The sequence below is a fragment of the Pungitius pungitius genome, chromosome 11, assembly GCF_949316345.1.
Source record: "Pungitius pungitius chromosome 11, fPunPun2.1, whole genome shotgun sequence".
NCBI classification, from domain to species: domain Eukaryota; kingdom Metazoa; phylum Chordata; class Actinopteri; order Perciformes; family Gasterosteidae; genus Pungitius; species Pungitius pungitius.
In genome coordinates, this window is record NC_084910.1 from 12,479,092 (window position 1) to 12,550,946 (window position 71,855).

Sequence of the window (71,855 nt, forward strand, 5' to 3'; positions counted from 1 at the left end):
TTCTTTCACTTTTTATCAGTTACATCCGTGAAAGAAAAATTCTCATTCTAGTCTTCTTCTTCTTTATGTCCTAACCTCTAATTCATTTTGAAGGAATCCCCAAAGAAGACAATAACTTAAAATCAAACTTCCACCCATAGCTGTTGCCTTAGATAGGAATATGTTCACAATGACATGACTGGTTAAATAAGCAATGCTATTTAGAAACGTCTAAAAGAAACCCACAAGTGCTTTCTCTTTACTCTCGGCGTCCCCTTTCAAAGATACTGACAGTATTAGACATGTTGTTGTGGTGTCTCAAGGGTGAAAGACATAACATTCTGTTATTAATACTTAATAAAACCCACGGATGACATGTTCAAAATGCATAGTTTCATAGTAACACACGTTTTTCAGAAACACTTATAGTTAATGAGAGAATACTCTTTATACTCTTAATACTTAATAACAGAATGTAGTGTAAAAATGCACAATTTATACAAGATAAAAACATTTTTATCTTAATAATATATTGTATTCAATAGATCAACAATGAGCTGTTTTTCTGCACATCAATGCATTTGTACAATAAAGGTAGAAGCCTCAGTTGTCAACAATGATGAAGATTTAATATGACACTCTGTCAGCAGGCTGTGCCTGATGTATAGTACAAGTACATCAAGACAGAGAGAAAAATGGATAAACCATCACACTGGATCTGGATATAGGAACAGAATCAGGCTAAAGTGAACCCATGAATAAATATCTGAGTCCTCAGAGGATCATTAACACCTGTCTGCCTGCAAATAATTATTACTCTATGCTAATGTCTTGTACATTTATGACCTGATGGTAGCTTTTAAATGCAGAGTTATGAAACTCAGGTGTATTGTGAAAATGCAGAGATGCACCAGATCAAAAGTCTGAAGAATATTATTAGTCACATTCAGTCATACTATGATTTCCAAAAGTTACATTGAACATTGATGGAGGGAATACATGGATCTGCCGCTTCCTCACAGTGTGCTCACTGTTTATACTGTGCAGGTCCTGTTGCTCATCATAGTTTGTATTCTCTTTTTGCAACAACAGAGAGACTTGCCAGTGTAATTAAATTGTGTTTAGAAAAACGTGTGAGGCCTCTGTATTGTGTATAATACACACTTGTTATGTGTCTTTCCCCTTTCTTGGTCAGTTAAAGAAGGGGAAAGGAAGAGGGCAGAAGAGAAGATTCAACTTTAATAATTTCTCTTTAATAATCTCTTAATTCGTTTTTCAGAAGAAAGAATATGGAAACAAACACAAATCTATCCTGGGGTTGTATTTGAATAACATTTAAATCACAGTTGCAACCAATAATTAACACGGAAGATGTGTTGGTGAAATGTGTGAAACAAAGTATGAAAGAATGAATGAATAATGCAGCAAGTGCCAATTACTAATCCTTCTTCGGGGAACCATAATTGACAGCGACAGTCAAAGAGGTGTTTTTTTACCCAAACTCCTAATTTGATTATTAATTGTAAATGTACTTTAATGAATTAATACTAACACTTCTCAGAGGAGGTAAATCAAACATAGAAAACATGGAAATTGAAATGGTTCACTGACCATGTTCTCATTTCATTACTTTCCAGGTTTTCTGGGGATGCACCAAACATTAATGGATCAGTGTCTCATCGTTTATAAATAAACCGACTTGAGGAATGTTCATTCTTGGAAAAATCACTCAAAGACTCAAAGACAAAAAGCTGTCTGAACTATTTAAGTGGGGAGAAGCTATCAAGTTATTGGCTTCTCCTGTGAGTGTGTTTGTGCGTTTAAGTGTGTGTGAGTCTCTGTGCATGCAGGTGTGCTTGTTTTAATGAGCATCTGTCAGTACAGACCTGATAACCATGGTAACACCCGGGGTGATTTGTTGCCCGGGCTCACAGAAGCTCTGAGGCTCTACAGCGAGGTCAACATCTGGGCCAGAAGAACAACTGTCACTTCCCGCAACACTTTCATCACTGCTGTCATTAAAGTGTAGTAACATATCTGTAACCCTGTTAGCACTAGTATTCCCACACGTAGTTCAGATCACACTGAAATGTTGGGAGGTTATGGAAATAGGTTTTAAGAAGGAAGTGTATGCTTGAGGATTCTTTAAAAAAATATAAATAGCAATTACATTTTCTTTTGATGAATAATGGCAATGATGATGGTTCAGTAAAAACATTTTTACAGCTATTTTGGAGCAGCCATTTGAGAAACCACAGTTTTTGGCACCTCAAAATGTTTTCTTTTTAGTCCACAGTTGTGTATGTAAATGTGGAAGGTTGTGTCTCTATTGGTCCATTACAGTGAACCATACAGGATGTCTGTCAGTTTGAAACATCGCAGGGGACAATGTGTGTTATCCTGAGGACCCAAAGGTATACGTGCGTGTGTGTGTGCGTGTGTGGTGCACAGAGGCGTGACTGAGTCAGAGGCAAAGGAAGGTCATCTCACGTGCACGGCTCAGTGAAAAAGCGCCCGGCGAGCCAAGCTCCAGCAGTCTCCCAAGGACAACAAAGTGCTTATGCAGGAGAAAAAAAGAAGGCTGTAGAGCTCACACACACACACACACACACACACCTCAGTATCCAGCGTAAATGCTCACATGCATGGATAGAAACACAAAAGGCCTCTTGACTAAATGCCTCTCATAATATCTCACTCTGTCTCACTGGGTCATTTATCTATCTGGACTGTGTCCCTGCAGCAACATTTAAATGTATTCATGGCACTTTTAGAGGAATCTGTTGCATACTTCCCTTCTTTTCGCAGAAGACATTTTGACATGTCACAGTAGGACAAGCACAAGTGTTAATATGAAAATGAAAGATTGCTGAATTCCATTTGGCTGCTTCAGTTTCAGGGTCCTGGTATTTTGCATGCTGGCTCACTGCCACACTTCTGTGACTTACTGGGAACCTTGAATAATAGAGACAGCATTAAAGTCATTAATACTTGTGCTCTTTCTACTACAAAACAAAAATGATGCTGGGAAAAGTGTCTGTTCCCTTGAGGCTATCCTCTCTATGCATTCAGTGTATATATTTGTCAAATGCTCCACTACAACTCTATCCATCTTCCACTGTCCTTTTTCTTAATGCCTCAGTGATGTCAGTATCAGCATCTCATCAAATTCTGCACTAACGTCCACTTAGACTCAAGGTTCGACTGATTCGACTTTGGTGGACAAAGATCATTGTGACTGCACTAAACACTATGTCAGATCAACAATATCTCACTCAGATGTCTGATAGAATAAGATGAAGTGATGACATGTTGGGGCCAAGATGGATGTAAAATGCAATATACCAGGTTGGCGGATGTAACGATTGCACAAAGGTAATTCTAGTTTAGATTTATTGGAATTTCAACAATTTGCATACAGTATAACTTGAACTTGGATCAGATACAGACGGGAGACCGTCGTTCCATTTCTCTCCCCTTACATGCCATGTACCCCACAACACAAATACACTTAAATGCAATTGGATCTGATTTGATTAGAAATAAAGTAAATACCTTCCTATACATAGGCTCACGCATCACACAGGTCAGAGTCACCAAATGTTGACAATGAACTCCTCAAGTTTTGAGGTTTTAAGCAGGTTCTGATGATCTCAGCAAGTCCTAATGTCTTCGTCTTTGTCTAACAATCTTCATAGTTGTTTTTGAGTTTATTAAAAAGGATGAATTGCTTACTTATGGGTTATTGTTATTCATAAAATTTAACTGAAATGGCTAAAATGGGCTAATGGGCTGAACTTGTCCTTAGTAAATATAACAATTATTGGCAACTATCACAGATGACACAGAGATACCATGTGACATTTTTGAAGCGACAGCAAAGCATCACGTTTTCCATAAAGATAAATAATGGACCTGCCAACTTTTTAAAATTAAGCATAACAATTTTTTAAAAGAGCAAAAGTTATATTAGCAGCAACTATCCTAAGGCTCAGTGTTTGTACTATTTTTAAAGTAAAATTAATTTGTCTTCAACCTTTAACCAATTTCCACTGGCTCCCAATGCTTCTACATCTGGTTAGTGTTGCCACATTAAAAAACAAAATGCATGGGTAAGTCCTCCGTCGTACTGAACACACAGGCTTTCAAACAGGGACTAATCTCTACTTCATACTTTTTATTAGTGTCATATAACAACTTTCTATCTCCGTGAAGAACCTTGTTTTGTTCAGTAAGTGGGGCTGTCCATCGCCTGCAACGCTCTCCACTCTCCACTCCGCCATCGGTGATTCAGCTGTTGTTTCTCATTATAGAAAACCACCTTATTGTGTTTCTTATTATCCCAAGCTGCTCCAAGCAACCAGTATATACATCTGTGTGTGTGTGTGTGTGTGTGTGTGTGTGTGTGTGTGTGTGTATACAGTAGCTGCCAAATGGAGTCTTTATTTGCCTCCAACCCTCTCTCTCTCTTCTCAGGTGTTTGTCTCTTCGTTATAAACAACACTCATGCCTTCTCCACGCTCTCTTCTTCTCTTTTTGTCCTCCCTTCCTCACCTTTCCTTCTACCCTCAGCCTCCTTTTCCTCGCTACCCCCCCCCCCCCCACCCCCCACCCTCCTCCACTTTGGCTGTACCTTTCTCCAACTCATTATCCAACAGCTTGAAGCAACCAGTCAGCCGTATGTGAGTGAAAACTGCCACCTCGCACTGTTAGCTCGTATTATATCGAGTCTGCTCTTTGCCTTAAACTTTGCCCTAAACCTTCCGCTATTTCTGTTCTTTTCGTAACAATAAAACCAATTAACCGAGCAGCTCGCAGCCGGCGTTCAACCATATGTGAATCTATTTTGTAATTCCCACTGAATTCGTGTTTGCCTTGAAATCTATTGTGTCAGTATAACTAATTAGTGAAAGAACTCCCCGTCAGCCATGTGTGAAGCTTGTTTTGTAGCCTTGTTTGTACTGAATTGGCCACAAGCTATCGCTGTCCTCTCACTCATGAACGAATACCATTTGAAGTTTTTGTATTTTAACATCAAGTACCAAGTTATAAACAATATTTTACATGAAGTGTGAAATGGGTCAGCAGGGACAAATTTAATTGGACTGTTTTAGTCTTTTTAGTGGATGGGTTTTACAGCCTTCTGTTTGTTTCAATCTGAACCCTGTCTCAAAGGCAAAGAAGTTCTAATAATTATTTTTTTACCTTCTCAGCACCAAACTGACACTTTATCTATTAATTTAAATGTAAAGAAAAATATTTTTGACTTGATAGGACGTTAAAGTTGTGTTTGCAGCTTTTTGGCAGTTCATACCTTAAGCAGACATTCTTTCATATTCTTTTCTTTTTACTATTAGAATTTGAAACAATTATATCCCATTGATTCTACGTATGCCTTTCTTTCTGTGACCCCTCTCAATCAATTATTTATGAAGTGCAGAAGACAACAGGCTTCTACCATTGATTGTCCTTTAATTCAGATTCGACAGTTTGTCCTCTGACAGTCACTCAAGTGAAACTGTTATTCAGTTACCTTTAACAAAATGATTCTATTCCTAGAACAAGCAATTCAGCAGTCTTTGAAAAACTTCTCTCCACGACGATGACAACGCTATAATTCACTTCCTGTGTCCCAGAGGGTCAAGCACGACTCGATCCAATCAGAAAACATGCCAATTAGACGCCTCAACTGGCACTTAATTACCACTCTGAAGAGGCTGATGGACCATTAATTAGCAGGACATTAACGGGACTGATTGTTCATTAACAGCAGAGCATATTAGAGGAGATAAGACCCGATTGTAACGGACTCCAGTGGAGGAGAGGAACGCTGAAGCTGTCTTCAATAGAATTAGATGACCTACTACAGCAGTAGAGTCTGGGATAATAATATTAACAATGGCCATTAAAGGGAAAAACAATAATTGTAACGTTTGAGTGTGTGATTAATATGGCTGAGGTCTGTTTTAGTACATGTTACTTCCTCATAGACATGATTGTGTACGTGTTACTTCCTCATAGACATAATTTTGTACATGTTACTTCCTTGTAGACATGATTTTGTACATGTTACTTCCTCATAGACATGACTTTGTACATGTTACTTCCTTGTAGACATGATTTTGTACATGTTACTTCCTCATAGACATGATTTTGTACATGTTACTTCCTTGTAGACATGATTTTGTACATGTTACTTCCTTGTAGACATGATTTTGTACGTGTTACTTCCTCATAGACATGACTTTGTACGTGTTACTTCCTCATAGACATGACTTTGTACATGTTACTTCCTTGTAGACATGATTTTGTACATGTTACTTCCTTGTAGACATGATTTTGTACGTGTTACTTCCTCATAGACATGACTTTGTACATGTTACTTCCTTGTAGACATGATTTTGTACATGTTACTTCCTCATAGACATGACTTTGTACATGTTACTTCCTTGTAGACATGATTTTGTACATGTTACTTCCTTGTAGACATGATTTTGTACGTGTTACTTCCTCATAGACATGACTTTGTACGTGTTACTTCCTTGTAGACATGACAGACACATTATCTCAATACTTTAGCTAGGAAAGTGCTATTGTAAAAAAAGAGAACTGATCATACAATCCATTGTTACTATACTGGGGTGGGGAGAAGGACATCTGAAAATTGTCAGTTTCTGTAAAAACAATAATGCAACCTGTTTGTGCTTGAAAGTCACTCGTCCATATCTTGAAACGAGAGAGAAAAGGCAGATCACTGCATCAAAATGAAATTCAAAGTAGGATGGGGCTGTGAGATTAAAGGTTTGGTTTTGGCCGTCCTGATCTATCTTGACTTGGTCTGTGTCAGTCTGCTGCAGAGCTCCCCTGGGGAAGGAATGTTCTAGCATCTCTGATGCTTCATTTCACACTTCATTTACCATCACACTCCCAAAACACTAACTGTGCGTCTGCGGGTGTGTGTGAGTGTTCTCGGGGTCATTCTCTTTCTCCATGAACGCGCTCTTTGTCTCACTCCTTCTCTCACACCAGCCAACACGTATGTTGGTTGGTTGCAAGTATGTTCACAGACACACACACACACATGCTAAAAAAGAGCAGTGAATATTTCACCAGGAGTCGATAAGTACTGTTTTGTTCTACAATGGCAAGCAGCACATAAGGCAGAATGGACCAGGGCTCTTATGTGCAGTGATACGGATAAATGAAAAATCTTAACACACAAACAGACACACACACATACACACATACACACTAAGCCTGTAACTCTTGTTTTATTTCTAAAGTCAATGCAATTACCCCTCCCCCTTCTTCCAGAGTGCATTATCCACTGTATGAATATGGCCAGGAGATAGACCGTAAATGTTTGTGGTTGTGTGTCTGTGTGGGAAGAAGGGGTAGTTATTGGACACGTTGTACCCCATAAAGCCTTTGCAGTGTCAATATAAACTTTCTTCTTCTACAGCAAGGCACTGCTTTCTATATTCATCTGCTATTCAATCTTTTTTTGTGATACTCCCATTTAGACACAAATACACAAATGGATTTATGTAACACATAATGGTGTAAAATCAGCATCATACACTCCACGGGAGGAAAAAAACATTTACAAGATCATTCAAAGTCACCCAGGATTAGTTTCCCAAGCGGCAGTTAAAATTTACTCAACAGGATTCAGACAGCTAATTGGATTTTGGAGCTGAGCTGGTGATAAAATATCAGGTCTGCGACACAGGTTCAAAGATGCATACACACTTGTAAGCACAGTGAGGCATTGAGTTACATCACCTGCAGCCATGGGAATGGATGGTAGCAATCATTATACTCGCACAAACACACCACGGTAGGTAGGTGCGAATAGATGGTGTGTCTCGTATTGGTGAGATTGGTTCCATCTGTCGTGGAGAGGGTTTAAGGGTCACATCCCTCCTATTACATCTCTCTCTCTGTCCTATGACACTTTATTCACCTGAATGTAGGTCTGCGATGGATGAAGCTAATCTGAGCTACACAGATAGATAGATAGCAGTCTGTGTTTATATTTTAAAGCTCAAATAACAATAAGCAACATAGGCTTTAAACAATCAAGATCAAGTTTCGGTAAAAGGTAAAAGACAATCTAGCCAGTAGCAGCATTTCAACAGGCCATTACCTTTATTTGCATTTGTATCTAAAGTGAATGCAATATCCTATCGCTAGACATGAGGCCACATGTGGTTTCAGAGATACAATATGAATGTGATAGAAACCTCAAACGGTTGAGTAATGCTGTGAATGCAACAGTCACAGCATGCAAGTCTACACATATTTACCTAAACATGTATACTTCCACTTTGGTCTCAGAAGAAACAAGCGAAGGGATGACAGCAAGTGATGACAAACCCACATTGAGACGGACAGATGTACAGAATATAGAGATTGAGACTGAGTGGTATCGGGCAAAGGCCGAGGCAGAGGGCTAATCTGACAGAAGAAGACAGAAGAAGAGCCAGGAGAGGAGGGAGAGGAGAGAGGAGAGCAGACAGGACAACTGAGAGGGGGTAAAAGATGGAGAGGAGACTGTGGCCCATTGAAGGACAATCATTGTCTATCAACATGAAGAATTACCTTTCTCGCTGTCCACATGTGAGCGCGCACACACACACACACAGGGTAACAAGTTGACCTGTGAGAGAACACTGATTGAATCTTCACTGGGATTAACGGGGATTTGGCCCAGTGTAATGATATCTGAATGAGTTGATTAGCTATCTGATGACACTTTACTGTTTGACCTCTACAACCCAATAACGACTTACAGCTCGTTTACTTATAGGTCGCATTCAAAAGAGACAAAAAAAACTCCTACGAAACTCCTTGAGGCAACTTAAGGAACCTTGAAACTGTGTCACTGGGTGAGAATCTAATCCATGATCAGCTGTGGTTAAAGATCAGCTCTCCTCACACGAGCAGTGACAAAGTACAACCATGAAGGAGCTGAAGGGCGAAAGCCTCCCCATAAGGCAAAAGTACAGAAAGACACATGGCTGTGAACCAAGACACCCACACACATGAAGAAATGATGGTGATGATTTCGGGAGGGGGCGGGTTGGAAGCTTAAGCATCGCTGGGGTGTGGCCCAATGAAACATGTAAAAAGAGGGGAAGCCTGTAGAGGAATAGTTTGATATTTTGGTGAAGTGCACTCCTTTGACTTCTTTCTACAAGTTAGATGAGGAAATCGATACCATATTCTTATCCACACAGAAAATGATATTAATAATAATACATTTTATCTGTATGGCGTTTTAAATGTGTCTCAAAGGCAGAAACCATGAAAGAGAAAGAGAAACCATTAAAGGAATTACTGTGTGAACGAAAGAGATGATGCAACATAACAAATGGATGAGTTTTAATTTAAAATTGTAAAAGTGGCGAGAGATGAAGAATGTTTCGGGCCGGGGTGGAGAGTTTCAAGAAGGAGGGGGCAGCGAAGGAGAAGATCGTGTGAAACAAAGCCTAAACAGCAAATTATTACGGACTCCCTAAAACCTTGAATTGCTGTTGTTTTGCAAAATGTAATAGCTGTGTCAGAAATTTCTGTGAGCGTCTGTGCCTGGGCTCTCAGTTCATGAGTTAGTTACAACTAGTTTTGTACAAATAATGGAAGCCCTTGGCTTCTATGTCATCCCGTCCCTCTTTTCATTGCCTTTCCAGTCCGTCTCTTCACCTCCTCAGATGCACAGGGAGCATTTTCTTTAAGCTAAAAGTAGCTTCAGTAAAAAGTAAATGAACATTAGTATTGAAAACACTCCCAAGATCTTGAAAACTTGACAATCCAGTACATGCAATGCATTTAGACTCAAATAAAAATTTCTTGCATGAGTATAAATCTCTAATGCATCTGTGTAAAACTCTCCAATCAGTAAACACTCCTCGTCCATTGATCAAAGATGCCACCGTCACAGTGTTACTGTAATGAATACCACTGTTTATTCCAGCTGTACTGCTATATGGCCTGTTAGCAGAACAATCTCCAGTTTACCTGACTGTCATTCAGTAATGTCAATTTCGACACTCTTACTTTATAGAATCCACACACTGGTGGCAAGAAAAGATCTTTAGTGTTAAACAGGAGTCTGCCATTGTAGATATGGTCGAGGCAAACAATGCAATCGGACTGCGTGAAATCCAGGCAGCAGTAATCGCACATAAAGGAGCATTTAGAAATATAAACCGTGTGAGTTTGGCAATTATTGACAACACGGTGTCAGAATGATGCAGCTGTACAGAAAACATCCGTTACAAAGAAATGTCATTGTTTGGAACATTTTGGCCTTTTCGACCACTCTCGCCTTGTGAATGAATGGTCTGCAGAAAAAGGCCTCGTATGAGGATGCAATTGCTCCGTGCATACTCTCCTTTTCTGAACTCAATCGAAGGGGTTCTTCTCCGCGTGGCGGTGGAATGTGTATGATGACTGGTCACATGAGCTGGTGTCCCTCCTGCAGGCCTGAATGATGGAAAAGGCACGCAAGCAGGTATTTCCATCAGTGCGTTGCAAGGGAAAACATGATGAAGTTGATGAGAACCTGTGGCATTTCCACCCATAGATTTCCTTTCTTTTCCAGTATTTGAGTTTGAAGTTTTCTACTGATGGCCGTATTTCATATTTTGCTTTCCATTGTGTAATGATTGCTTAAAAGAATAGAATTTAATAATTTGACCACAAGTTGTGGTTTTTGATGGAAATATTAGCTTTTGTTGCATGTTTTTAATGTTTTGTGAGCCAACCAAATTTGTCATTTTGGGGGTGAGCTTTTGTTTTAGCCTGTGAGTTCACTGTTTGGAAAATGTGATGTCAGAGTGGACAAATGTGTTTAGGCAATCAAGAAAAAAATATGAGGGTTTTCCTATTAAAAATAACAATAGGGGGTTGTAGAAATCCCAATAAAGATTGTTAGAAACGTTATCACTATTGTAAGGTTTATTGTGAATTTGGTTGGGACGGTTTGTCATTTCTTTAAAAGAGCTCCCCCCCCAAAAAGGAGACACTGATTTAGGGGTTAGTCCTGCCGCCAGATAAAACAACAAATGCACACACCTGATCATTATAATTCATAAAAACCTAATGAGAGGCAAAAGCGATGTGATTTAAATAAATAAAAACCTGCAGTATGTGAAGCTGAACCCATTCATACAATCATGATAATTGAAATCAACTTAGTTCAATAACAAAGTACATATAGTCTGCAGTTCAAACTAATGTGAATTACAAAGTTTAAGCAATCCTTGGTAGATGAGATCCATAAACTTAACTCAGAAGAGAAGATATTGCATTTACAGGTGTGTTCGCTACCTGCTGCTTTTGAAAACCATCTGTGCTGTGATTAAAAAAACATCCAATGTTTGAGACTTCTGTCATCTCTTGGCAGATCTGTTGTTCATTCATTTTGATTTACATTTCATCAACACCCCTCTCGTCTCTTATCCGGATGTTATGTGTGGAATGTGGGGACTGGAATTTAAGAGCAGCTGTTTTCACAAACACTTACAAATTGCGAAAAATGTGATGGTTGTGACAGGCTTGTTCTGAGGAGAGAAGTTGCACAGATGATACAGAAAGAGTCCAAACATTTCAGTTGAAGCATTTTGCATTTAATCTCATGGATGTAACTTGCCAAGAGATTGATTTCTGTGAGTCATATGGAAGAATATTGTCTTTCTTCACTTTCTTTAGCTAGTCAATCAGTGTCATGTTAAAGTTACTGCAGAACATCCACCATAAACATTGTGCTTCCACTGCTATAGCAAAGAGTTTATACGGTAAAGTGGCGTACAACAAATTCACACTGTTCTGTCTTTGTTAACTGGGAGGTTTACGATGCTACTTCTGCTGTGACAATAGGTCAAAAACATAAACATAAAGGTTCTCCTGCTGGCTCAGCAAACACTGCAGTTGGTCCATTGATCAGTTCACCAGAGCTAGGGGAGCATTTCTCTGCCTTGACATTTGAGACTACACCTCATCTGTGTTTTTTTCACCTATTTTAATACATAAGACATGTCAGATGAGCTTGATGCTTATACGTGATGGATCTGGAGCTTTAACCTCAGCAATGTGTGCTTCACTGTTGGTCTGCTTGTCCACCAAATAAAACTCGGGTCCAGTCAGGAAGAAAATACGCCATGCCTGCCATTGACTGCATGCTCGGTCCTGATATCATTGCTGTAATTGTTCTTAATGTCAGCTGTTTTCACCATGTGGTCGCATCCATCCATTAGCCCAATGACACACCTGGGTGTTCGCTTATCATCTCCCTGCTGTCTTTTGTTAAATATGACGTTAATGCTGCCGTTACAAGCGCTTCTTCAACTACCCTTCGCCCCCTGCGGTCTCAGGAGAATTAGCCTCCACCACCAGATCCCCCCCCCCCCCTCCCCGAGACAGGTGGGGGTGATCTTTCTTGGTGGTGCTCATTATAAATCTCCAATTAGTCTTTGTGCCAAAGACTTTCTTTCAATACCTTTTCATCACATAATCATATGCTTATTCTTATTCTGACTTAAATACCTCTGAAGTTACACTTGTGAAAGGGTGATTCTTTTGTGGGTGCATACACTGAGTCAATACATCCAATGTCACAGGAGTACACAGGCCTGGATAAACTGTGTAATGGAAAGTGAATTAAACTGTCCGTAGGCATCATACAGCACAGAGGCGATCTCCATCAGCGCCCAAGGACGGGACAGTGACAGGTTTGAATTCTTCTTCAAATAAAATAATGATAGTGATTAGGGGACTTGACTGTAGCCCTAAATTCCTTTCCTGTATTACTGTAATCAGTGTTTCTACTATATTTAATTATAGATGCAATCATTGGTCAGCTGAACTATTACAGCAGTATTTATAATATGTATGCATGGTTGGCACTAGAATTTCTGACAGCTCTTCACTTGCTGCCTATTTATCACTCTCCTCTTGGTGATTAGAAGCTACAGCACGTGTGGACAAATCTCTGACTTTCCTCAGAAATGGACACTCATGTGACTTGGCTGAGTCACTGTGGGACTGAGGCAACAATTGCCCTCGTTGACTGTCGGTCCGAGCAGATCTCTGGCGCGTCCCGGTGGGGACAAAGTGTAAAAAGACCTGGAGGATTTGGCTGCTGCGTAATGAAGAACAAACAGCTAAGCAATGCACGTTACTCTCTGTTTCCACTTACAAGGGGTTTGTAGAGATGTATGTATTCATCGATACATATACACACGCCGTACAGATTCTTAACACTACAGTGTTGAGGATTTTTAATATAATCATTCATTCCTAGGATCAAGTTTTGATTCAAGGAATGAATGATTATTTTAAAATCTAAATCTAAGTGAGATTTAGACCATATATACATATATAGCTTCAACCGGGTCTGAACCTGGGACAAATAACTTTCAGATATGACTAAAGACTGGATTTGTTTGGCTGTCTACCACACTCACAGTGTGTCTACCACACTCACAGTCATTTATGTGTTTTGAACAGATTTTTGCACCCTGTTATTACTTTTTGGTAAAGAAAAGTTCCTATTTGCCTTCCGAGTCATCGCGCCCTACAAGAAAGAAAGAGAGCGATCATTTCTGTGAAATAAACAGCATGTGTAACAATTTTAGGCAATTATTTAAACGTTTTACTTACACAGACAGAAATCTCTGATGGGGCTTTTGAAATGGTGCCATTAGGGAAATGTTCTTTGATACTCCTGAAAGTCAATTTGTTGTTTTTCTCTTTTTCTTCACATCCCGTGTTTAACACTTGCAAGGACAGGACAAGAGAATAATGGAATGGTGCATGTAGAAAATAGTGTGTGTGCGAGCTTTGAAAAGTGTTTCCAACATTTTGTCAAACAGCATTAACATACATTATTAGCAACATCTGACAGGCTAACTATTATATTTCCCAAAAGTATGATTGATTGATCACATTTTTATATTAAATAGAAATAATGATTTAGCTTAATCTGCGTGTCCGAATTAGTCAATTGTTTGTCTTTGGTTGTCTTGATATGTACTCCATGATAAATCAGGTAATAAAATGCAATCTCCAAACAATTCCACAAGTACATTGGCTCCACTGTGCACACATTCAGTCCTAAAGCGAAAGTGCCACACTTTGCATGCAAGAGCACGTGCACACTCGTGCGCGCAAACTGAACTGCATTTTGAACTACTCCGAGGAGTAGTTCGGGAATATTCAAAGAGCTTTACATAAACCTCAGGAATACCTTAAACGGCAAATAAAAACACCATAAATAAGAAAATAAAATCAAGCATGTGAACCAGTATTTAGATATTTCAGTAACCTGTGTGCACAGCTGACTCCTGTCAGAGGAGTGCTGCTGCCACCATGTGTTTAATGGGAGGCTGTGCATGTAGAAAGCTGGAGGCAACATGTGCAAACATGATCTGATTGATCAAACACATCTAATAGGTGAACCTGGTGACCTGATTGTGACCAGTTAGCAGGGAAAATCTTTTTCAGCGGATATTCCCTACACACTGTTTTTCCTGAACCCATTTTTTTTAACGAAAGGGTGATTTTCTTTTAAAATTTCTTAGATATTTAGATGTCAAATAGTTATGAAAGAAGCAACAAAAACCCTTTATTTGAAAAAGAGGATGTGAGGGAAACTTTTCGGGATGGGATTTATATGGTATTTAGAAATTAGTTCAGGTAAAACTAAGCAAGCTTACCTGTCAGCGCAGACTGACTTCGAGTAATCCTTTGGTCTAGTAAAGCAGGGTTCTATGCCCTGGGATGTGCGTGGTTATTCTCACGCCGTTCAGTCAGTGTTCTGCACAAACATCTTTGAGGCCAAAGTGCCTCAGGCATATCCACAAGTGTGCAGGGGAAGGAACTGTCAACATCCAGCCGTCTACCAGCAAAAGATCCTACACATAAAAATCCACCACAGTGGCCCCTGAGATGCTCCGCAGACCTTGATGACCCGAGGGAGGCTGGTGTAATGTGGTGTATTTTAGACACACATGGGGAAGCTAACCGCTACTTCGCTGTCCCTGTCCCGCCGTACGCCGAATCAAGGCCCACACTCCCAGGGAAAATGCTGAGTTAGAGGAAGGTCTTCCCAAAGGTATAATTTATTTTTCAGTGTCGGCACACTGCCAGCTACATAAATAAAGTATGTCTAGAGACTGCTTGAGCTGTGTGTGTGTGTGTGTGTGTGTGTGTGTGTGTGTGCATGGGCAGATTCTAGTTTAACTTTTTTAATTTTATTTGAGTAAATTTGTATAGAGTATGTGAATTAGAGACCATATACATGAGAAAACGTGTGCCACCAAATATTCTTGTTTTACTATTTTGTATTAGAAAGCATCAAAATGTAAAGATTTTTCAAATTAAAGCATTCCCAGCTTTAATGTGGGATTTGCTGAATCCCAAAAATAGCTCAGGCAGCAAATTGTGAAAACATTTTGCAGATGTATACAGACTTATATAAGATGACACGCTTGTCAGGCGAGAAAGGAAATCGGCTGTGTATCGTAGTCATTGGCTGTGCTGAATATATTCTGCATGACTCGGCCTAGAAGTGCAGCTGTATTGCTGTTGGGCTTTCATCCAGTCGAGGCAGAGGGGTTTCTGTCGGTGTGGTTAGAACTTTGAGTCATAAAAATGAGACACCACTCGTCTCTGACTGCATTATGCAACAGCAGCAATGCCGACACAAACTAATTTGCATGTGTAACTCTAAAAACAGTGGACTGACACAACATCTTGCACAGCATATGATGGCTATCAACAAAAAAAAAGGAACTCACTGAATCAGGCCGCTAGTGTTGCCTGGCAACCGTCTGAGTATTATCAAGTGCTTCTTTTAATCCAAAAAATAAATTGTGATGAAAAAAGGTCATGCCTACAGTCAAGCCATGTAAACACTCTCCCGATGGACCACGTAATAGTGAACAATACTTTTTTCATCCTATTGTATTAATGGTGTCTACTGAATGAGAGTATCCCATTTGCCATAAACAGTTCTCCACTTCCTTGTGGTGAGCCAATTGTCTTTTTTGCCTTTTTTCAAGTGAAATTGTATTTAATTGTAAGTGAAAAATATATGTATTTGATAATATCACACTCCCTTGATGTCTCATTGGTTCGATGGTATGTTTGCAAGTAGTCCGTCATACTGACCCATTAGAGCTTCCCAGCCGTCCCTGCAGTGATTGGCGGTTTATGTGTACAATTTCCAACACATATATATATATATACATTTCATACAGGCCTAATCTGGAACACAAAGGCTCATAGAAACATGCTTTTGTTTTTTTGTTGGACAGAGACGCTTGCTATTAACAGCCAAATTGTGTTGAAGTTTCCAAATTAATTCACATAATGAAACATCCTTTCATTATCAAAAATGTTTAAACAAATTACCTGACAAGAAATATGTAAGATGAAGCACTTTGATTGATTAGGGCGGATATATTCGGGACATAAGATGGATGGATCCCTTAAATCGGAAAAACAGCAATTATGTTAAATACAGGATAAAGGTTACACGGTGCAAAATAATTGAAAGTTGTAGCGTTGATAAGCTCTGATGTTACGGTTTATTTTTATAAGTATTTAATTTTCTTTTGTATTTTAGTATCAGTCTAAAGTGAGTACTTCCACTGCTCTCTATGGCAGGCTGAGCTCTTCCAACTAAACCCACACATAAACACAAGCACAGACACTTGTCAGCAAACTGAGAGGCTGCTGTGGTGAAGAGGAACAGGTGAAATATATAACATTTGAGGGTAAAAAGCTAAAACTGTATCAATACATTGGTTCAACCAACATAAATATGTTCACAAAAGTGAGAGCTCCTCGTCCACCTCACTATGTTTACCCGAGCACATGCCGATTTAGCTTGGTATAAAAGCATTGTTTTACAATGTTGAAGTGAAAGCTGTCTGTCCTTAACTGTTTTGTTCATTTTGTTCTCGATAACGTCTCTGATTGGTGAGACAAAGCAGACAGAAGGATATGATACGACGGATGAATGATGCCATGACTGTTTTCAACCATATGTTTTCCTTACAGCAATAAAGTCTTAAAGATATGCTTTCCCACATGAGGGCCACCGGGGTGTGACAGGGAAGGTGGGGGGGGGGGGGGGGGGGGGGGTCATGTTGTTGCCCGCTATCTGTAACCGCACCACTAGATGCCACTAAATCACACGCACTTCCTTTAAGTCAACAAAAGAAAATGTAACATCTACATGACAAGACGCAGATACAAGTGTATATATTGGAAGGATACAACAGGGTCAGCTCACTCAATGTTTGGTCCTGATACTTTTTTCCAACTCTTCCCCTCTGTTAGGCGCTGCAGAGCACTGTACCCCAAAACCAGCAGACACAGTCATCCCACAATCATACTGCACCTTCATTTGCACTGTTAAAATTATGTTCTTAAATACATGTGTGTATATATATATATATATATATATATATACACTCACCGGCCACTTTATTAGGTACCCCATGCTAGTAACGGGTTGGACCCCCTTTTGCCTTCAGAACTGCCTCAATTCTTCGTGGCATAGATTCAACAAGGTGCTGGAAGCATTCCTCAGGGAGTTTGGTCCATATTGACATGATGGCATCACACAGTTGCCGCAGATTTGTCGGCTGCACATCCATGATGCGAATCTCCCGTTCCACCACATCCCAAAGATGCTCTATTGGATTGAGATCTGGTGATTGTGGAGGCCATTTGAGTACAGCGAACTCATTGTCATGTTCAAGAAACCAGTCTGAGATGATTCCAGCTTTATGACATGGCGCATTATCCTGCTGAACGTAGCCATCAGAAGTTGGGTACATTGTGGTCATAAAGGGATGGACATGGTCAGCAACAATACTCAGGTAGGCTGTGGCGTTGCAACGATGCTCAATTGGTACCAAGGGGCCCAAAGAGTGCCAAGAAAATATTCCCCACACCATGACACCACCACCACCACCACCAGCCTGAACCGTTGATACAAGGCAGGATGGATCCATGCTTTCATGTTGTAGACGCCAAATTCTGACCCTACCATCCGAATGTCGCAGCAGAAATCGAGACTCATCAGACCAGGCAACGTTTTTCCAATCTTCTATTGTCCAATTTCGATGAGCTTGTGCAAATTGTAGCCTCAGTTTCCTGTTCTTAGCTGAAAGGAGTGGCACCCGGTGTGGTCTTCTGCTGCTGTAGCCCATCTGCCTCAAAGTTCGACGTACTGTGCGTTCAGAGATGCTCTTATGCCCACCTTGGTTGTAACGGCTGGTTATTTGAGTCACTGTTGCCCTTCTATCAGCTCGAACCAGTCTGGCCATTCTCCTCTGACCTCTGGCATCAACAAGGCATTTCCGCCCACAGAACTGCCGCTCACTGGATGTTTTTTCTTTTTCGGACCATTCTCTGTAAACCCTAGGATGGTTGTGCGTGAAAATCCCAGTAGATTAGCAGTTTCTGAAATACTCAGACCAGCCCTTCTGGCACCAACAATCATGCCACGTTCAAAGTCACTCAAATCACCTTTCTTCCCCATACTGATGCTCGGTTTGAACTGCAGGAGATTGTCTTGACAATGTCTACATGCCTAAATGCACTGAGTTGCCGCCATGTGATTGGCTGCTTAGAAATTAAGTGTTAACGAGCAGTTGGACAGGTGTACCTAATAAAGTGGCCGGTGAGTGTATATATATATATATATATATATTTACTTGGATATAATTATATGTATATCTCTATTAAACCGTTGTTAAACGGTTATACCTACAACTGTTTTTCTTTTTGTTGCTTTTGTAAAAAAATGATCTGTATGTACAGTATGTGGAGGGCAAAGGATAAACCCTAGTTCAATTCCCTTCAGCACGGGCATATATTAGCAACAAAGCTAATTATAATTACGGGCGTTTCAAACAAGTGTATTAAAATTCCTGTAGCATCTTCCACGTGTCAACATGCTGCTTTTAATCATTTTTTTAAAATTGCAAGACAAACTAGGTATTTGAGTGATGGATACAATTTAGGTCTTTAGAAACACTCATACAGCATCCTCACAAATAAGGTAAATTGCATTTACTGCTAAAGTCAAACTTTGCTATTCATGCGATTAATGTTGAACGGGCCTAATTTAAAACACTGTTATGGAATTTAGGCCACATCATTCTCATTGTCGACAACACTTCAGTATACAGACCTGTAATTACTGAAAACAATAATTTACAACAATGTTGCTGAACCGAAGTGTTTTTTCTTTATTTAGCAAACATCACTGGAAAAAAAAAAACTCTCCACCATGATGGACAGATGATTTGGATGCAGCGGTGACATTTTGGGACATTGTAAAAAAGGAACGGGACCAGATCAGATACGTGGTACTCTTCCGGGTCGAGGTGGTGGAGGGAGGGATGAGCAGTGATGCTGCCTCTCTGCGCGCTCCGCACATCGGCAGCGGAGCTTCAGTCAGACGGACCCGACCCCGGGGAAAGGCAGCAGCACGTCCGCCCGCGCAGCGTCTCCCCCGGCTGAACCGTCATCACATTCATGCCCTTTTCAAATGGATGTCACCAGTTGTTCCACCGGTTGCCCCGGGGCAGCGGTCCTGTAGCCGCGTTCAACGTGAGCAAAACGGCTCATCCCGGGCTTGTTTTTTTTATTTTTTTTGAGGCTTGTCTCGACGGCACAGAGAGGACCACACTCCCCCCAATCTGCCCCCTCCCTCTACACCATCGTTAGCACGCTAAGCTAGCTAGCCCGCTAACTTAGCTTGCGATACTTTACACCTTATCGGCGGTCAGTTTTATTTTCCTTGGAGCTAACTCGAGGTCCCCTGCGCCACAGCGGTGAATTGAGTCGCCCGGTCACTCTAGGTAAGCAAATAATATCTGTGAGAGGGGGGGAGAGAAAATAATGCTTTGGACGTTATGTGGTGGCGGCGGACCGGCGCTGTGGAAGCTTCTCGCTTCGTGTTGACAGAAGAACCAGCAGCGACGACGCGATGCGACTCGCCGTTAAACCGACCACATTTTCCAACGCGACAGTGGCCGTTCCCGCCTCAGCCCTGACGCTCGTTTTTTCAATGAAATATTGCCTGCTTTTGTTAACAATAATATTAATAATAATGTACTTTCTAACCGTTGTGTGTCCGTGTTTCCTCCTGCCGGGGTCAGGTAACGGAAAACGTGATCTCACACGCAGCAGTCTAACGGGTCTCTTCAAATGACTGGCCCAATGACCGGGATACCAGTGTACAAGCAAAGTATTACATGCCATGTTTAAAGGTGGTTACTATCATATTTCACACTATATAATGGCTGTTACATCCACAGTATGTGTACTCTGGTCGACGTTTCCTCAATTATCTCTCCGTGAACCTCGTTGTGCTTCTGGGGAAAATGAGCCGTTCTCTGGGAATCGAACCCCCGGCTCGGTGCTTGCTGTGTCTCCTGCGTCCTGGTAGAGGTCAGGTGATTTGGGTTAGCTTGATGCATTAAACATTACAGGAGGTAAATAACCAGTAGCCAGATTGAACTGCCTTCCCTCTGTGTTGGGCTGCAGGTTTTGAGGCCCTCCACCGCTGTTGAAAAGAGGTTAATCACATTGCATGTAATTCAATCCCTTAGAGAGCCTTTTATAGGGTTTCGGTTGAAGCATCCGGCGCCTGACGTGCGTGAAAAAGGGACTCATTGAGTGAATTAAATGGGGTGAGGATGAGCGCGCGTGAGCGAGCATGCATTAACAATGCTGTAATTATCTCGAGAGATAAGAAAAAGGGATTCACTATCAATCCTGCAAGAGTCTGCAGTTGCGGAGCAGATGAAGATCTCGGATTGTCAGGGACCCAATTAAATTAATCTATCATGTTCTTTAAAGGGAGGGAAAAGAGGAGCATGTATTATTTAACCACAGTGTGTGTGTGTGTGTGTGTGTGTGTGTGTGTAGCTGGAGGGAAGTTATTATAGCTTTGTGCTACCTGTAGAACTGGTCCCATGCTGCCTGCACGTGAGAATACTGTATGTACAGCTAAGCTATGTGAAAGAAGCACTGACTTGAGGTCAACATTCTGCAAAAATAGAGGGTTTAAGCCTTGAATTCTGCACTACATGTAATTGCAGTTCTCATTTTGGTTGATGTTAATGTTCAGGAGCTTGCCTCAGTATGGCTAAACCCAGCCGTGGGGTAAGGCATGACTGTCCAGCATTGAAAGGAAATGATTCATGTTCCTCATTTCAAGGCCATGTATGATGCGTTTCCTGCCCTGTGTGAGTGTGTTGACTGTCTGTTCAGGCCTTTTATTTTGCGAATTGGGAAAGTTTTGGCCAATATTTAGGACATGGATTTAGTTAGAAGCAAGTATTCTGACAGTGGCCAAATTACCTTGGCTCTCAGTCTAGCAAATCTTTGTTAAAAAATAATGCCCTCTATATATATAAAAATACAAATGTTGGAGTACTTTGGTTATTGCTCATATAGAAGGCTCATGTATCAAGTATTGGATTATTGGTGATGACTGTGTTATGGCAATATGGGTGGTAATAATCTTGATAGTACTAAGCTTTGGAATGTTATTTATTTAATGTGTACGAAACATTGTTAATAACACATGTTACCAAATAAGGGGCAAGATGTTTTTGAGCGCTTGTAATCATTTGTTGACCTTAAGTTCAAAGCGATACTTGCGGCGGTGAAAGTCCCCCATGTCCACTACACAGTGGACATGGGGGACTTTCACCGCCGCAATGTTTGCATTGGTATTTGTGCATGGATGTGCATAGAGGACGTCATAGAGGCTAGCTGTGGTGCATTTATTGTCCCGAGCCGCTCCGGAAAAACAGCTCTATTCTGGCCCATGTCTCCGGAGGGAGGCAGCAGCATACGGCGATCCCGGCGCTCTGTGTGCCAGCAGGGCTTGCTTTGGGATTGGGTTTCCACAGCCACCTGGAGCTCCGAGCACAGGAATGCCATTGTTCCTCCTTCCAGACTATTGCCAGATCAGACACGCATGCAAACACACACATACACATGAACCGAGACGTGCATGCACACACCATCGACACACGGCATGCAAGAGAGGCTCCTATAGCAGCTCGTCTGTCCCCCAAAACTTAGCTTACCTTTGCTGTCATTGCTTACATGAATAGACAATGAAACATCAAGCCTCTGCCCACATTGGCACTGAGACCGGCTAAGGGTTTTTATGTGACAATGCAATGCCGAAGCATCTGTTGGCTGAATTAATTGTTTGTCCACGGAGGACTAGTTTGTCATTTAGTCATTTACCAAGCAAAATTGGCAAACTCTTTCTCTAGTTTGTAAATAATTGCAATCAGTTATTTGCACCATTGTCAGTCATCTTCTGCACCACACAAAGTATCCATTTGACAAAAAAATGTTGATGATTTATTGATCATGGATCACTTGTAGATCAAAATGCAACAGCTCTAAAAATCAGTGATTTTGAAATGTAAAATGAATTGAAGTACACATTGTTACATAGACCGGAAATAGTATAGCGACACTTTTTCAGTTGTCTCTTAATCAAATCCCCTTCTCACATGCAGACATCCCACAAACATCAGCTGTTAGATGTTCACTCTGCTTTGTTTTTAATAATGTTGTCTGATCACAGCATCAGACAGATTTATCTCCACACGTTGCATGATTTGGTTTGAGCAATGTGGCAGTGCAGAATGAAATCCGGTTGGCCTCTCATAGATATTGGCTATTTCTTGTGTACATTGATGTTGTTTAAAGGTATTTTGGTGGTGTTTTTCAGCAACCGTCAGAGAGGAGATGGTTGCGAGTGACAGAAACTGGGGTATTAGAGAGCTTGAGAAAGACATGCGATGAAGGTCTTTTGTCAAACTCTATGATTTAGTTCCGCCGTCCCCAGTCATCATTGTTTTAATTGGAATGGTGATGGAGAATGGGCTGCATCCTTACCCAGTCTTTAAGAGGAAGAAATTGCCTTTTCAACTAGAAACTGGCAGCCTTGATTTAGTGCATGCCTTCCGCAAACTCACTCCGGATGTTGATAGCTAGTTTAGCTGGATCAGATAGCTGAGACCGAATTGGTTCAACTTCAGACAGGGAGAGGGTTGAGAAAAGAGAGCGAGATAGCCATCAACAGCATTTAGCTGTTCTGTCCTCGAGGGTTTGCTGGCAGGCAATTTCAGTTGTGTGTGTGTGTGTGTGTGTGTGTGTGTGTAAGTGCCATGCATGTGTGTCCTCTGGCTTTTTCAGTGGGTCAAATTAGAGATAAAGTTGCACTGAAGTGGGTCAGCCAGTTCCACCAACGAGCCTTGCCAGCTCCGGCTCAGGCAGGCAAAAAATAGGCAGGTACCCGTAGCCGTGTGTTCAGTATAGGTGCATTGTCCGTTGGTATTGATCAGTGGTCTGTGTGTATTTGTGCAGACTGAGTGGGATCTTTGCTGTTCTGTCATTCATTAAGATACGTCCTCCCTTTGTGCAGTACTACTTTGACTTACAAACAGCTAGGCTGGAAACAGAAATACTTTAGAGCCGTGATGAGCAGCAAGCCTAAGCTATGGCGCGGTGTGTGCAGACTGCATAGAGCCTCTGCAGATGATTCAGAGCCTGTCACACGGTGTGTCTCAGCTGGATGGACTCAATGTTTCTGCTGCCTTAATGATAAGGAAATAGGATTTAGCCCAGTACTCAGCAGTGGTTTACTTCTTCTGCATTGGTTCGCTTCGGACAAGGAAATAGCAATCTATTTCTGTACTCACTTTGCTTGCTAGGCCCCTGCATTGTTGAATGGAGGTTACACTGCACAGTAAGCATAGTAAAAGACAGAAATATTGCATAATCGGCCTGGCATCACTCTTAACTACCTCCTTCCAATACAAATAAGAACTGCTGCTTCAGATAAAGGGAGTATCTGAATTTGAGATTCTTTTCCTATTGTTGTAGTCTATATGTCTTCTCAACATAATCTAAACCTAAATTTTGTTTTAACCCCAGCCAGTTGTGCTTGGGTGTGAAAATGGGCCAGGTTTCAACTGGCCAGCAGCTAATACTATTCTGTATATTTAGTATTTTCACAGCATCTACCTCTGATGTTTTGGATGCGCACCCACTCTCAATAAATGGATTTCCCAGGAGAACTGAAATCTCTGATGCATGGCTTTGGATTGGAACACATCAGTATTTTTTCTTAACCTGCTGCTGAACTGCATTCTAGCAAATTAATGATACGTTTTGCACTATAAACCATAACATGCTTCCCGATGTCATTGAGAACGGGGTACGTTGTCAGCATTTGGAATAGTTAACACACATGTTGTGGCATATGCAGGATTCCTAATGTACAAGCTTTTTGTATGAATGTTTTTTTTTTAAACTTTTGTTAGGAAAGACTTAAAGGATATCAATGTGTGAAAAGGCCATGGGTATTGATGTCGTGTAGGATTGAGTAACCTTATACACTGTTTTCAGCTTAGCTCCAACAATTCCCTTCTTTGTAAGGGTGCACCGATCGGGCCTCTTCATGTTGCTCACGGCATCAGCTCCACTTAGATATGACCCAACAGGAAAAGACGTAGTTTCCATGGCAACAGGACGGCTCCTTTATCCCCCCCACACCTCAGACCCCACCATAGGAGGAAGTGGAATATGTCAAATTTCTGCTGACTCCGAGAGAAAGTCTGAATGCAGATGTTGGCCTTCACCACAGCCTGGAATGGTTGTCCGGGTGCCTCGATGTGACACGATGTGTGATTGTGTGTTGGCTTCTTCATCCAGTGCGCATGCCCGTATAAAGAAGAAGAAGAAAGAGTACTTTATGCTGTCAGTTAAAGGGAGGGTATTTTTGTGTTTGCATAGCTAAGTTTATCAATCTTTATTGGGATATTTGTCCTCTCGATGTGACCTATCCTTACGGTTTAGGGAGCAGACTGTGACCTTCGTGCACAGGCTTTGAAGTCCAGATCTGAAGCTAGTGCCTGTTCAAGGGCAGGAGTGCTACATACTATAGCATGGCTGTCACTAGTGGTGCAACAGCTTATAAAACTCAAGGGTCAGTTGCTCAAGCAAATATAGCTTTTACAGGTCCCTGGTCACGTTTTTTGCTGCCAATCATTGATGATACATATTGGATTCCTTTTGCTGTTTGATTATAGAAGCTGGTCCAGATTATTTATTTATTTTGCCACCATCCCAGAAAGATTTAGGCCATCTAAAGACTGTAAGCATCATGAATTCTAAATGATATTTTTTTACTTTGTTAAAGTAATCCATACTGCTCAAAAGTTAAGGAAATAAGAAATGCTTGAAACTGAAGAACCTAATCATCTCGGTTATAACGTTGATTATAAAGTTATTTGAAAATCTTTCATGAAAGTTTCTCTTCAACACTACATTTTACGAGATTACATTTGAACAGATCATGATCACTAAAATGTACCTTTGTTCAATACTCATTTTCCCTGAACAGAGCCTGAACGCATCATAATAGGACTGAAATGGACCTTTTCTTTTCCTGACAATTTCAACACAGATTGACTGTTAACAATGCAACATTATCAAACTATGGGTGCCAATGTCTTCATCAGGTATTTTACTCATTTTTGATGTATTACGTTCCCCAGTAATAGTTACACCACTAGCTTTCCCCACTGCTCATCTCTAGTAGTCAGGTTATAGCTGAGTTCAGACCCAGAACTTTCTAGCTATCAGCCAATTCTGGTAATCGTTTGTACCGTAACCGCAGAGCTGCTAAATCAAGCAAGCACAGCAAGGATTAATCAAGATTTACTGCTCCGGTGTGATTGCTTTCATCCTGTTTGCACCTGGATGAAAGTTATTAATCGGTCTTGGTACACGGTGTGTTCACGTGGAGGCCTTTAATACTTAAAGCAATGCACTGTTAAAAATCAAGTTGAATCAAGACTTTTCTGAGAAACCGATGATCCACATATGGTTGAAACAAGTATTTTTTACCTGGGTTTTATTATTATTTACAGCTTTTGATTACATTTGTGTGTTCTGATGAGCTGAACTGGGTTCAACAGTAACAGCTGCCAGAGAAATTTGTCATCAGTTCGTCCAATGCATTTTTAACATTAAAAAAACGGGACAGCATAAGCTGCACACTGAATGGGGGACAAAAGTGACAGGAATAAGGAATAAAGAACGACATTTTTGAAATATCTGTGAAAAAGATAGCGGCTGGAAAATTTGTAAAAATGCTCCCATTAATAAAAGCATATGCCTGACTTCTAACCTGGCAAACTCTCCAAAAAAGTACATTTTAATTCTGCAGTTGAAATCACAATGACAAAGATGGATAAAAAGCCATGAATCTCTCTGAAAAGCTGATATTTTGTTTTTCACAACATACTTTGGCCAGTTTCTTTTGTCATCCGTTTTGTGAAGTATAATAAAATGCCCTGTGTGTATACCATCAGAGATTTTGCCATGCAATTAATTATGGGCTATGTTTATAGTACATGGGTGTATATAGTTGTTGTGGGCAGTGTTGCATTCAATAAATAAGTCCTTCGTTGATCTTCCAGGAAACGTCACAATGTTATTATCACAATATAAGATTAAATATATGATAAAATAGGTTGGAATACTCAACCTTTTTAAAAGAAAAGACTAATTATAGGGAAAATGCTTTTTAATGCAAGCTTTTGGTCATATCCAGTCCAATAGAAAATCCAAAGAAAGCTTCTATCATTATATAAGACGGCAACATTCACCCTTTAACTCCTAAGAGGGAGTTTGATAAAACACTATTAAAGTCTGGTCAGACAGGTTTTATTTTACCCCACCAGTGAAGGTAAACACCGGTAAATAATAAAACCAAATCCATTGTGTTTTGACTAGAGATACTGACTCACAAAACTAAAGCAGTTTGCGAGTTTATGTAGCTTTTACTTGTGAATTCATATAGATACGATGGTGTCAATTACCACGGAAAAAAGGAACCACAGGTGTGACTTCCCGTTCTACGCCGTGACTATACTCGCAAGGTCGTGTGGATCATTAAACGGTGGAGCGAGACAGAAGAGCGCTCGCGGAGGGCAGGGAGCACACAGAGCGCCGCTTTGGCCGCTCTGTGCTCTGTCATTAGTCGTGTGACACAGCGAGCTCCCAGCCCCGGGCTCACCCTGACCGGGGCACAGCACTCCCCTCCGGGTCTCGCGTACGCACGCAGCCATCCATCTCCGAGCGCCTATCTCCTACCAAGCTGCTAGTTTTGAGTGTCTGTCTGCCTGTGCGTGTGTGTTTGTTGGAGTTGCTTTGGCCTGGTCACGCTGATAGCCATATCAACTCACGGCTGATTGACCACAGAACACTGGGCCCATTGTGTTCCCCGAGTGTGTGTGCGCGTCAGAAATTGCATTCCTACGAGCTACAAACGTTGGGGACGCACTGCACACGTGCATTTTGGGAATGCGTGCGTGTGCCTGTGCGTGTCGTATGTGCTGCAGTGTAAGCTGCTACAGGCTAGGATGTGGGTCAGTGTGGCTGCAGCTCTTCAGGGAGAGCAGCAGGATACTGCCTGTGTACTTACAGTAGGGGGACGAGCCCGGCTAAAAACATGGTTTACACAAATGCAAAGTAGAGCAGGGGCAAAGCTACACTTGAGATTTGACTTGATTTAGGTGGTGCATTTCCACGTGCCCTGAAACAAGGCTTTAGCTATTTTGGTCACTGTAGCCATTTGTGTGCTTAGCCAAATGTATTCAAAATATAACCCTTAGAAGTGTGTGTGGAGCCAACCTTATTTGAATAGTTTGAAATGATTATGACGTCTTATTGAAGCTATATGGCCTACTTATAGTTGCCCCGTTGGTATAATAGCCAAATGAATGAGGATAGAGTGCGAAAAAGTTTACGAGATGCTGCTAGAGAGCGTTCTAATGAGAAACCGCGCTGTTTGATGTCTGCTTCAATCGTGTCGCTTTATTCTGATACTAAAGCAGTGATTCATTCAAGAATATTTACCCTGTTTTTTGTGTAGTGCCACACGGAAAATAAAGTTCAATACAGTGCGCGGCTCATGCAGCTAAATACCAGCTTCTGTTGTAGAGAAAATGTGTTAATCCCACAATATGCCACTACACCAGAGAGGAGGAGGGGATGGCATGCTGCTCTCTTGGATTGAGGATATTGCCGGCAGCGTTTGAGCACGCAGCTGGTGGCGTGCACGCTCTTATGTTAGACCGTCTTTAGCTCTGTACTGACTGTGTGTTTTGTAATGAGACATAATATTTGAGCACTGTGCAGTTAAGAGAGGGATTTAAATTCAATACTTTGCATTTGAGTGAACCGCTAAAATGTGAACGCGAAGTATAGCTTAATATGCAGCTGCAGAGGACTGTGGCTCAAAACACACACCTCCTCGCATACAGGTAGAGATTTATTGTCGTTGGTTATCCCTGCATATCTCATAGTTGCTTTCACAAGAACACAACATGACGAAATAATATGGCCATAGCACAGAGGTACCCCGGGGAGATGGAACTAATGGTAAATCCCAAGCCTCAACATGCACGGAGATAGATGGGAAAGTTTTGGCCTAAACTTGTTCTGTGTGTGTCTGGTGTGTGCCGCCACCACCTGCTGCTGTGTTCCTTGAGCTCTCTACTGTACTCTGCGTAAACAGGAACCTGATCCTTCTGTGGGACTCCTTTTTCTACGTTCTGTTCTGTCCCTCAGACATACCTAAAAAGTCCCAATACAGGCTTTGTGTAACCTATTTTCTCCTTTCCCTATTCTTGGCATTCCAGTTTTTGCTCCTCTAGCTTCCCCTAAAAAGCTGTCACAAAATGGTGACCCATGGCCAGAGTTCCCTGTGTAACTGTTATTGTGTAACTGCCTTTCCTCTTGTCCCTGTCTAGCACGGATTCGGTGTCTGGGTGCGCGTGCGTGAGGTGCTACCGGCCCTCGGGTTCTTCCTCCCCCAGCGCCGGAGACACGAGGTGTTTGGCCCTGCAGGAGGTTGAAGGGAGGACTGGAAGGAGGCACAGTTGGCACAGGATTAGCACAGCACTGTTTGTTGTTGCTGAGACCAAAGATGTCATCTTTGGACTCCCTCTGTTGCAACATACGCTTCAAACGGAGTCACATAACTCATGGAAAAGGCCTGGCTGCAATCCAAACACACACACAAACACGTTGTGCTCTTCATGCAAGTAGCAAACTCAGCATTCTCCTCCAGTTTCTGTGGCCTTCTGTGGAGAGTGTGGAACATTTGATGTTAAATGCCGGCTGGTTGTTGTGTTTCTGGAATCAGGAAACATTTATTACCAAAATATGTCAGGAATTTGAGTTGGCGGTTGGTGCATAAAATCAGACCGACAATGGACAACAAGACAACATAGTGCAAGAGGAATAAAATCAAATATAATGCTATGGCCGTGGCTGCAGGGTACCACACGGTGATGGAGGAGCAGAGGATGGCAGGTTAAGTGTATTCAGCTGCCTCAGAAAGAACAGCCTCTGCTTGGCCTTCTTGGGGTCCTGTGTCATGATGGAGTCAAAGAAACGGACGGACTTCACAGCGGTGGTGGGCGAATCACACAGGGTGATGGGGAAGGTGGGACTGCGTTCTTCAGAGCGTTGAGCTCCAGGTTGTTCTGGCTGCACCACGTCACTAGATGGTCAGATTCCCACCTGTAGGCAAACTCATCCCCACTAGAGATCAGTCCAATGAGTGTGGTGTCGTCCGCAAACAGCGGGGGGAGAACGTTGCTGATGGTCAGAGAGGCTAAGACATTTCCCCAGCTTTACGTGTTGCTTCCTGTCAGACAGGAAGTCAGTCATCCACTTGCAGATGGAGTCGGGCACATGCAGAGTTTGTCCTGCAGCAAAGACGGGATGGTGTTGAAAGCAGAGCTGAAGTCCACAAACAGGATCCTGGTGTGGGATCCAGGAGTCCAGATGCTGGAGGATGAAGTGGATGATTTATAGCATCGCTACAGACCTGTTGGCTCTGTAGGCGAACTGCAGGGGGTCCAGGAGGGGGTCTGTGAGGGTTTTCAAGTGAGAATGGACTAGCCGTTCAAAAGACTTCACGACTCCAGAGGGCCTGTAGTCAAAAAGTCCTGTGATCCTGGGTTTACGCTTAGCTTGAGGAATTGGGAATGACTGACTTGACAGTCGCTTAGTTTTAGCTCTGCCCACATTACCATCTAAATTGTCTTGAACAAAGGTTGTTTTAGTGCTCCCGAACCTTGGCTCCAGTCGTTCTTTGAAGCCTCGGGGGCTTAAATTTGCAGGGTGTTATGTGGGTGCAGGGATCAGGCTATTGATGTGTGTGTGTGTGTGTGTGTGTGTGTTAAGTGATTTCTGCTTGCTGAAACAAAACTTGTGCTTGCTTGCAAGGAGTTCAACTTCACTCCACCCATGAGCTCCTCCTAACCTCTGCGTTTCATACGCTGCGTCAGCCACTGGTCTTTTGGGATTTACAGCCAGAATTACGTCACCGCAGACGGGATGGAAAGACGTCTGCGTGGGAGAAGAGGCAGGCCTTTGTGGATTAATAACCGGGAGAGTAGGAAAGAGATAGAGGCGAGGGAAGGGTGGGATGATGACGACCAAACTATTTGGCTTTTCTTCTGCATTCTCTGGGTTAGTTCTTCTTAGCTGCTCACTGCTGGACTAAATTAATGAATGCAACATGCAATATAAGAAGCAGAGAATTTGGGATGCACTCGCCCGACTTTTTCATCTGCCAAATGATGCAGAACGCAGTCCTAGTAATGTCTTTACCAATATCTAAAGTATTCAAGGGTCTTCACTGTAAGTGAAGACATTCATACACTGGCATTCTTTTTTTGTGTGCATTTTGTACTATATACTTCCAGACAGATTATAAGATGTTGTAACCTGTATTCACATTTTAACCGTATCCTTACTTAACGAATAAAAGCAAGTTCACAGCGACAACTAAATGTGAAGCCCTCACATCTGGTCGGTACTTTATTCGTTAAAGTCAGTTTTGGCACAAAGTCCGACGGATTGAATCGCTGTGTTAATACACAGAACTGGGGTAAAACTGGTGACCACCCTATAGTGTGTGTGGTTTTATAATAAAAGCTTGAAAGTTGCTGCAGCAACACCAATACTGTTGACCTGCTACATAGTGCCTCTGTTGTGTCAGTGCTCTGCCGGCTTTGATGTTGTCATTTTCCACTGGCATGGCTCACTATTTGGACAGGTCCATCTCTGCTCACTCGCTGTGCGTAACAAATCGGACTAACCGCCTCTCTGTTTGCCCGACCACGGTGATAGGTGTGAGCGACTTTGGGTTGTGAGCCAGCACATTTGTTTTGGTGTATGAGATCAGGGGCTGTCTTACAGCAGCAGTAAATCACATCTACTCTTTGTGTTTTTTCAAAGGACTGAGGTCAGGGTTTACAATTATTTAGAGAACGGTTAATACCCAGGGGGAGGAAAAGCTGAGGCAGCTGCATAGGTTGGAGGACCTCCCAACGTTGCTGCACTGCTGGACAACAGCCCATTACATCACACAAGTATATATTTCAAAATACACATTTTACACAGTTTATTGTCCTGCTTGCAATCAAGACCGGTATTGTCCCATTGTGTTTCATTGCCCGTCTCTTTCTTTTCATGCTTGCTCTGTTTGTTGTTGTGCCCTCAATGACTACAACAGGAGACCGGCAGGAGGAGAGAAAGGGGTTTGCTCTGCAGAGAGCGAAATAGAGAAGTTGCTTTCTGTGCTGCAGTGTTTGCTTTTGTATGTGTGGGTCTCTAGGTTTATTTTTTTGATTGTCAGGGGATCCTGAAAAGTATTTATAGAAGCTCTCACTTGTCCTGCTTCCAATTTGCAGGATGGATTGCATTCCACTCTTACTTTATGGATGTGCATATAAGACTAAGGGAGATTTAAAAGGGATGAAAAGAAAGGCGAATTTGTGATGTAAGACTGAGGGAAAGGGAGACAAGTAGGGGACAGAGGTGGAACGGGGACCTAACCAAGAGGACAAGGACACCTTTTGGTGGCCAGGTCCCTTCACCTATTGAAGCACACCTGCAGTGTGGAGCACAGCCTTCTGACTCACTAACACCAGGAGTGTGTGGGCTAGCAGGAGGAGATGGTATGGTTCTTGTAATATAAGCTTGTACTACGCACACACATGCACACACAGGCAAGCTATATGATGGTACCAGTGGGCTACCACTGATGACTTGGCTTTGAAGTAGGCCAAGGACCGGATTGAAGGACACAAACACACGCATACGCCCACATTGAGTCATATTCACTCTCATATTCACTCTCTGTGGATTTAAAAAAAAATAGCAGATTAATCCAGTGAGATGAGCAGTTCTGGAATCCGTCAGTTGTCCATCCTTCTATCCCTCTAGCCCTTCATCCCCCTCTCTTCTCTAGTTCTATCCTGCTCCACAGCTTGCAGAGAGTCTCTGGTTGTGTTTGACCTTTGGGTGGGTGTGGAAGGAGGAAGGATAATGTGGATTTATAACACAACTCAAAGAGATACAAAGCCTAGCTGACAGTTTGTAAATGATTGACGCCTTTCCAGAGTCTTGTATTCAGACTAGACTAATAGAAATGACACATTTCCACCAACGTCAGGAAGTGGTGGTGTAACTGGAAAAATGCACGCTGACATTGTGACTCATGTGTGTCATTGTTGTGCCTTCAGACAGGATGTGTGTTTAAGGCTAAGTGACAGCCCGTTATGGGTCTTCCTGTGGTTACTTTTGTGGCCTAGAGGTGTAATAGGAAGACAATGGCTCTCTTCAAAAAAGGTTTGCAAAAAGTCCCAAATCAATACACTCTTCATTAAAACAGAAGAAGAAGACATAAGTTGATTATTTCCTGATTTCAAGATGATACAATATGTTTTTGCTGAACTCCTCAGCATGCAAACTGCTCTTGTATGCAACAAAACAATGTTTTTATTCCGTGTCTGTTTCTCTCTTGTTCAAGGAGCAATGTTTGAGTGACGGGCAAAGGACTGTGGGATCGCTCTCGCCCCGCCCCCTGTGCTGGTGGAGCAACCCGCACGTCTGACCAGAGGCTCCCACAGTCATTTGGACAGGTAGGAGTTTATTAACGCCATTAGCTCCGGCCCAACTTCACGACGCAATTTGCATATAAGGACCAAAAATAAATACTTACAGTGAAGCCAATAAAACTAAAAATACAATTTGTATAAAACGGCAGATATGTGTGCAGTGTATCATTCAAAAGTAAAATACAAAGTCCTGGTCATGATTTGAAGCGCTCATTGTTATTTTTTTAAAGGTCAACTGTTTATGTAGAGTTCAAACTCTCTGGGTCCTGTTTACCGCCGTCGTTGTCTTATTATGCTGGGGATTCATTCTTTAAGCCAAATCTTTACCGCTACAAATTATTTAACAACTCCCTTTAAAACCATTTCTCTTACTGAATGGTTACTGAACTGGAATGGTCACATGTAAATGTATATTTACTACTAAGGTGTCATATGGTATCCATAGTGATGATTAAATGTCTAATTGTAGTCTTTGATGCGTTCAGTCGTGGCTGTGGAACTGTGCTAATCAAGCATGTTTTTTTCCTTCTTCTTCTTGTCAGTGGATACATAGGTTTGAATTTTCTCTACAGTTTTACACACCTTTCATTGCGTTTGACTGCTCTGGAGAAAGTTCTACTAGAGTAGTTGCTTAAATCAAGTTTTTCTAATTGGAAAAACTCCCTGCAGTTTTTGGGTGGAATCATGGAGTCATTGGAGTTGTGTGGGTCATTTAAGAAGCAGCTTTGTGCGCAGTGTGAGCATGGAGAGTGTGTGGCCGAGCGAGCGACAGAGAGAGAGAGCGAGTGGCTGTGAAAAGCGCTCGGAGCACAAAAGAAATCGAAACAGAACAAGTTTTTTCAAAACCCAACTATGTGCAGCAGAGCGAGAACCGAAACATATTGTCAGCAAAATATTTGAATATTTATTCACACGCGTGGCCGTCGACATTCACAACCTGGTTTTAGTTTTACATTTTTTAAAACAACGACACTGCTTTGTGGCATGAAATGAACAGGAAAAAACACAGCCACAGAATAGTATGGATGCATTGAACACATTCCTGTTCATAAAGTACAAGTACACTAGTGGAATATCTTCAACATAATCTTCAACATATCCTCCATTTTTATGCTCAGAAAACCTATGCAGACTGTGGATGTGGTCGGTAGTCAGGGAAACCCAGTAGTGATGCCGCAGCCTCGTAAATCCTGCCTCCTTGTCATGTAGCAGTGGCAGTAGCAGCGTGGAGAGTGTGTTAAAGCCGAGTAACACACAGTATGTGATGGTGTGATAATACTGCAAATAGTTATATCTAATGCTCTTTTTATGCCACAGTGTCATTAAATGCTGCACTGTGTGATAGGAGATGTTAAAAGGCGTGGCACGGTCCAAGGTGCTGCGGTTAGTGGGCTCTCATGTCCCCTTTATTTGATTTGATTTTTCTACAGGTGCTGTGTGTCGGGGGGGTTTCTGCTCCTGTAAAGCCAGGCTGCTGGTCCCTCTCCAACCGTCGACTGAACGGCCCCTGTGACATTAACGTATATTGATTTTGGCCCGGAATACTCGAGTGATTCGAGATTGAATGGTTTAATTCCACTTTGCGCCCGTGCCAAGCTTTGCATCGACAATCTTTTTCAGCTGGGACTTTTACGCAGTTTCTGCTGTGCGCTTCACTTTTTGCTTGCTCTCCCTCTTCCTCCCCCTCCAACCAATGATTGCTTTTGATGCTATTACTATCTATAAGCATCTTTAAACAATATGGTATTCCAACCAATATCCACCGTTTAACATGAACTCCTTTTCCTTTTGAATAAGAAATCCCTTAAATATTATTACATGAATGATTCAATATGTGCATTTTGTCAAAACAGTCTGTAAATCTCAGCTACAAGTATGATGTATATGTTCTTAAACTCCAACCACAATGGCTTTTGACTGATTTGAATTAGGGGGTATTAGTAATTATAAATGTTTGTAATGACTCACATTAAACACAAGGCTTCTCACATAATGATAGTTTAATTGTGGTGGTTAGCCATGCAGCTCCTCAATTTGGGTTTTAAACAATGGCCTCATTCATGAAATAACAGTTTATGGTTATGGCGGTGTGAAATACTTACTCTTCTTTTTTGATGAGCTGTTCCTCCTTTGTCGTAAAACAAACCCTGTAATTACATGCGTGCGTGTATAAATTTGAATATATACATTATATTTAAATATGTGTGTGTGTGTGTAGCAAATCTACAGCGCACAATACATTTTATGAATATAATCTCAGTCTCATGTACTGTGTCTACCGACAGCAGGTTTCTCTCTCTCCTCTTCTGGCTCTCCTTCCTCTATGGGAACAGTTGTGTTTTGCACTCAAGGTCGTGACCTGAAAATGAACCCCGGTCTTTTTGCACAGAAGTGACCGTGTACCTCGTCTCCTCCACAAAGGGCAATGGAGACTTCAGGTCGCCTTCCCGTTGGTTTCACTTCCCTAATATTAGCCCGTTCCTCATTTTGCTATAATTAGAACGCATTAGCAACAGTTCTGATAATTGCCGGTCTCATCTGCGTTGTCTAGGGAACTGTTGAGCCTATCAAGTCCATATGACCCAACTAGACAGCTATTTGAATCCACTTGAATAATAGCACCATGTCTTCTTATTGAAGATTCTCACTTTTATGTTTATGCCAGATACAGTAGCTAGATTACATTTTATTAAGTATGAAATGGGCAATGTGACTTGTTTGTAGTTTATTACATGACTTTCACATGAATCCTTCTCTCATATTTACAATCTTTCTCCCTCCCTCTTGATTTTTTTTTATACATATAAAAATGAAATCCCCAGAAGGGAGGCTCCACCACTCCCAGTCATAAAACTGTACAGCGAGTGATTCTCTCATTTCAGAGTTTTCATGAGTACTTGTGAGAAACTGGTTGTGCAATCTCTAAAGAGGGATTAAGCCTGCGGAGAAGAGGAGGGGAAACGAAGAGAGACACAGAGAAGGATGTGGTGGAGGGGGGCGGGGGGGTTGTACTCATAGAGAAGTAGTGATGGCAACCGCTCTTGAAAAGAGACAACATCACTAAGAGACGAACATGGGAATGGGGGTAGGGTAGCTGGGAGAGAAATGCCCGGGATAGAGATATAAAAGAAAGATGGAGGGAGTGCGATCTGTTAGGGGATTAACGAGAGAGCGCAGTGACGGAGGGACGTGTGTGTAAGCGTGTTTAATGTCATAGGGAGCCCGGCTGTTAAAAAGAGACTTCAAAGAGAACGGCGCCAACATAAAACTGAACTGACGCTCAGTCACATGCACGTGCAACGCACAGAGGGGTAGGGCCCAGGGCTGCACCGAGCAGACCCGAGGTGTCCGGTGCCATGCCTGATAAGAAATACAGACCCAGGCACGGCCGAGAGGGCGTTGGGGGAAAAGAAAAGAGTGTTAAGTCGACGAATCCCCTCCCCTGCTGCGCAAAGCGTCCGCTGTCTACTTCTTTTACGTCCGCTGTGTTTAAATGGCATTCGGGGAAGCCAGTTGACGTCTCTGCCGGCACACGACACAACTTTGAGAAAGAAAACATGTGTGCCTTTCCACGATGGAGCACATTCCACGTCGGCATCGTCTACCAAGTGCGCTGCTATGTGTTTGGCATCAGCGCCACGGCTCTGCCTGTCCACAGGGAAATGCCGTGGTATCAGGATGTGTCATGTTTCTGCTCGGAGGTCATGGGAGGCCGTTGCAATTGGGCAGTGGTCAGAGAGATGGAAAGGAAAGAGACTTGTGTAGCAGGCGCTGGATACTGGAATGTCAGGAATTCTGAGTGATCAGTCTTTGAGGACATCGGAGAGGTAAATGAACTTACTGTTGCTCTACAGGAAAATACCAGAACGTGTTTCATAACTAGCACATGTGTTTGGTTTCAGGTTCTATGTCTATTTCTTGGGCTAAACAGCCAAAAAATTCTGGAAAAAAAGATCAACTTTGAGAGAACAGACAAATGTTCACTCTTGTTTTCTGCTGTGGACGGCACTTTGTGCTACCAGAATCCTATCAGGAGGAATTTAGAAAGGCTTCATCCTCCTTGGCTGCTACGCTAAGCTAAGCTAGCTATGCACTTTTATTTTCCCCTCCCAGGTGAAATCCCCCTTGGCCAAACTCATTTTCTCCCTTCTGCTTGTGCTGCTGCAGCCGGAGGGATCACTGAGGCAGAGAATCAGCCAAAGAGAGGAGAGAAGGTGCTGGAGGAGAGAAGGAAAGGGGAGCAGAGGAATTTTAATGTGCCTGTGTGTGTCTCTCACTGCCTGCCAAAGAAAAGCAATTACTATTACATCTCCTCTCTCTCTGTGGCGGTGTGTGGGTGTGTGTGAGTGTGGATGCGTACCTGCAAGTGTGTGTCTGACTGCATTTTAGCTTCGAAGACTACTAAGATTACTGTATACATCTGCTTGATACTTGGTAGCAGCTAAAGTTTTACATAGATTAAGTTTTACATAGATACCATGAGACATCGTATCCAAATACACAAATGTCAATGTGCTCATAGTGGTGCCGGACACAAACCTAACCGCTGCACTTCAGATAAACAACAAAGCTATCCTGTTTCTTTTTCTGAATGGTGAATTTTGATGTGTAAATGGGACCATTTGGACCGGTGCTGATAAACAAGCGACAGATAAGTGCTTGGAGTCAGACAGAGACAGACCAGCAGGAAAGACAAATGGAGGTGTGGGGGAAGATACTTCAGCGTAGAAATGTGGGAGGGATGAAGGTTTATCTCTTCTGTAGAACTTTGGCTTCGTCTTCTCCCCTGACTTTAGTAAAAGCCTAACATTTCTCTCCTCTTCTGTCTCATTACTTCATTAGGATGCGGAGGTTCGCTTACTGTAAGGTGGTTTTGGCCACTTCTCTAGTGTGGGTGATGCTGGATATGTTCATTCTACTCTACTTCAGCGAGTGCAACAAGTGTGATGACAAGAAAGAGAGAGGACTACCAGGGAGACAAGGTGAGTGTATATTGCCTCAAATATACGTGTGATCATAGAGACACACTCTCACACTACGAATGTTTGTGCGTTTCATTCAGACACCCTGACCCGGCCGCGGGACGGGCCCGGTGAAGGCGGAAAGCCCGTGGTGATCCCGAAGGACAACCAGGAGATGAAGGAGAAGTTTAAGATCAACCAGTTCAACCTCATGGCCTCGGAGATGATTGCACTCAATCGGTCTCTGCCTGACGTCCGCTTGGAAGGGTGAGACGCTTTCCTGCAGCTAATCAGCTGTCCGGTTTTGTCACTTGCTCCGAATCCTATGTTTCCCCAGCCATTAGATAGGTGGGAAAGGGACGACCTCCACACCACCCTAAAGAAAGTCTCGAAGGTTGTTTTTTTCACGTTTGCAATTCTCCACGACCCTCTGTTCCGCCCTGATGTGCACACAGAGACACGTGCGACACACACACAGGTGAGAAAATTCCCACCAGAGGACAGTCAGTTCCCATCAAAGTGGCTCTCACTTGCATTGTCTGTTGAGACAAAAAAACAAGCCAAAAGTCCGGCCTGAAACCAGAAGCCCCACAGTGAGCCACTGTAGAGGCTAGTTATCTATTTATATGTACATACATTCATGTAAATGGATATAATTTAATAAATTAAAGTTAAAATGCTTTCATCTATGAGATTACTGTGGCGGAGATTATTGCGATAAAATATATTTAATGCAACTTTGTTTACTTTCTGTTGTGTTGACCCCGGACACCGTGTGCGGCAGTCAGTTAGATCAGAGAGACTGAGCTTAAGATGAGCGGAGCTTTTTGCGCGACATACAGCGGAGAACTGTGGAGATAAATTCCTCCACGTGTCAAACAGAGTGTCCACAGCATGTTGGCAGCTGCTAGGCTACTACCGTCTCAACATCTGCCTGCAGACAGTGGTTTGGAAAACATCTGGCTAAATGTTGGGAGATTGTTGGCACTTTAAACACTTCAAAAGATGGCGAGGTGAGAGCAAAGTGCACGAGGACAGCAGGAAGATTTAGTCTTTAGAAGAAAAATAAACTTTTAATTGGAATTTATCTACAATAAGTCATTTCAGAATCTTTAATTGATTAGATCATTTTTTTAAATCTATTGACAGCCCTAATTTATATCTATATATAAATATCTATCTATATATGTAATATCTATATAGATAGATCTATAAATATAGATATGTAACTGAGACTTGCATAATACTCTCAATGGCCAATAGCCCAGTGTTTCCCCTTGAAGGCGGGTCCCTCACTGTGCTGCTTTAAAAGGGAGTGTATTACCTTAAAGAGGTAATGATACAATGTCATGCTGCCCCTTTTTTTAATTTTGCTTCAGTGGTACTAGCTATGTGCAATCCACAGGTCTGTTTTTCACCGTAATGAGGAGTTTAGTCTCACTTAAAATGTCTGTCAGTGCCTGTGTTCAGTCATCCGACAGGTATCCAACATGCCGCTTGGCCTCCCTCTGCCCCTTTACAGGCTTCAGTAGTGGAACATGCACAGATCACTAACGGGAGGTTTTCGAAGCAGTGCACGGAAAGACTGAGTGACAGGCACACGCCTGACGGGTAGGGGCACTTGCACACCAGACAGGCGCGAAAGAAAAAGGACATTGATCCGTGAAATGGGTTTTAGTCTTTGAGCGAGAGTTGATTACTAGGTGTGTTTTCACTCAGCCTTCTCTCCGTCTATCGGCTTTTCCAATTAGGAGATAACACTGAGTCAATATCGAGCAAGGCAATGTGTCGGTGTGTGTGGATATCGCATAGGTTTGTGTTTATTTTGGTGTGTGTGCATGGGGGGGGGGACTGTGAATGAATTCATTATTGCCAAGCAAGTCACCATTAGTTGGAACTTTGAAATAGAAATTGTTGGTTGGTGATGGTTTATTTTCCTTATTGTGTGTGTGTGTGTGTGTGTGTGTGTGTATGTGTGTGTGTGTGTCTTCTGCGGGAATACTGTCACTTTCTATGACCACTCCTTTCAGACAACTTGTCTCCTTTTTTTAGATTCTGACTGTAGAATGCACACAGTATAGTAGTAGGTTTATGTATGTGTGTGTTGACCTTAGTTTAATATTGCAAGAGTGAGGCAGTTAAATCTGAACCATCCTGCCCGCCCATCCCCATAATCCACCCATTACGCTGCTTTGCTGTTGCCAAAAGTTGCTCCAGCAACTGTTTGGGTACACAGGACTCAAGCACTCCTAATTAAATTCCACATCCCATGTCATGATTCCCTCATGCCATCATGCGTCAACACACGTTGTTTTGGAGGACACGAAGGTTTGGTTTTCCATCAGCTGCAGACTTTAGTTTAGAGTCTGAAAGGTCTTCGTTCTTCTGTTTGTGTTTGTGAGAAGAGAGGAATAATGAACTAGTGTGCTTAAAAGCGGGAAAGGATGTGACTGTATCTACAGCGAACTGTCTTCATCCTCCCTTCCTTGCAGGGCAGTAACACACATGCACACCACTGCTGGTGAAGGTTCTCGACCTCCTCTCTCATACATCGCCGTTGCATTTCCTCAGTCAGAATCAGCGGCAGAGAGAGGAAGTTTTCCAGGCCTCTGGATTGATGACAAGGAAGGAGGGAGGGAGTTATGATAAGAGATCATATTTCTTTTGACGGTTGAATCTGTCAGAGGAAGGAAGTCGCGAGCTGCTTTCAGTTTTTCTTTCCCTCCATGAATAGATGAAACGGTTTGAGCAGCTCACTGAGGGTCTTGAGGCAGGAACACTTTCACTGCGAGACAGTTAAAGGCCGGGGAGCTTTCAGGCACATACCGTAGCGCTAACAAATCGTAGCACTTAAATTGTACTTATAATGGCACTTATCTATAACATGTTTTGAAACTGCTTATTTGATGAAAATTGTACTTTCTTGTAACTTGTTCTTCTGAGTTTGAATCTCTATGGTGGAAATGCACTTATTGTAAGTCCCTTTGGTTAAAAGCGTCAGCTAAATGACATGTAATGTAATTTAACATATAATCACAGGCCGACGTGTCTCCTGACAAAGAAGTGTGTCCATATTTCTCCCTTGACTCAAACTTGTTCTCAGGCAAAACTCATGCTCACATGTTTTTTCTTGGAGAGTAACAGTCATCACGTACAATTGGATTAGTCTAGATTTTCTACCATCTGTTGTGCAAGTCAATCCATCTGTACCATGTGATTATTTCCTATGAATGGAGCGTACTTTTAAAGCCGCTGGTCAGATGATTAAGAAAGATTTGTGAGCCTCAAAGAGGTCGAAATGATGTGACACGTTTGTACTTCAATGCAGTGTATTGTGTGTTTTCTCTGTCCTTTTTATTTTGGAACCCGCAAATTGAACAATTCGTTCTCGCGACCCTAAAACTGCGTTTGTTGGCCAAAATACCAAAAGAGTTTATAAGCCACAATATGGATACATTCTTCTGTACTGTGTATATTGGTGTATCATAACAGTGAAAACTGTGGGGGACCATTTAAATATGTCTGCCTGTTGGCATCTGTCTTCTCTTGGCTCCACTCAGGCCTGCTCTCCTCTGTGAGACATTTACATCGCTGTGTGTTTCTCAATGAGAGAGAAGCGTGTGCTCTAAACTGCTACGACAGCACCCCCCCACCCTAACTAGCATCCCTGATCAACACTATTTCTCTCTGTCTGCGTCTAAATTTGGGTATATACATGTATAGTTTTCAGTTTTGGGAGCTGATAAGGATGTGATTCTTCATGTGATCTTGATGACGATGTGACTAACGCTGTTTAGATGATGTTTAAGTCCCAGGCTACTAAGTGAGTTGGTTGTGTCTTGCTTTGGAATTTGGTTTCTTCCCATTTACATAATTTCGTTAAGTACCCGTCAGTCATTCTCCAGAGGCCGTTCTTTTTGAGAATGACACGTTTTTTTTCTCTTTGTAGGTGCAAGAACAAGTTGTACCCGGATAATCTTCCCCGTACCAGCGTGGTGATTGTATTTCACAATGAGGCGTGGAGCACACTGCTGCGAACGGTCCACTCCGTCATCGACCGATCACCCCACACACAGCTGGAGGAGATTGTCCTGGTGGACGATGCCAGCGAGAGAGGTACACACACACACACACACACACACACATTGCTGATAATTCCCTACCTGCTTGTGCCTCTTATTCAAGGCTTAGCCTTTTTTTACTGTATGATTTTGGTGTGTAAGAGTGAGAGAGTACGCTGTCTGTGCTGATGCCCAACAGCCAGTCAGCATATATGGCCTGTGTGTGCGCCACTCCAGGGTCAATGTTGCTAATCCCTGTTTGGGGGAGATTAGGTATTTAATTTGCCAGCCGCAGGGATTACACTCTGTTATTACCCTCAATCCCTCCCATCCGCCACCACACAGCACCCTTTCACCCCCTAGGACCTCAGGTTAGTGTGGTGTTTGTGCATGTGTGTGCGTGTGTGTGTGTGTGTCTATGGTGCATTCTGCTCGGGACGCTCTCTGCAGGTAGAAGTGATGTCAGCAGGCATTCATACACGCACAGATCTCAGGTGCTACTGGGGGGAATAGTTTGGAGGTGTGATTTGTAAACCATCTCTTGTATGTATTTTTGTGCGTTGTATGTATGTTTGTTGGGTTCTTTTCTCTCATGAATGTGGTGATTTTCTATGGTTAAGATTTCCTGAAGCGGCCGTTGGAGCAGTATGTCCGAAGGCTGGAAGTCCCTGTTAGAGTGGTGAGGATGGAGCAGCGGTCTGGACTTATCCGTGCTCGCCTCAAAGGAGCGTCCATCTCGACTGGCCAGGTGTGTGTGCGTGTGTGTGTGTGTGTGTGAATGCACCAATGTGACATCCAACACCCATGGATCTGCTTACCATATGGTGTGCGTGCCTCATGGCTTCTGTCTTTGTTTCCAGGTGATAACCTTTCTGGATGCTCATTGTGAATGCACAACAGGGTGGCTGGAGCCTCTGCTCGCCCGCATTAAGCAGGACAAGTAAGACAAACACACATGCACACACGCACACCTGCCATCGACCCCTATGGCCCGCTTGAGTAAAATATCAAAATGAATGAACTGTTGTTGAGCCTGCAGGGAGCTTGCCTGTGTTTATTTGATGCTTCATTTAGTATTCTTTGTTTACTGCTCCCTACAAGCAGGTACTATATGGTACACACACAGGCACACACACAGGGTTTAAGAGGGTATGATGAGCGATGGCTAATGGGAAGGCTCGGACCGTTGTCTAAATCAAGGGTCCCCAACCACCGGGCCATTTGGTACCGGGCCGCACCACAGAAAGATGTTTTTTTCAGAAAAATGTTTTGTTTTGAAAATTGGAAGGAGGCTGATGAACGTTTTTTGTTTGCGGAAGGAGAACGGTGGTGTGCCCCATCATCGACGTGATCAGCGACGATACGTTCGAGTACATGGCGGGATCAGACATGACGTACGGGGGCTTCAACTGGAAGCTCAACTTCCGCTGGTACCCCGTCCCCCAGAGAGAGATGGACCGCCGCAAAGGAGACCGCACGCTGCCTGTCAGGTGGGTGGTCCGGGTTTGCCTTTTTTCATTTTGAAGAATCTTTTAGCATGTGATATAACGCCTACCAGTTGTGCAGCTGACCCTTACCCTTCTCTGTTGGATCAAGTGTAAAGATAATTTGCCTACAGGACAAAATTGAATCATTGTGATCATTCACAGTAATTCTTTCCGTCAGTTGCTTAAAATAACTTACAGCCTGCGAGTCGTAGCGTTGCTGATAGGCATTTACAATTAATGTGTGCAGAGTAATCGTGCTTCGCCTTTTGATTTACCACAGTTAAACATAAATATATTTAACATAAATAACCCAAGAATAAATAGAACTCAACTGTTGAGGTTAAGACAAGATGTTTATATAAGACTTATGTTCCTTGTATAATTTCTCATGGCTCAAACTCATCTCTTCTTCCTCCTATTTATATTATATCATTATCCAATGTCACAGATATGACATATTACTTATGTAACGCTTATGCTTCCCTGTTTTCGGTTGTTTTTTACAGTTGTGCCAAGAAACAAAACTGTTACCAGGTCTGAGTGTGAAAGTAAAAGTACTCTAATAATTATGTGATGTTCATGAATCCTCTCTGGAGGGATTCATTCTATATTATTGAAGCTTTACTGGAGAGGAAATCCTTAGAGCATCACTATTGATGTGAGTTCAACTTCTCACGTGTGAATTTGGTATTCCTGTACTGCTGCCATAAGTACGTTAAGAGCTTCTTTTCAGTAGCTACAGGCCTGCTGCATCCTTTTTGATGAACATGTTTTTATGTGAGTCGTTGCAAGGGGTCGACACACACTGTTTAGATGAAGCTTTAATTAGAAATTATGTTTTTGTTTAACGGATGTGTGTCTTGTAACTATATTGATTAAACTGCTGAATAATTTACAGAGCTTTGATATGAATCCAGTTAAAAGAAAAGCGTGCATATACATTATTAATACTGGTGTTTTAATACTGTAGTGGTTACTGGCTGTGATGGTTTAAAACATCTGTTGTTCAACAAGTTGGTGTTGCTCATTATTTACCATGTGTGCAGGCAGTATATGTTTTATCTGTGTTATGATGTGTTTTGTGTGTTGGTAAGTGAAGCAAAAACCCGCAGTAATGAAAATAAGCCTCATCCACAGGGGAGCAAAATGTTCTTTGAAGGGGAAAAAATGGGGCCACAGGCTTGAGGCCATTAAACACTTGACACGCAGACAGAGAAGTGAGCCAAAAAACAGAAGGAAATGGTAGAACTGGGTGGGAGTGACAAAACATAAAACTCTGATGGCATCTTTAAATACCATGTGACCTTTTTGAAAGCAGGTCTTCAGTGACTCAAGTGCCGCTAACCCTCCCTGCTCTTAATTTACCCTGCTGTTCGTCGCTCTGCAGGACTCCCACCATGGCAGGCGGCTTGTTCTCCATAGACAGAGATTATTTCCAGGAGATCGGCACATATGACGCAGGCATGGACATCTGGGGAGGAGAGAACCTAGAGATTTCTTTCAGAGTGAGTGAACACACCCGTAGCGCGTCGACATGACTTTGCTGTTCCACACAGTGGCAGGCAACACACATCCTCCTTCAGATTGTACGTTTGACTTCCTCGACTCGTTGAGGCGAACATTTGGTCAGGCTTCATGCTGTCTCGCTTCCAATCGCACAGTCTGGCAGATCCTTCTCAAGTTGGTGGATAATTTCCATTCAGCACACCCTAGTGTACATGTGTGTGTGTGTTATTGCCACATCTGTTGTGTCTCACAGATTTGGCAATGCGGCGGGACGCTAGAGATCGTCACATGCTCCCACGTGGGTCACGTGTTCAGAAAGGCCACACCCTACACGTTCCCTGGGGGGACGGGACAGATCATCAACAAAAACAACCGACGCCTGGCCGAAGTCTGGATGGATGAATTTAAAAACTTTTTCTACATTATCTCCCCTGGTGAGTGTGTCTGTGTGTATGTGTGTGTTTGTACATATATGCAAGTGTGCATAAATTTGCTCATGCGTGGATAATCTCTGTGGCCGGTGAGATCTAACGGTTAAGCTGTAGAATGTGTGATAATGCAGAGGTGGCTCGGTAGCGCAGGATGGGGGGGGTAGCGAGTAATTTCACGCTAAGAAGCGTTCATTGACTTGCACATACACACAAACACACACACTCGCATTAATTGACAGAGGAGAGACAACCAATAGTCATTATGTCACTATGTGTTCTTCAATAGAAGATCAAACCAATAGATAAGGTTTGATGCTAACTCAAACATTGAATTACTCCATTTGTGTTTAGACGGCTGCTTTGTCGATGTCAAAACTAGTTCTAAAGATGAGAACTTTGAAGCTTCTTTCACTTATGTCTAGAGCTGCAACTAACGATTATTTTAATAATCGATTCATCTGTCGATTATTTGTTCGATTAATCGATGAATCGGATAAAAAAATAAAAAATGTAAAAACATTTCTAAACTTTCTAAATATGTTTTGCACTAACAGATTGCTCCTTGAACATCCCTAAGTAAGCAAATAAAATGGACTAACACAAAAAACATACACACATCGCATGATGTATACTTTACAGCCGCCAAATTAAATATATTAGGCACAAAATCATGAATCATTGCCGTGGTGCTCCTGTGCCAGGCCATGTCGCTTTTGCATATCTTACAATCAGACATGTCAACCCTCCCGAATTTCAAAGCCCCTCCCGAAAATATCCCGGACCGACCTTTCTCCTGATTTCCACCCGGACATCAATATTGCTGCACCACCCGTCACTGGGCGCGCTGTTTCAGACCGAACAATAATAAAGGTTACACCTTGAAGTCGAGCGCGGCGATTAGAACGTAAAACTACTGGCGCTGCAAAGAAAACCGCAGCACACCCCCCCCCCCCCCCCTCCCCCCCCGTTGCCCGCTAGGACCCGCACCCCCCATTTCAGTGTGAAATATTTAGTCGCATTGGCTTCTCTTCCTCCGCATGTTTCAGAACAGTAGTACGGGTCTCTCCGATGGTCTGCTGCGCGAGCGCTCAACTTTTTTTTTCTCAGCTCTGCGCGGCGCGCGCAACTTTCTTTTAATACTCAAAGATAATAGTCGCGCGACACAACGAATCGATAATGAAATTCGTTGCCAACGCTTTTAATAATCGATTTTAATCGATTTCATCGATTCGTTGTTGCAGCCCTACTTATGTCCACATGCTCATTTTCCACAAGTAGCTGTTGAACTTTCTTAGAAATATTTTGCCACAAGCAAGTTAAATGTTTTCATTTATTCTTAATGTTGCCAATGATGCATCAAGGAAAGTACTTAAAACTCACAACCCTTGTCCAGGTGCTTCAAATCACGTGTGGCCTCATTCCTCTTTACCAGTGACACACGTTGAACAATGCTTACATGAAGCCTCTCTGCAAACACTGGACTGTTTGAATGTAGTTAATAGTTATTGAGCTTCATGTCATGTCGTGTATTTGTGTCCAGGTGTGACCAAAGTGGACTATGGCGACATCACATCTCGCTCGGCTCTGAGGCAAAAGCTTCAATGTCAACCCTTCAGTTGGTACTTGGAGAACGTCTACCCTGACTCCCAGATCCCCAGGCACTATTACTCCCTGGGAGAGGTATACTCACTCACACACTGACTCACTAACTCACCTTAGAGACGCTCTTAATGGACACAGATGCCCCTGTGATTCATTGCCTTTAGGCTGATACCCCTTCAGACACAATGAATCTGAATGCTCTTCAATTATAAGGTTTGGTTTTATCTAATCATAATGATTTGATGACTTAATCAGTTTTTTATTGTGTATTCTACTCAGATCCGCAACGTGGAGACCAACCAGTGCCTGGACAACATGGCCCGCAAGGAGAATGAGAAAGTCGGCATTTTCAACTGCCACGGCATGGGAGGCAACCAGGTATCCTGGGAGGAAGAATTACTAAATGCAGAAACTATACTGCCAATCCAGACCATTTTAAATGCTGCTTTATGGAGCCACCCAGTCCCAATTGTGGGTGAAAAACAATCACTGGAATAGAGCACTGCTTTTACTTTTATGTTCCAGAAAATGTGTACATTTAATCGTATGGCTGTGCGGCGCAGACACAACGCAACTAACGCACTCTGTGCATATGCTTTTTCATTGGATAACATCACGTGCCCTATATCCAAAAAAAGAGTTCGCCCTGGCAACCGAAGTTGTGATTAAAATTGGATTAATTGTTCAGTCCTGGGTATTGGGCTGCACCCCGGTTATCCCTTCTGTAGATCTAGTGGTAGAGTCGTGGTGTGAGAGCCTTGCAGAAGAGGTGGTTCTTCTGGCTCCATCAGGCCCAGTGTGGAGCGGTAGGGATGAAAGTCAGCACCTCGGTTCTCTGGTCGAAAACAGTGTTCAGGTTCAAGTATCTCCGGGTCTTGTTCTCTGATGCGGGTGAAATAGAGTTTGAGACGTCCTGGTGGAAGGCGAAGCGCTTGATTTTAAGCTTCAATATACTGTATGTTCCAACCCTCCCTTGAGGTTTAATAAAGAATGCTCCTGACAGGAAATATCAAGAGAAAGAAATGTAGATGTGATTTGAGGCGAGTAATCTGTTTGTGTCACATCCAGGTGTTTTCTTACACGGCCAATAAGGAGATCAGGACGGATGACTTGTGTCTTGACGTGTCCAAGCTAAACGGACCCGTCATGATGCTGAAGTGCCATCACCTCAAAGGCAACCAGCTCTGGGATTACGACCCTGTGGTGAGTAGGAGAAACGGTAGAAAGTTACGTGTTTATAATAAATATAAACCTATTAACATACAGGAAGGGTGGTCATGCCTGCCTGGAAACCTGAAAGGTCAGACATTTCATAGGCCCGTCATTTGTTTTTTCTCCTTCCGTACAAAATATCAGTAACATTTTTAATGAAAACCATAAAGCAAAGAAAATGTCAACTCATTTTTTGCACTCACAGCAGTTTACAGTAAACAAGGTCCTCTTGGGATCAGCACAGCTCAGAAAATATAACCAACAATATGCAGAGAAGAAATATGAGGTGCATATTATGCACCAAACTAAGTAAAGAAAGTAGTAAATTACTAGTAACTAGTGAAGGCTGAAAATAATAAAGCCAGTGTATTCCCAATACACATACAGTATGACAACACCTATTTTAGACTAGCGGTCAAATCGGTTTGGGTTATTGTTTTCCTTTAATTGGGATATTGTAGTTTTTAGGGTGACATACTGTATATCCTTGCTGACATATTACCCAACCACAGCCGGCCTCACACCGGGAGCTCAGCCAGAAATAAAATGAACCTCAAAATCTGCACAAGTCTGGGAAAAACATTCAGAAATAAAATGTACATTAAAATGAAAATGAATAAGTGAATAATTGAAATTGTGAGATGAAATGAAGCAGTGAGAATGCGCTGCGTCTCCCCTCCTGTGCAGAAGCTGAGCCTGATCCACGTCAACAGTAACCAGTGTCTGGACAAGGCCAGCGAGGAGGACAGCCAGGTGCCCAGCGTCAAAGACTGCACGCACGCACGCTCCCAACAGTGGCTTCTCCGCAACGTCACACTACCAGAGGTCTTCTGACCGCGCTCTGCACACACACACACACACACAAACACACACACTCACACACACACACAGCGACCCAGAGGGAGCCACCGGAGGAACAGATGTGAAATTGGGCGCACGGAGAGAAAAGACTTCCCACGTGGGGATTTGGGAGGAGAAGAGGAGGCCGGATTGGACGGTGCTACCGCGGCGAAGGGGGGGGGGGGTGCTGGGGGGGGCGACACGGAGACGATGGCTGTTGTTTTGTTTTTCTTGTTTGTTGTTTTTTTAAAGAGAGATTTTACCTCGGATCGCTGGGTGTGAATGCGAGACTGTCCAGCGGGGTCGAGGTTTGCACTCAACGCTTCCTTGGACAAAGCAGTCCACCCTCAATTCATCACTTAACGTTTACTGACCGCCGTCGTGTGTGTGTGTGTGTGTGTGTTGAGATGATTGTAAGCTTTGAGAACAGAGCTGAATTTCTTTTCTTGTTGTTTTTTTTTCTTTTTATTTAATTTTGTTATGGATTTTTTAAAAATAACTCATATGAAGAAGTGTGCATGTGTGAGTGTGTGTGTGTGTGTGTGTGTCAGAGCCCCTCCTACGGCCTTGCAGCAGTGTATGTCTCCCTCTGGTGTCACTCCCGGGCAACTCATTCTAAAGACTCGAGCCTCCCTGGTGAGGAGTTTCCACCGGACTGCACATAAATTAACGAGAGGATCGAGCGCGCGGACCAGACGTCTGCCATCCGCAGAGATCTAGAGATAGAAATATGATGTTTGTGATATCATGAGATTTCTATGTCGACTTTTTACATGGCTGTGTCTGCTTCTACGGTCCTGTGAGAGTGCCACAGAGCAGTAACCCTAGTCTGCCTGTCCGTCTCTGTTGTCTTTAAAGATGTTTAACGTAGAGCTAACATACACACACACACAGAGGTCTGCATATGTAACTGATATTTGCTGCCTAATGTAGTGTTAAACTATAGGATACTCTCATTAGCCAGCGGATATGTCCACACACATCCTGTATACAAGTAGAAATAAGGCTTCACTGGATACTTTAATCCATTTTGTCATATCTTCTCAATGAAAAATACACTCCAAGGGCTTCTTTCCTCCAGTGGAGTGTGTGCACGCTCATGTGTGTGTGTGTGTTTAGCACTAATCCCCAGTCGAACAGCTTCCTGTTTACTAGGACAAACAGATGAGAGATTCCTCGCTGTTGGACACACAGTGGACTAGCGTAGACTGACGTCAGATCAGTGTGCCCCTGCGTCTGTTTGGACAAAAGAAGCGTAAAAGCTTTTTTTTTTTTCTTCTTTTTTTTTTTAAAGCTTCTTTTCAACAGAACCAAGTGTCTCTGCTCTCCGGAGCACATATCCATGGGAGGAAAGGAAGCCTGGGACGCCGTTGTGACAATACCCGAGATGTTGCATCGATGTGATGTTGGAGACTTAATCAGGGACGGAATGATAGTCTGCAGAGAGCCGAGGTGAAGATATGAACCACAGATTTACAAAGGGCGAAACAGCAGGAGACATATCTTAATCCATCACCACATATCTCCCTGTGCAAGCTCACATGCAGTATTCCACCAGACATATCTCGGTGAGCCAGACAGCTAAAGAGTTGCGTCAGCGTGTCGTTTTTATTTCAAACCTTCTTCTTTTTTTCATTCGTTTTTTTTTTTTTTGTATCACGGGTGATTTCATGAACGGTTTCAACCATTTGGGCTACCTCCAGTGGGGGAGGGGTTTACACATAGGACACTGCTTGATCTTCGTTGTGGACACGATGGTGTGAGAAGCCCGTCGTGGAAGATGTACATGGGGTTATTTGGATTGAGTGAAAGAGGAATGGTAACGGTTGATTTCGATATTTTGGGGGTGGGCGGGGTTTGAAGTTAACTGACATGTCCAGGCTTCCACACTGAACTGATCCAAATGTAGAAAATAAAGGTGGAAAGGTTTACAGAACAATACGAGGAAAGGTGTTATTTTCTGCCTGTTTGTCTCTACACACACAATAATACACAAACGAAAGGTGTGTTGCCATTGGGTGTTTCCCACCAAGAGGCCCTGTGTGTATCCCTGAGGCCTGACAAACGTCTTGAATGCATTTCCTTGCACAAAAATCACTCTGAAATTGTCCTTCTGTGTCCCTGTGTGGGCGATACGGCTTCTTTTTCTGCACACAATGTCTCAGGAACACATGAATCTCCTTCAATTTGGCACAAACCTCAATGTGCACCAACATATGTACTCATGGTGATTGTGGTGGTAAATAGTTACAGTGAATATTCCCTCCCATTCATGAACAGTATGTCAGGGTCTCTCATTTTAGAAGCCAAATGTCAAAAGGTCAATCTTCAGTTTGTCTCCTTCCTGCTCCTTGATGGTTCTGTTTGTGTACATGAAACAAGAAGCATCTCACTGGTTTATGAGCTGCAGACTTCAGATCCGGAGCCTTTGATCCGAAGAACTGGGTCAGAGCCCAATCCGACTGCAGCCCGCAGGGAAACTTCTAAGAAAAGACGGAATATTGAAGCATATTCAGAGGAACAGATGGATTGGGAGACTCAGATGTGTGTCCATCTAATTGGGTTGTTTTCTTATTTCATTGATGGTTGTTTGTGAAACCAGCATCATAATATACAACCATAAGATGCGCTCAATCCATTTCTTCAACAGACCCATGTGGAATTTTTGCTGGTTCTATTGAAAGTCTCAGATGATGTAATAACAGTAACATTGTTACTATGTGCAGTTATTACTGCTACTTTTGGTAGGTGATTGTATACTAATGAGTAGGAGTGCAATATTTTTGTAAGAATAGGAAGATGTTTTAACCGATTTCTTCGTTTGACTGAACATATTCTGGTGTTACCTCGGAAAGACATATTGAGGAAATTCCTTTTAGACAAACAGTTATGCTTAAGTTAAGCTTCTAGAAGCCTTTGAAGTGTGAACCTGTGAGACGGTGACCAGCATTATCACCCTGTGAAGCTTTGACCGAGGTCATTTTCTAAACCATTTCTTCTGTCTTCCTGTGAATTCAATTATTTGAGTTTCAACAGTACAACATTAAATGTAATGGAGCTAAAAAAAATGGAGTTGAAAATAATGTACTTCATTGCTACATTTTTGAAATGTGTAATCTGAATACCATGTTTATAACGTAGCTTTCTGTGTGTTTGATATTTATTCTGCCCATCTGCACACGGCCCTGCTGGCACCTCCTGCAAAGTGTGTGTGTGTGTGTGTGTGTGTGTGTTTCCACAGAAAGCCTTGTGTTCTCAGTTAAATCCTCCTCTCTGGGGCAGGGGGCCACTTCGCGAGGGGCCCCTAGTTAAAGGGTGTGATCAGACAGTTTATAAACTGGTAGCAGCAGCAGAACGATGAACAGTGTTACCAGTTAAGGTACACAACTATGACCTCCCAAATATAGTACGACTTTATGACATTGTACTTTTACCTTTTTATGACACAGTGTCTTTCCTTTAGGACTTTTTGACCTTTTATTACTTTACCATGATCTTGATATTACTTTTCATGACTAATTTTGTATGACATGATCTGGCATTTTATAGGACGACTCACTGGCTTGTTATGGCCTACTATACAATGTGTACACATTTTAATATTATTTTAGAGACAGTAAAGGGAGGCATTTTGAACATTTGATAACAGAATTTATCGCTTTACTTTTGGGACTTTTTTTGTATAGTTCAGCACTTTTATGACATGCCTTACTATTACTTTTGATGATATATTATACCTTGACAGGACAAGAAAAGATTTTAAGGACCGCAGAGATAATCATTGCTTTTTGAAGCCTGCTCTCGCACCAGGACGTCGTGTGAAAACATCCTTAGAGAAGCGTACCGTTTGGGACAGAACGTTATTTCACTCCTGCACCATGATTCTTTGTGCAATGTTGCAATACGATACATCTTCTTGACTTTTTTGAACACATACCTTTTATGAACTTCAGGACTTAAATGTTTAGTTGTGGTATTTTAAAATCAATGTATAGTAGAGGGAAGTTTAATAAGTAAATGGTTTGAATTCAAAGTTGCAGTTAGTCTTGTATAGAAAAGGTTGTAAAATGTGTCTTTAACGTACTTCATCATTAATGCATATACTCTGTACTAAACTACCCAACAATAGAGTATAGAATCAGCAATAAGGATCTCAAGAAAACCTATTTTGTAGCAATTCTGTTTATTTAAGTGAATATCCGTTAATTAAAAAAATAATGATAGCAACAGTATCAAACACAAACTGCAGTAATTAGTTGAACATGCCAACCGTTGCTAAACTTAACCCTTGAACACATCATAGCTCCTTCAGACAGCGAACGCAGCAGCAACGGAGGATCGATTTGATGCACAAATACACAACAATTCAAGTAACAGCTTCATACTCTGTGTTTAGAAAAGTGCTCCGACTGTAGTTTAAGTGAAGAGTGCGGGAGGAGAAACGATTCATACATTCAACATAAGGGATATAAAACTGGGATGAAATCGCGTGATGGGGTGACCATCAGCTCACAGAAATACTCAGCGAGGCATCAGTCAGATCATTCTGAACGTAACCATGCTTCAATCCGGACAGAGCAGCTAAGCACGTTAGAAACCTAAAGGTTAGTTGCATGTGCACATGTAAAAACATTTAGGGGGGGGGGGGGGTCCTCTTCCGATCACTCAAGCCTGATCGACACATAAGGTTAAACTGTACTGCACACCATGTGACCTGAAGCCACGGTGTGCAGGGTGGAAATCAGGGGCATCGCCGATTCATTTTATTGGCAAAAGACTCTACTTGTCTCTTCAAATTCAGTGTTAAAATATATAAATATATAAATCTCTGTATATTTCTATTATGTGTACGGTTCACCGCTAACCGCACGGTAACTTTAGGCATCTTTAAACACGGTGAAACTCAATTCAGGCGCTGGAGTTCTGCGGGCTGATGTGCTCAGTCATTCATCATGGTGGTGCCCGATGGGGGGGTCGCGATCAACGCTCGCCACGGCCCTTTAATGCGAGCGGCTGGTGCCATGCTGCTCAGACGAGCTGCCCAGGCCTGCGTACAGCATCAGCATGGGGGGGTGGGGTGGGGTGGGGAGGGGGAACCAGCCGCACCGCCACTGCCGCCGCCTCTCCTCCGTCCGGGGCGGACCTCTGCAGAGCCGGGTGGCGCAGGGCGGGGCTTCGGGGGGGGGTTGGGATCACTTCCCTCATGAGGAAACAGCCAGTTTTCACACCGGTCCCGCTCTCACTCACCACTCTTTTTCAGGACAGTGGGGGTGGAGTCGTTGACGGTCCTAAGGGGGACCAGGCGACAGTGGTTCAGTAAGTTTGCCGTAACACCGCATCAGCTCTTTGAAGGCGGGTCCGATTTAGGCCGTACCTGATTTGGTTGAGCGGCCAGCTGGAGTGCACCGGGGTCGGCGCCGCCGAGCTGGGGCTCATCAGCATGGCGCTGTAGATGTTGGCTGCAACGACCAGGACGCAGAGGAGGATGGGCCCGATGATGGCGCCCTCCAGACCTAGATAGTATGCGCCGCCCGCCACTGCCAGGCCCGTCAGATACGGGTGTCCCCCCCTGAGACGAACCCAAGGAAACAGATCAACATTAAGAAAGTGCCTTGTAGAAATCAGGATGTTTATATTTAAAAACCTAAAAGCACACAAAACCTTAAAAGTTTTCTATATTACCGTTCAATGTAGACATTAAAACATCCCTAAAGATTATTGGATTTAATTGTGTGAATACACCATCACAGGTGGCCATTCATTTACAAGCTATCCAAAGTGATTATTGCCACATGCTGAAATCCAGGCCATAACTGCAAAGCATATTTTGGAAAAAACTAAAAATGACATGGAAGAGAAACTCAACATGGTGATATGTAATGTTTTTCTATAGTTTGTGTTCCCATTCCTTAAGCCTAACTGCTTATCCTTCTGACACCTGATCATAACCTAACAAACTTTAATTAAACCCTGACCATGAAGCGCTGTCTGTGTCTTTTTCCATTATGTCTCATCAAACGGATGATCAATTCTAAAACTGACACACTGTTAATAGATTTAACCGACAGAATGGTTTTCCTTTTTTTTTACTCTGTCCATCAAATGGCTCAAACACACAAGCTGGTAGCTCCGGTGTGGTCCGTACACACCCTGATATGTCGGAGTAGATCGCTGTATCTACAAAGTAGGTTGGGAGCAGGTGGCAGATGAGCAGCAGCAGGGCCTTGACCCCTTCGCCCTGCACCAACCACAGGTCACACACCGCCGGCACTGCTGCCCAGTAGGTTCCCAGGAACGGCACCGCGCCCAAGATGGAGGCCAGAGCTTCAGGTCGAGGGTTGGAAAACACAGAAGGGGGCTCAGCGGGTGCAGGTAGAAGCGACGACACGCTCCTCCAAGAAGACGCAGACTCACCAGAAGGAATGAAGACTATGCTGATGCCAAACATGGTGTGAGTGAGCCAGGTGTAGAAGCCGTAGAAAGCGGCCATTTTCAGAGAGGCGTCAAACACTCCTCTTGAAAAACCATCACAAACACACACACACACACACACACACGGTCAGAAATAATGTCCCTTAGATCGTCTAACTAGTTTGTGTGCGTGTGATTACCTGATGGCTTCTTCTACAGACTGGCCGATGATATTTGAGGAGGGTCCGGGCTGGGAGAGGGGCGTCAAGCTGATCACCCACTTAACGGGTTTGTAATATTCGCCACTGGAGCTCAACAGGTAGAAGAGAGTGGTAAGGAAAATCACCTGTGTGTAAAAACAACAAACGGTTACAATTAAGGGCTGAATAAAAACATTTTAGCTGTGCTACCCAGATTGTGAATGGATATATGGTACCAGTTAAACTAATTCAAACAAAATAATAAATATACAATAAATAAATAAATATACTACATATGTGTCGGATGGTTTAGTGTTGCGTACCAGACTCAGGACAAAGTTGAGCAGAGCCGTGCCGCTGTGGAACAAGACGGTGAGGAGAGTCGTGGTGGTGGAGATGAGCAGGCCCAGATTCCTACTCATTACCACCCATAAGGACTCCACGATCTTTAAAAATAAACAACCGTAATAAAAATCTGTAAACCAATCAGGGCCACACAACATTTTATCAAAATCAATACAGTGATTCTTGCACACATAATATTTGATTTAACAGCCCCGATGCAAAATGTACTCAAATCCTCACGTGGAAGATGGCATCAAACACGGTGACACTTACAGACAGCAGAGTCTGAATATTCTCCTGCAGGAAGGAGGCGATGTCCTTCCAGTCAAGGATTTCGCCCAGCCAGCTGTTTCCCCTCTGCACCAACAGCTTCTGGCCGCGCAGCCGTCCAGGGTGAGTCATGTTCTGGGAGAAGCATGGAATGTTTCAGCTCTGCTATTTTTTTTTTTTTTTAAGAGGATAAATCTCTCCCAGAAATTGGATGGACTCGACTGACCTTCACAAACCAGGAGTGGTATAATCGGTCCCAGAGCTCCAACACCTGTTTCTCGATCACAGCGGTGTTGTTCACCTTATCACCCAACATCTTTTGGAGCTGCACAAGAAGAGAAAGCTGTGTGTGAGAAGAAATACATGGAAAATACGAAAATACACAGTACAAGCCTCATCGTTGATCTTACCTTTTGTGTTATCCACTCTCTACCGTGTTGATGAACGTTAGTAGCAGCTGAATTGAGAGCCTTCTGCACCACACGAGCCTCTGGAAGCCAACTGGAGGAAGGTGATGTACGAAGAATTTGCAGAGAAATGACCAACACGAAGGCAAAAGAAAAAAAAAAGAAAAAAAACAGAGACGTCGTACTTGGCCCATTCGGGATGGTTCGACACGGTCTCGTTGATGAGGTTACTGGTTACGTCGATGATGTGAACACTTTCATGGTGAACCTAGACGGACAGAAGTCACTTTGCCGTCAGCAGTGCCTCTGAAATGCAGTGAAGTGATTCAAAAAGAAACAAAAAGCAGTGGTACCATAGCGGTGAGCAGCAGCGCCATGAGCAGGGTCCCCGTGACCAGGAGGAAGATGATGAAGATGCTGATGATTTTATCCAGAGATCGCTCCAACCACACGATCATCTACGCACAGAGAAGAAGATATGGAGGAAAGGGGGGTTGGGGGGGGGGGGGGGGGGGGGGGTAGATACAGAAAGTGAGCAGACGTCTGAAGAGGTCAGAAACACAGTGATGAGACACATGGAGACACCTGTGTCCGTCCCCCAGGGGAAGAAGCCTCTTTGGGTCTAAACGCTGCCTCCTTGGGCCCTGAGAAAAGCGAGGAGAGCATGCACACATCCTTGCACTAATAGTTGGAAACATGCAAGTGAAAAACTACCAGCCGTGTGCTCTGAATGAATGACATCCAGTATCTTTTATTTTACAAATTGTTGCAAGTCCGTCCAGTCTTTCAAAGTGAATTCTAGAATAAAGCGGTGGTTGTGGTAGGTGACCATTGACCATCTCTAAGAACGTGGATTTACTGGCAGGGGGACTGATGTGGATCCAGTACAGCAACAAAAAAATGGAAACCCCACATCAGTTAAAATGACTAGGCACATAACTACGTCATTTAGTATGTTGATTACCAATTAGAAAAAATCCCCATCACTTAATGCAATACAAAACCAATAATAACATTTCAGAGAGGCCACACAGTCGGTGTTTGTAGTTCCAATACAGCAGAAAGGTACCTTAAATATCATGAAAACGTACAGAACTAACACATCAAGCTATATTCACATGTCTCAACATTGCACCCAAACACCTCATGGTCTCAACAAAAACAACTTCTTATGCTTCACCATTTTGCCCTCAATTCCCAGAGCCGATGTACAATTACAAACCAAACCACAACATGCCCTTAGAAGGGTCCAATGACTCACTTTACCCTTTTTCTTGCACCTAGATAAGATTATATTCAAGTTAGATACTCAGGCATCCATCTTTAAACATGTCTCATACGTAATAAATGTGCATTACTATTACTTATTGGTTTCATGTCTAAAAACCAGCCATGACCAGGATCCAAGATCTGAACCTTTAAAGAATAAGGCCAACAATAAATAACAACTCTCATGAAGACAGAAACCAACGACATGTTAGCTTCTCTCTCAATACTTACTTTGGCTACACATGGAAACCTTGTTGGTGGGATACATTTCTTTTCGGTTTGGGTTTTGCTTTAAAAGCTCAGTTTCTGATGTGCTGACCAAATACAAAACAGTTCCTGTATCATAAAGCAGTACAACAAAGAAAAGAGAAGGCTATTTCTGCCCACATTACTTTTGATTTAGTGCTACTTCATATTGACAAACTGTTAGGCGTTTCCATTGTTTTGTCCATCCCAACTCTCCTGCATAAAGTGTCAAAAAGTGATCTAATCTCTGCGGTCCAGTCAACATACATTTAGAATCAGAAACACTGCCCTCTCCAAACGCTCAGCCCTGCTTCGTCTTCATCAGTCACCTCTCCATGCAGCCCACACACACACACACACACACACACACACTCAAGCAGAAGCTCCCAGTTAGACCGCAGCAGGGACGGTACGACCGAGGCAGAGGGACCAAAGAGTCCCGCCTCCCCGGCCGTAGCTTCCTGTCATGTTAAAGCATGACTCGGGAAAGCAGGGAAGACGTGTGGACAGGATGAAGCGGTGATGATAGTGGATGGGTAAAGCGCCAGTCCAAGCTTCACACACACACGCACACACACAGTCACACATGTACGTGTCGCCTTAGCGCTCCTCTCACTTTCCCTCATGCACACTCTCTGTCTCTCGGCACTCTGCTGCTCCGAATCATTACCTGCTTGTTAAGCCAATGCCAGAGCTTGGGGAGGAGACAAAGAGACATTGGGAAGATTATTTTTTGGAAAGACCTGTGCAGCAGTCATCACATACACCCCGACTGGGTACAGGCCAGGTGCGATCAGGAAGTTGAACGTGGCAGGCGGGACTTAACTACAATGTGTGAATGTGGACTGGCACAGTGGGATGCAAATCATTGGGATTATAAACAAACAACGGATCTACGACCAGGAGAAAGATCTCGTGTGTCACCTGTGGCTCCAGATCGGTCATGGCGAACGTTGGCAAACAGTTGCCTGTTCATACATCCAGCAGACGTGGATCACAGCAGCTATTTAATTGAAGTCTTTAGGAGATATCTGTTCACCAGCTAGTTTCTAACTTTGTCGGGAGTTGGATCAAAACATAGAGCAGTTCATGTAAAAATATTGATTGGTACATTATAATCTGCTTTGATATAAGGACAATTGAGAACAGTTAGCATCTGAGAAATAAGCACCAGAGCTCAGTTGGTTAGTTTATGGCATGCCCTTTTGTCCTGTGCAGTGTCAAGAGTCAAAATAAATATGTGGTTTCACGTTATGTTTGTTGGTTTCTGAGGGTGTTTACATATATGCAAAATGCCCCGGAGGACGGCTGCAACACAAAAGACAAATTGTCAGGAAAAGATGCCACGCAGTGAGCAAAGCCAGTCTGACCATAGTCCGTGTTACAGAAAAGGTGTGTGCGCCAGGATGAGCGTTTGTGCAATCAAAAGAGAGGAGGAAGGAAGGACCGCGCCGACGGCGTTACCTTGGTGTCGATACGCAGCAGGAACTGAGCCAAGCCTTTGATCGGCCCGGGCAGGAGGGCCCCCTCCCGCTCGCGTCCAAGCTTCCCCAGCACCGCCCACCAGGAGACCACGGTCCGCTCTGCAAAGCCCTTCAGGCCGAAGTGGACCACCAGCTTCTTCAGCACCCACACTACGGCAGAGACGCAACTGTAGTCCGCGTGCAGCGGGGCGAGAAGCGCTCCAAGGGGGAGGGTTTGTGCATGTGCGCGTTACCGGCCACGGGGATCGGCAGCAGCTGGAGGATCCAGAGGTTGAGCCAGACCTGAACCAGCACAATGGCCCACAGGAGGAGAATGAAGTAGATATCGCTGGCTCGCTGGGCGCTCTTCTCATTCTGGAAGAGGCCGGCCGGTAGCGAGCGAAAGCCGCGAGGGAGCCCCGGCGTGGAGGGGAGGGGGCCACCTAGGCAGGACGATGGAGGAGTCGCCACAGGAGGAAGCACATAGAGGAAGAAAAAAAGATGTGTTGTTCAACCGGTGGTGAAGCAAAGCAGAAGCGTCTCAGTTCCTCCAACGGCTACTGTGGGCCGTGCCATTAAGGTCATTAAAAACAGAAATGTGTTGTGCCAAACGATTGATTTCTCCAGTGAACAGCCATGTAATAAGTGGGCTAATGACCGGCGATGGGGGGTGGGGGGTCCTTTCTGGGGTAATAGATTGTGTAGAACAGTGGTTCTCAACTTGTCTGGCTCCGGGACCCACCCATCACCCCTTACTGACAAGCCGCGACCCAAATTGTTCGCGCTAGCGGCGTCGACGGGAGGGGGGGGGGGGGGGGGGCGCTAGCAGTGTTGACGGGTGGTGCCTTCGCGTTCTAATTGCCGCGCTGACTGAAAACATGGACGGGTGAGCCGAAAACAAAAAACGACACACCGCTGTCCCTTCAAAATAAAAGCACAGGATGAAACTTTTTTATTTTTTTTTATTTTTCCATGCTAAGGCCCGCGACCCACTACAAACGGGTCCGCGACCCACTAGTGGGTCGGGACCCACCAGTTGAGAAACACTGGTGTAGAACATGATGAACGGAGTCGGAAAGGAGCTTTTCTTACCTGTAGTCGGGTTTTCACTTGGCCCAGTTTTCATCTGAAGGTTGCTACACGAGATCGCCATGTAAATAGTATTAGCAGCAAAAGACAAAACCTGCCCCGACAGCTCTCCTGGGGGGAGAGACACAACATGAGCATTAAACAGTACTTTTTCTTTGTGTATCCTACATTGTCTCATGGACCAAACTGTCCTTATAATAAATAACTGGGAATAACTGGTCACCTCGAGTTGCTCTTGTTTCAGTAAAGCTGTATCAAGATCATGCATCACTTAACCTACAAACTGGTTGAGCTCGAACGACAGGAGAACAATGAGAGGGAAGAGTGTTGTTCCGCTGCTGAAAGAATCTCGTTGAGCAGCTGGCGCAGCATTTAAGTTCATTTTGATTGACAATGATTTTACTTTTAAACCAATTGTTTCGGGAATTTTCCAACAGTCATCATTTAAATAGTTTAATTCATACAAAACCCATTTACCACCACTATATATATATGTATATATATTATATATACACATGAACGCCCAGGGGACAGGGTATAGAGACGTCTTACTGTGACACGTGTATACCGATGTGAACGCTCATGAGTATTCACCTCTGCCCGGATCAGGTGGTTTCTCTTGGGAGCCCACGATGACAAGTATGACCACGACCACGAATAAGGGAACTCTCCACGAGCCGGTCAGAGACACTACCAAAAACAAGAATTAAAAAAAAAGAGGGAGAAATCATCTCAACTGCATGATACTTTGATACATTAGTTTATATTTTTGTGCACAAATAGTGCAGCTGAAGACATATATACACATACATACAGGATTTGAATATCGTGCAAAAGTTCATTTATTTCAGTAATTCAACTTAACCGTCTACCAGTATGCTTCCTTCAGCAGACAACCTTCATGGAGATGCTGACCTCATTTCCCAGCAGGACTTGGCACCTGCCCACACTGCCAAACATCTTCTGAGATTTTGAATTTGGGGTTTTCATAAGCTGTGTGCCATAATCATCCAAAATGATATCAAATAAAGGCTTGAAATATCTTACTTTGCTTGTAATCAGTCTATATAATATATTAGTTTCACCTTTTAAGTTGAATTACTGAAATAAATTAGTTTCACCTGTATTAATCATTGAGATATGAATCGACCACACGTGCGCAGTCATGTGAAACGCAGAACGTGTTCTCAATAGCACGCAGTCATTTTTAACCTTTCACACTGGAAGGTCAACTGCTCTTTTCGGCACGCCTTAAGTGTGCTAAAAATACTGCTGACTTTATCATCTTACTTTGCAACACTGCACTTCTCTCGTATCTCACTTTTGGAAAAACATCATCTCTTTTCCGGCTACCCATCGAGTAGGCAACATTTGGAGAAATCTTCCATCTTTGGAATTTGAATAAAAGCACCGGAATGACAACCAACATGTCGGAGCAGCCTCTCCGGGCCGCACCTCCTTCCTGACACTCACCTATGTAGAAGAGAAAAATGGCCCAGACGGGAAGAGCCACGGCCCTCAGGTAGTGCTCAGTGTGAGGGCCCCACTTGAAACAAACTACCAACAAGTAGCCAAACACCAGAGTGCACACCTGAGAGGGAACAAGAAGCACAGGGGCACGATGGGACAGGTGGAGGCGAGAGTGTATGGGTACCATCGTACTAATCTTGTAACTTATGCTTCATCAATACTTTTTACGCAATTGTTTTTGTTTCAATGTGGTTAGTGTTTATAATTAATACTTGTTGCCCTTCAGTTCTGAGGGGATGTTTGGGTTGACATTTAGTGTTGTAATCATGAAATACTTTTCAGGGCTTCCCGGACTTCTGTTAGCCGACAGCATGAAATGTGATGCTCGTGTGCAATAGCTGCTCACAAAAGGTCTTTGCTGGTTTCACTACACAAAGACATTTCTCAATGTAATTTAATCCCGCGTCCTCATCCTATTTTTGGACAAGGGCCCTGTGTGAGTCCACCTCAGCATTCAGAGAAAGGACAGACCGTCTGAGGAGGGACATTTAATACAATTTGTATCCAGTCAAAGCGCAGCTGGACTCAGACCCCTGCAGCTGCGTAGGATTAATGAAGTATTGATCCGATCAGGCGCTGAAAGTGCACAAAATGTAATTACCTAGGATACAAGATACAACCAATTGTGAGACACATTCAAGGAAATGCAATTCAAACTATTTGCAGCGATTTCTTAGACTCCAATGCTTTCAATTTAGTATTATTAGTTATTGACTATTGATAAAGCATCTAAATGATGATGATTGTGGGTTAATTTTAATTAAGCTAAGGCTGCAAATAACAACCGTTATTATTATCATTATATACGGGTTGGGGAAGGAGGCCAGTGGCCGGAGCTGCTTCACTCACTCACTCACTCACTCACCCACACGGTGTGGAAGTAGTCCAGCGCGGCCCCGATGACCCCGCAGACGTGCCCGAGGATCACCTGCATGCCGACCACGCTCCAGAACAGGTAGAGCAAGTAGACCAGCGGCGCCCCGGCCCCGATGACCAGCAGCACCGTGAGCCTCTCGAGCACCATCCTCCCCATCGCCTCCACCCCGTGGTTCAGACACCACACGGGGATCAGCAGGGTCCCCACCACGATCGGGGTGCCGGTGTCCTGCAGGCCGCTGAGCCACGAGCGGCCGAGCCGGGCCAGCGAGTGCTTGAACGGGTGGAGGAAGGTGCCGCAGAGCACCGCCCAGAGCAGCGGGCGGAGGAAGGCCTCCAGGATGAAGTAGACCAGGACCGAGGCTCCGCAGCAGATCGCCACGAAGATCATCGCCCCCGTGTTGTAGAAGGCCTGCTTGATGTTTTTGTCGAACTTCAGCGACGACGGCTGGGTCAGCAGCTGGCTCACCATGCCCACGGCCGGCTGGACGCTCTCGGGGAAGAAGACGGAGCGAGGCCGCTTCGTGAGAGGGCTTTCCCGGGGAGAGACGCGGGCGGGCTCCGGCGTCGGTTCCTCCTCGTCTGCCATGTTGATTCCGCCCCGGTGTTTTCCTTTTTTTTTTAATCCGAGGGAAGTCCACTTTCTTCTTCTACTTGTTTTTAATGGTCAGCGAAACCGCTTCCGGTGCGTTACTGCCACCAACTAATCTGGGGAGTAGCGCAGAGATCCATAATAAACTAACTAAAGGAAGCAAATAAATATTGAATAATTCTCCAGTCATTTCTATTAGTCCTGTTCACCCTAAATACTGTAAAAGGAAGGATCCAATATTTGTTAATAGGATGTTTATTTCGTGCATGACTGATTGTTTCCAATCGATCTTGGTCCAATGTTTTCAAACTTCTCTCTATGGTGCATGTTTCATAGTGTTATTTCCACCATAGTGAATGGAGCATTAATTACATCTTTCTCCTCTTCATAGACACCATAATGCCACATTGTGTGCACTATTTGCAATATTTGCAAATTAAAAATGAGTGCGTAGAAAGCAGCACCCTTGAAGCAAAGCTCGTTGTTGAATGTTACAAAATCTTGATTTTAATAACATATATATATAACATTGTTCTTTTAATTACTCTAAAAAGTCTCTGTTAAGCGATTCAATTTTTGTTTCAAACTGTTATTCATTTAATCTCTTTTTTATTTATTCATTTTATTTTTTCTTACAGTTTTTCAAATGAATGTTGCAGGTAGTACGTGATTGTTTCCCTGAAAGACTATTCATAACATTTCTTCACTACAATCTAAGGTTACATGTTGCCTTTTCAACATACAGATGTTGTGATACCTGTGTCCTCAATGGTACTTATATTCTCCTAATTGAATATTATCATTTCTCATTAAAAGTAATCTCATATGGCATGATACTGTTTCACTTACTCATCATGCACATATACTGTGTTGTGGATTGAATTGTCATTTCTTTACTTTTATTGATAATAAATACAACCACAAAACCTTATTTCAGTTGGGGGTGTTTTAGCGTATCCAATGTTTTGATACAGATTAAAAGGCTACAGGGACGGCCTTGGGAGGGGGGGGGGGGTCACATAATTCCATGTCCATCAAACGGTTCAATCCACAGTTTGCTTCCGTGTGTTATTGCTTGCAACATTAACTCATTTAGCAGCCTCTCTGTCTTTAAAACACAGTCACAGTGCCCTGTTATTAATAAACACACCCAACAGAGAAACCAGGGTTGATCCTAAAAATGATCACAGAAATGATGTGAAAGTTCAGCCAAACATGAGACAAACAAAATATGTTTCACATGGTAAACATGTAGCTAGAACCTTGGAGACTGTATTTTGTGATGAGTTCTTTGCAAACAACCAACAAGGAAGAGACAGAAAGAGTTTGTGCAAGCAGCTGAGAACTGCTTGTTTTCTTCTGTCCGTTCTGTTCAACATGAGACCCTATTTTCTCATCATTGTTCAACAGAGGGTTTTTGAAGCCACTTTACAGATCTCTCCGTGCATGCAGTATTTAAAAGACTTGTGGGATTTATTTAGTATCACATGTAGTTCTCATATATTTGAAATACTTGGAAGCTATGATAAATACTGAAAATAACTGGCCTATGTTTAATAAAACTCTCTAGTCAGACCTCTTACTTTGTACCGACACCATTACATGAAACCTTTACAGTATGGGTTTAGTAGTTTGTCATTATTTTTATGGGTTCAGAGTAATGCTATGATACAAGTAGTATACGTTTTATTGTGTTTAATATATTTTATAATGTCTCTCTGCACAAAGTGCACAGTTGAATGTGGTATCACAGGTAGACAACTTATTTATTGCTGCTTCTCTTCCTCTCTTCCTCTCTTTTCTGCATAATGTGGTCCGCTGTGCTTCGCTATGGCGTTCCCATTAGTAAGTAAAAGGTGAGGGCCACTATGAGCAGTAAGCAGAGGGGAGAGTTGAAGGTCTGGTAGGCCGTAGAAGGCATGAAGATGTCCTCGTACTTATAGATGCTGATCATGTGGTCACTGACGGGCGGATTGTCGATGTCGTGCCTCGTGATGGAACCTGTCGGAAAAGGCAAGACGACCGTGAGACGAGATGAAAGAGATGAAAAAAACGACTTGATGCTGAAACGTGTTCGATCACCTTGTATGGCAGGTCCCCAAGCAAACAGGTAATACCATGAAAGGTGCAAGTCTACCAGTGTTTCCTCTCTGGGGACATATAAAGGCCGTTTAAACCGGCACGTCACCCGGTTGTTCTCGAAGACGCCCTCCTCGTCTCTTGCAGGGTTTCTTTTTATTTCTTTGGCCCACTGGCCGACATTGTAGAAGTGATGAATCCGTACACGTCCGTTATCGTCATGGACACAGCCCATGACATCGTCTCCTCCCTGAGGAAACAAGAGAAATATATAAAAGGTTTAATTCTGCCACAAAATATAGGTAAAGTTACTGCTTTTGTTGTGTGGTAAGCTACATTGTTTTGTGCCAAAGAACTTCCACACAATGAGACTGGAGTCACATGAGATTGTTTTTGATCTACAACTGATTCTTAAACTTTTATAAATGGGTTTTTGTAATGCACACACTGTTTTTCTTTGAATGGATGCCAGTCCACCACAGGGCTTACACATAAAGACGGACAACCATGGTTGTTTCTGTGTCGATTTTATTTATTATTCTATTTTGTATAAATACATTAAACCAATGATTCTCAAACCATTAGATGTGTGAACCCTAAAATTGAAAAATGATTTCTTACAACTATCAAATACCAACAAATTTTGATAATTTTAACCAAAGACTGACTTTTCATTTCCAGTTTATGTTTGAAAAAGTGACCCCATTAAAGAAAGTAGCCAATATTTCAAATTTAAATGGCAGGAGTTAAATGGGAGGAAAGTTGATATAATTTTGTGTACCCTTCCATTAAACAACTTGTAAGCACTCATATTTATTGTGAGTGCCGTAGAAGGATTTCAAGTGTTAGCATATAGTGTGTTAAAGGCTGTTTAACTTCAGGCCAAAACAAGTTCAAAGAAAACAATGTAAAAAATGGGCGATTGCTGTAAAATGTTGCTTCATTTGCCCCAGAACCATGTGTTCATTAGAGCTATGCATTTGGTCTGAAGCAACTTATTAAAGTGAATATAAAATCTGTCACAGTTGTGCAGCTGCTCACCATTTTCTTGTCAGATGAAAAACCTACAGCCACCCAGCCGTCCGTGTCTGAACTCATCTCGTACTCAACATCTGTCCCGATGCGGCGATAACTCAGAAAGTAGTCACACGTTTCTGCATCGCACCCTGGCTTCCCGTATCTGTACATCGGCGAATACATAGCATCACTTTGAAGGCACTTATCCATGGCAATGACAAATCCATTTCATTTGAGAAGACGAGATCCACAATATTCACAATCCCTTGATGACAGAAGGACCAATCTGGGGCACTTTCTTTAAGGTACTCTTACTTGTGGTTTTCATGGAAAAAATACAACATAGATGAGAAGATAAGTCAATGTTCAGCTCTAGCTTTAGAATATCAAGCTTGGCCATCAATGATAAAACCTAAAAGTTGTGCTCAGAAAGGGAGAGCTGGGGAAAGAGGTGTCCCTCTCTGACCTGATGCAGCCTTTGGTTACTCCACAGTCGACGACTTTGATCTTGGCAAAGGGATCCACTGGTGGGGCCGTGGGGAACGGATAACCTGCAACACGCACAATCCGCACCTCGTTGGTTCCACACAACGACATTTGACGTTTGTTTTCAATACAATCAAAAGGCCAACTACGGGGAGGCCATCTGCACTCTGTGCGTGTATGTGTATGTGTGTGTGTGTGTGTGTGTGTATGTATGTGTGTGAGAGGTGGAGGGGGGCAGCTACCACCGGGGAACTGGCCTGGGTCCTGAAAGGCCCTGCACTGTGCAGGTTGGACGCAAAACCAAACGAACAGCACATGGATCACTTTATCGTCTTACAGTTTTTGTTCAATTATCGGTTCAACGTGAACAAGTCACACCAAGTCTGTCTTTAGCTCTCCACGCGAACCGAACCCACCGACTGTGGGTCGCGGTAGATCCTTACCGTCATCGGACAGGTATTTGGACTCCAGGAACTCGGAGGCGAAGGTGCCGTAGGAGTCCTTGTGGGGCTCCTGATGCCCCGGCTCTCCGTGCTCCCCGTGGCCGGCCCGCAGGGCTCCTTCGTCGGTGGGGCTCGGTGCGACCCCCCACCATCCGCTTTGGAGCAACAGCAGCAATGGCTCCACGAAGCTCCGCAGGAAAATCATGCCCAAATAATGACAATAGAAGAAGAAAAAAAAGCGAGGAAACGACTAAACCGACTTGAAATCAAATCGGATCCTCATTATTGTTTGGATTTCGGTATCTTCGCAGGTATCCATCACAGCGTCACTGAAATAACCCCCACATCCCGATGGCCTGTTTGGTTGTTTATTCGCAGGTTGGAGGGGGAGACACGGAGGAGGGGGGGGATCCGCGCCGATGACCGTGTGAATAAGTATCTAATCCGATCCTAAATTAGCCATTATTGTAATCGCGCCATCTAATTCAGCTCGACGCCCGTAATCCTCTTTGAAATCCGAATCTAGATGCCCGGCAGTGGTCACAAATCACCGCGTATTTTTCATTCGCAGTATTATTATTGGCCGGATGAATGGTTTCTTCCGGCCTGCCTCTCTTCCCCTTCGCAGTCCATCTCTGTAACATCCAATGAGGAGGCGCTACGTGCCACGACCAGGATCAATCAATTGGGAATTTGAATAGCGATCAGAGGAGTAGTTCGGTGATGTGGAGTCTCTGGATCGCATCCCATGTGCCGCTCACAGTCGGGCCACAGATGAGCAAAAAGCAAGAAGAGGCTTGCATGAAATACGATGAAAAAGGACAGAAGGTGTGGAAAATAAGTGGCACGTCAAAGATGTTAGTCCTCCGATGGAGACACTAAAAAAATAATTTTCTGTAGATTTCATCTACTAAATCCTCCTACTTTTTAAAGTGTGCTACACTGCAAGTAATGCATTTCTTAAAGAGAAATCCAGCTTTAAATCTAAATATATTTGGATAACATCAATGTAATCAGCCAACAAAACACCAAACATTTTTTATTTACCAATTGCTTTTCATTTAAACATTCTTAATTTCCTGCTGCATTATCTTTGATGAAAAAGTAAACACGGCACGTAGCTGACAATACGTGTATTTGCAGATCCAAAATTAAAGCTATTCCTTATATGCCCTCTCTGAAGGCCTTGTTTGAATGCTATTGTGCATCTCAGCTTGAATGTGAATATTTTGTACACAACATCCCGGTGTGTCTCATTCCAACTGTCACTGAGTTCACTATTAAGAAGTGACTCTGCGAATCTACAGAACTGGTTCCTTATGCATTTTTATTCAACTGAACAAGAAAAAAAACATCCTTGAACTTCAACTAGAGTGCATCATGTCTTCTTCAGTGGTTGTACACAGTGCTTCCACTGGATGGTGGTATAAAGCCACGCTTTGAGCATCATGTTCGGATCTGCTTGGGAAGTCCCTTCTAATACAAATACACACGTTTTTCACATTTCACTTTCTAACCCACGCACAGCAGAAACTTGCTAAAATCCTGGAATGCCTTTTAGGTTACACAAAAATGTCTAATATACTTATTTGACTTTCAGGAAAAGTAAAATGATGAGCAAAGACATCGTTAAAAGTACTACAGTCACTCCAATACTGTGCATTGCATCCAGATAACCTAATCATTTAGAGCATACAACTGAATTTGTGGTTAAAAAATACAGAAAATAAACAGAATAAGTCTAAAGTCTAAATATTACAGAGTTATCAATATAAAGTATATATTATATGTAGTATATTTTTGGACCGTGTCCAGTCATCATCGTCCTCAAATCTCCTCAATACTTAATATTTTATGAGTCAGTCCGACTGTTGACACTCTCAGAACAGTGAAAGTTAAACACAACATCTCAAAGGAATTTAAATTAGCATCAGCATCCCAATCTATTGATACTATACTCATAAATAAAATGTATGTAAATAAGCAGTATTTAATTGGTTTTATAACAAAACACACAATAAATCATATGAAATGCTTCATCACACTGATTTATTCACAAATAAAGCCTGTTTAATATACAGAGTTACTATCATTGCTTTTTAGTACAGGAACAGTAGATGACGGAGAAAAAGTAAACCTGCTATGAATGTCCGTATCCTCCAGGTGATGCTGGTGCAACATAATCTGAGACTCATTTTTGTTGTTAGACAACAGGAGTTGTGGATGTTTAGAAATAACAGCTGGACATTTTAAAATGTGTAACAACCACAACAATTTCAATCACACACGTATCACACGTTTCCCTACATTGTGTAGCATGTCTATGTGCATGTGTGTGGGCTGCATGCCTGCATCCACGCGTCTATGTTAAACATGGGGTTTTTTATTTATCATACTTTTGCACATGCATGTGTTTATACACAGGAGTGTGTGACCTTTAACCCTTCCTCTCTTAACACCATCTCTCTCTGCAGAAACAAATCAACCTGATCAATTGCTCCTCTTGTTTTCGATCCACCCAATTATCCCTCGCTTATCCTCCTATTATTTCCTCTTCCAACACCCGACGCCCTCTCTGCCCCCCCCCCCCCCCTCTCTCTCTCTCGCTAGCTTTTCTCTTTCCCTTTCCTTCCCAATTACAATTCTGTGTAGGGGGCAATGCACGCTGGGTAATGAGGGTCTCTGGGCGTAGCAATCTTATCTTAATAGCCTTAAAGGGCCACTCATTACCACAAACACTCATTCTGTCTCTCTCTCACATACACACACATACACACACACACCTATCCACGCACATCTGTCCTGGCACATCACGCCACAGAGATAGATGGAGTGACATACAGAGAGAGTGAAGAAGTAGGACATAGTGAAAGAGAGAATGAGACAGGAGAGAAGGGGATAGTGGGAGAGAAGCGATGAGGAGAAGGTGAGGAAAGCAGGGTGTGTAGGTGTGGGGGGGGGGGTCTGGTAAATGTCAGCAGTATGTCTCCTGGGCCAGAGAGATGAGTTGGTGACAGGAGAACAATGGCCACTGGATCCATTAAAAAACACAGCTGGAATGAGTACACGTCTGCTGCTTAGCCATCAGCTGGCACACTTCCAGCGATCATATGTCCGGACACACAAGGTAAGCCAAGGATGTAAATGAAGATCAACAGCCATGTGGATGGGTCAATCAGGGTCAATAACAGCCTCAGAAGACTGGGAAGGCCGATCCATCGAACAAATATCTCACATATTCATATGTAATCTGCCACCGCTTCCTCTCGTCCCTTCAATTCACAGGATAAAGCCTGCGGGTTTCCACGTGTCACTAAAACCAACAACCAGTGGATACAGCTTATTCATCTGTGCCATTGCTGTTTTTTAAATTTTTTTAATTATTATTTACAAATGCATAAATGACACGTTTAAGAGTGAGGCTTTCCTTAAAATGAGGACTGGGTTTGTGACAGATCAAATTGTTTAAAGAGTCTTCATATTGCTTGAAAATAAGCATAATCTGGAACGACTTTTGCATCAGGCGTTCATCATGATCGGTGGTTAATATGTAAGATTTGCAGAGGGGTCCTTTTTACTGCACCGCAGAGCTACAGAAATAGACCCATAGGTTTTGTCTTGTTTTGGCATCCAAACTCAATGTTGGATACCTCTCACCTCATTATCTATCGCAGAGTCGCTTGATCACTTATCGACTCACCCCTTCGTATAACGGCAAGCTATTACCTGTGTGTCTGTCAGTCTCGAACTCTCTCACACACACACAAACAGTCATAAAGCGGGTCTGTGATGTAGCTGCGGGGCCCCCCACCCTCAGGGCTTCATTTAGGAGTTGTCAGAAATCACTTTACTCACAGAGGACAATAAACACTATTGGCATGCTCTTCTGTCTGCAGTGCAATTGCACCACCTCCCCCCCCATCATCATCACACCCACAAAGACACTTAAAAGACTTCACGACTGTACGCTTATTTCCTCACGTGGGAAGTTAAG

The 71,855-nt window shown here is 43.0% G+C and overlaps 3 protein-coding genes across 4 annotated transcripts; 1 reads left to right on the forward strand and 2 right to left on the reverse strand.

Moving 5' to 3' along the window:
• Positions 1–19,383: 19,383 nt before the first annotated feature.
• On the forward strand, positions 19,384–49,582 carry galnt1 (UDP-N-acetyl-alpha-D-galactosamine:polypeptide N-acetylgalactosaminyltransferase 1). Its single transcript, XM_037452740.2, has 14 exons — positions 19,384–19,868; positions 32,951–33,062; positions 37,881–38,020; positions 38,101–38,266; positions 41,949–42,115; positions 42,681–42,808; positions 42,921–43,000; positions 43,380–43,550; positions 44,935–45,052; positions 45,307–45,487; positions 47,025–47,164; positions 47,366–47,464; positions 48,155–48,289; positions 48,986–49,582. Exons 3-14 carry the CDS (start codon positions 37,882–37,884, stop codon positions 49,130–49,132), a joined length of 1,671 nt encoding a protein of 556 aa, XP_037308637.1. The 5' UTR covers positions 19,384–19,868; positions 32,951–33,062; position 37,881; the 3' UTR covers positions 49,133–49,582.
• Positions 49,583–52,172: 2,590 nt separating this feature from the next.
• Positions 52,173–64,338, reverse strand: tmem245 (transmembrane protein 245). Of its 2 annotated transcripts, XM_037452738.2 has the most exons (18): positions 63,234–64,338; positions 62,312–62,429; positions 61,433–61,528; positions 60,842–60,949; positions 60,004–60,192; positions 59,751–59,920; positions 58,957–58,980; positions 57,125–57,229; positions 56,957–57,039; positions 56,775–56,865; positions 56,591–56,689; positions 56,368–56,499; positions 56,073–56,195; positions 55,750–55,895; positions 55,553–55,653; positions 55,288–55,462; positions 54,513–54,707; positions 52,173–54,426 (listed from the first exon to the last, which is right to left on the reverse strand). In XM_037452738.2, the coding sequence occupies exons 1-18, from the start codon at positions 63,831–63,833 to the stop codon at positions 54,378–54,380; spliced, it is 2,604 nt and encodes an 867-aa protein (XP_037308635.1). In that variant the 5' UTR covers positions 63,834–64,338; the 3' UTR covers positions 52,173–54,377. The 2 variants fall into 2 exon arrangements, with proteins under 2 accessions (XP_037308635.1, XP_037308636.1); XM_037452739.2 differs by lacking the exon at positions 58,957–58,980.
• Positions 64,339–65,516: 1,178 nt separating this feature from the next.
• Positions 65,517–68,507, reverse strand: LOC119196935 (DOMON domain-containing protein FRRS1L). The gene is made up of 5 exons (XM_037452741.2): positions 67,862–68,507; positions 67,399–67,483; positions 66,957–67,095; positions 65,919–66,165; positions 65,517–65,837 (listed from the first exon to the last, which is right to left on the reverse strand). The coding sequence occupies exons 1-5, from the start codon at positions 68,064–68,066 to the stop codon at positions 65,665–65,667; spliced, it is 849 nt and encodes a 282-aa protein (XP_037308638.1). The 5' UTR covers positions 68,067–68,507; the 3' UTR covers positions 65,517–65,664.
• Between the last annotated feature and the right edge of the window lie 3,348 nt (positions 68,508–71,855).

Coding starts and splice junctions, on each gene's coding strand:
- LOC119196935 (XM_037452741.2), bottom strand. CDS start 68,066: ATGATTTTCCTGCGGAGCTTCGTGGAGCCATTGCTGCTGTTGCTCCAA. Junction 67,484..67,861: donor CAAATACCTGTCCGATGACG/GTAAGGATCTAC, acceptor TGCGTGTTGCAG/GTTATCCGTTCCCCACGGCC. Junction 66,166..66,956: donor TTTCATCTGACAAGAAAATG/GTGAGCAGCTGC, acceptor TTGTTTCCTCAG/GGAGGAGACGATGTCATGGG.
- tmem245 (XM_037452738.2), bottom strand. CDS start 63,833: ATGGCAGACGAGGAGGAACCGACGCCGGAGCCCGCCCGCGTCTCTCCC. Junction 58,981..59,750: donor TGCTGCGTATCGACACCAAG/GTAACGCCGTCG, acceptor CTCCTCCCCAAG/CTCTGGCATTGGCTTAACAA. Junction 55,654..55,749: donor TCTGTAGAAGAAGCCATCAG/GTAATCACACGC, acceptor TGGTTTTTCAAG/AGGAGTGTTTGACGCCTCTC.
- galnt1 (XM_037452740.2), top strand. CDS start 37,882: ATGCGGAGGTTCGCTTACTGTAAGGTGGTTTTGGCCACTTCTCTAGTG. Junction 38,267..41,948: donor CCTGACGTCCGCTTGGAAGG/GTGAGACGCTTT, acceptor TTCTCTTTGTAG/GTGCAAGAACAAGTTGTACC. Junction 43,551..44,934: donor GACCGCACGCTGCCTGTCAG/GTGGGTGGTCCG, acceptor GTCGCTCTGCAG/GACTCCCACCATGGCAGGCG.